The sequence below is a fragment of the Euprymna scolopes genome, chromosome 12 (genome assembly GCF_053919585.1).
Source record: "Euprymna scolopes isolate OS-2025 chromosome 12, ASM5391958v1, whole genome shotgun sequence".
Taxonomy (NCBI): domain Eukaryota; kingdom Metazoa; phylum Mollusca; class Cephalopoda; order Sepiida; family Sepiolidae; genus Euprymna; species Euprymna scolopes.
The window spans coordinates 10,413,454-10,474,401 of record NC_136493.1 but is presented as its reverse complement, the minus strand read 5'-3'; the positions used below and the strand labels follow the sequence as shown (position 1 = coordinate 10,474,401).

General features: G+C 32.6%; 2 protein-coding genes across 2 annotated transcripts; one reads left to right on the top strand and one right to left on the bottom strand.

Annotated features, from left to right (window-relative positions):
* Positions 1–1,708: 1,708 nt before the first annotated feature.
* LOC145291598 (uncharacterized) lies at positions 1,709–6,030 on the top strand. Its single transcript, XM_080137676.1, has 4 exons — positions 1,709–2,136; positions 2,906–3,596; positions 3,989–4,242; positions 5,028–6,030. Exons 1-4 carry the CDS (start codon positions 1,709–1,711, stop codon positions 6,028–6,030), a joined length of 2,376 nt encoding a protein of 791 aa, XP_079993802.1.
* Positions 6,031–18,854: 12,824 nt separating this feature from the next.
* LOC145291171 (replication factor C subunit 2-like) lies at positions 18,855–58,089 on the bottom strand. Its single transcript, XM_080136714.1, has 9 exons — positions 57,933–58,089; positions 47,593–47,704; positions 43,382–43,488; positions 38,260–38,361; positions 33,853–33,953; positions 26,439–26,596; positions 24,029–24,094; positions 22,633–22,827; positions 18,855–19,076 (listed from the first exon to the last, which is right to left on the bottom strand). Exons 1-9 carry the CDS (start codon positions 58,016–58,018, stop codon positions 18,960–18,962), a joined length of 1,044 nt encoding a protein of 347 aa, XP_079992840.1. The 5' UTR covers positions 58,019–58,089; the 3' UTR covers positions 18,855–18,959.
* Positions 58,090–60,948: the final 2,859 nt, after the last annotated feature.

Here is a 60,948-nt window from a genome sequence, read left to right as displayed (position 1 = left end):
ACACACACACACAAGCAAAATCCACAGAGTTTTATAATTATATTTACTAGTATTTCAGCCCGGCGTTGCCCGGGTGTTTGGAGGTGTATGTTGAGCAAAAAAAAAAAAAGTGGTGGTAGGAAGGCAGGCTCGAACCCAAACTGCAAAGGAGAAAAAGAATGGGAAAAAACCCTGACGTCTTTGCTGTTACAACCACCGCCAAACCGGAGTGATGTAAGTTTTAATTAAGGCTAGACAATCAGAAGAAGAGGATGACTTTCGAAAATATTGGCTAAAAAAGCGACCCCCCCCACACACACGACTGTAGAAAAGTGCCCAGTTGAAGGTGAAGATATTAATGTTTTTAGCCAATTTTTCAGTATTTGTCGTCTGAAAGGTCAAACTTCAAAGCGATACTGATCTTGTGAAAATCCGTTACCTCTGTCAAAAGTTTTAGGCAGACTTGAAAACATACATACATACATTTATATATTGGTAACTAAAATTTTCGACCCAAACCGATTAAAAACCTTGCCATATCTCTGAATACTCTTTATATAAAATTTCAAATGTTTAGACCAGAAATTGTCTGAGTACTTGGTAGAAACTGCAGAGGTCAATTTTTTTTTTTAACTTTGACGCCTATTATGACCCCTTAACATTTATTGTTTTGGGATAAAATCAAGTTATTAAGTTAGATCCATGTCCAAGGAACCTATATCTAAAATATCAAGTGTTTAGACCCAAAATTGTCGGAGGAGTTTGGTAGAGTTCTCAAAGGTCAAATCGTTGAACTTTGACCCCTTAACAGCCAAATTTCTCGCCGAAAACGGATTACAAAGATTTTCCCAAATCTCAATACCCTGTATATCAAATTTCGAGTCTGTAGACTTAAAATTGACAGAGTTATTGCATAGGAAAATGTACACAGACACATTCACTTATATATATATATATATATATATATATATATATATATATATATATATATATATATGCATGGTCCAGAGGCTAAGAAATGAGGGTGGAGAGTTGTATGTTTTGGTTACGATTCTAGCTGATGGTACCTAGGCTATATTTGTATGATTTCATACACCCCCCCCCATTAAAATGATATATCCGTTGAAATCATTCAATGCACGTTTGCTGCCTGTTCTTCCTGAGGTTGACAGAGGGAAAAACATGAGGGTTTAATTTTAATATGGACACGTATGTGAGCACGCACTGGAAAATCTCAAACATTAAAAAAATTAGCCGATTTTCTTTTTGTATGAAAGTATAGTGTTTTATCAAAAATAAATTGATGGGGGGGGGGGAAATCGAAAAGAAAACTGTTTGAAGAATAAACCAATAAAAGTAAGTGGGATGCCGGTGATAAATCAGAAGGAAGAAAGAAAGGAGAAAAGAATGTAAAAATGTTGTAGGATAAGTTTAAAAAAAAAAAAAAAGGAAATAGTTTGCGTGTTGACAGAAAAGAACTCTCTAACTTCTTTTAACTTCCGTTTCTACTCTCCAGAAGTGAGTTACTTCCCTTGAGTTTCGCCTTCTTTTCTCTTCCTTTCCTTGAAGTAACAGGTCTCGTTCCCGGGTCTGTTCTTAGTAAAATAAAGCTTCTTAAAGTTCACTCCGTATCAAAGTTTTTCATTACAATTTATTTTACTAAGAACAACTAAAACACAAAAATGGAGAAGTTCCTGAAACCCGAACGGCTGGATTTGGATCCCACAAAATGGACGCTGCCGACACGTGGATACACTGGAAGCGGTCGTTCACGATATTCCTAAAAGCGGTTAACGGTTCACCCCTTACGGACGAGTTGAAATTAAACCTGTTGATCAACTTGGTGTCTTCGACAATATATAAATATATCTCGGACATCAACGACTATCGGACAGCCATGAACGCCCTCGAGGAGGTTTTTGTTCAACCCAAAAACGTCATCTTCTGTCGGCATTTATTGGCTACTCGTCGACAACGAACAAATGAAAGTGTGGGCCAGTATCTACAGTCATTGAAAGAACTTGCCAAGGACTGTGAATTACAGGCCGTGACGGCCATACAGGCGAGGGACGAATACATAAGTGACACGTTCATAAACGAGATTTCATCATCCCACATAAGACAAAGACTTTTAGAAAACAAGAGACTCGACTTTGCGCGAGCCTTTTCAAGTCTCACACAAAAACACGTTCACATTTCAAGCTATATTACGTGTCGCATACATACGCGCACACAAACATATGCGCCCACGTTCACACACGTACATATATTCACGTTCGCATACATACACTCACATTCACGTGTATATACACACACACTAACGTACACACATGTACTCACACACGTGCACACGAACACACACATGGATGACGTCACTTCCGCTTTCAAAGGAAATCCACACATGCGCAAAAGACACTCCGGAAACGAGTATAAAAGAAAGAGCAATAAGTGGCTCCTCCTTTTAGGCCCAGTTTTCGAGCTGGTCGGTCTTTGGACCGACCGTGTGCGTCACGTCCACTTACTACTATGTGGGGCAAAAAGCTAACAGACCGTATGTACACATTCTCACTCTTTCTCTCTCTATCTGCTACTGGTCCCTGAGAACACCTTCGCGTAGCTGACTGCTAACTGACGTCAACTCTCCATTCTTTGTCTACACGCTGGGCTATCATTTCCATTTTCACTACGTTACTCCTTTCTCTTCCCACGCGCGAACAAACGATAGTGACCCGAACTTGAGATGAACACACATTTCCTTTTCTTTCTACAACACCAGTCCCGCAACGAACATTGATTACACCCTCGCGGACATGGACACATGTTATATCTAAAACATTCTTTCAACAGCAAATAAACGATGTTTATCTTATCCATCAATTGAGTTTTTGTTTCCTTCAATTCCATTCGTTTCATTATTTTCTTGTAGCGAGCTAGGGTATTATATTCTGGTCCGCAACAACTTACACACGGCGTATGACCAAGCGCTCATGTTGGAGTCTGCTCAAAAACAGCTATCTACTTACACCCAGTTAGACTCTTTGACTGCGTCCATATCTGCTGCTAAAAACAAAGAGGACAAGAACGACCAGACTGAAAATGAGGAGCAACCCACAGCAGCGGCACTCTCGGGGCAGAAATGCTTCTTCTGTGGAAAACCAAAGCATAACAGGGCGAGTTGTGCCGCCAGAAACTCGATATACAAAAACTGCAAGAAGGGGCATTTTGCATGTGTCTGTAGATCGCCAACGGCGGCTGCTACGAATTACGATGAGTCTCTTCTTGCTTCTTCAGTTCCTTGTTTTAATTCCTCAAAAAGCCTATCTCGCTCGTCCTTGTGGGGAAAAATCAAAGGTGAACCTATGAGTATACTCGTCGATACTGGGAGCTCCGAAAATTTCATCCACCCTGATAAAGTTAAGAAGCTCGGCTTAGCAGTCTTGCCAAGTTCGGAGAGAATCTTAATGGCTAGTAGTTCTCATACATCTACTACTTTTGGACATTGTGTTGTATCTCTCAGCATGAAAGGAAGGGTGTACAATAATATCAAACTGTCAATTATGGCAGACTTATGCAGTGACATTATTCTCGGACATAAATTTTTAAACCGACATTCGTCAGTAGAAATACCTTTCAGAAGACCCCTCCCTCTCTCTGTTTGTGGGCTAACTGCCATTAAAAATGTTCCTTACCCCTCTCTCTTTACAAACCTAACCGCTGACTGTCGCCCAATAGCCGTTAAATCCTGGAGACATATCCTAGCTGATGCCCAATTTATTAAATCAGAAATAACTCGTATGCTAAATGAAGGTATTATAGAACCCTCTAAATCTCCGTGGCGAGCTCAAGCTCTTGTAGTGTCTCCTGAGAATCATAAGAAGAAGCTTGTTGTGAATTACTCCCAAACAATAAATCGTTTCACTCCCCTAGATGCTTATCCTCTTCCTTGAATGGAGGATATGGTAAATGAGATTGCCACTTACCAAGTGTTTAGCACTCTTGATTTAACCAGTGCCATCAAGTTGCCATCAAACCGGAAGAACGAAAGTATACCGCCTTCGAAGCTTCTGCATTCCTCTACCAGTTTCGTCAGATTCCGTTTGGAGTAACCAATGGAGTAGCCAGTTTCCAACTAGTCATCGATGATATAATCAAACGAGAGGACCTCCGAGGAACCTTCGCCTACATCGACAACGTTACAGTTTGTGGAGAAAATCAGGCTGAGCATGATACCAATTTACAAAGCTTTATGAAGGCAGTGGCGAAGTATGGACTAACCCTGAACGAAAGCAAGTGTCACTACTCTCTTGCTTCTGTAGACCTGCTTGGGTACACTATAAGCAAAGGTTCAGTAAAACCAGACTGACAGGCTCACAGGTTTGATGGACTTGCCTGTTCCTCCAGACCTTCCTTCTCTTCGTCGAGCGATGGGAATGTTTTCTCATTATTCAAAATGGATATCCAACTTCTCTGAGAAATTGCACCCCCTTACCAAAGTTACCAAGTTTCCTCTCACTAAGGAACAAACCAACACCTTTAGAGAACTGAAGAAAGAAATTGCAAAATCATCCCTAGTAGCCATAGACTCTTCTCTTCCCCTTGAGGTCAAAACCGATGCTTCAGAGCATGCTATCTCCCAGTGACCTTCTTTTCAAGAACTTTAACCTCCGCTGAGCAGAAGCATTCTGCGGTTGAAAAGGAGGCCTATGCAATTGTAGAATCGATCCGAAAATGGCGACATTTACTGCTGGGGAAGCATTTCAAATTGATCACTGACCAAAAATCTATCTCTTTTATGTTTGACCCCAAGGGAAAGAGTAAAATAAAAAATGAGAAGATTACAAGATGGAAGTTGGAGCTTGCCTGTTTTAGCTACGATATCACATATCGTCCAGAGAAACAGAATGCTGCTGCAGACGCTTTGTCTCGCATTTGTTCTTCTACTATCTCTGCTGACAAATTACACTCTTTGCACACAGATTTATGCCATCCGGGGGTAACTAGGATGGTACACTTCGTCAGAACCAAAAATCTCCCATACTCTGTGGAAGATGTAAGAGCAGTTACAAAAGCTCCGAAATAAAACCCAGGTTTCTCAAGACGACTCCTCAGACTCTCGTAAAGGCGAGTCAGCCTTTTGAGAGACTAAGTGTGGATTTCAAAGGACCGTTACCTTCAAATTCCCACAACAGATACATACTGACTGTCACTGATGAATACTCGCACGTTCCTTTCGCTTTCCCCTGTGCCAATGTTTCAGCTGCTACTGTCCAGAAACACTTAACTAACTTATTCTCCATATTTGGAAACCCTTCTTTTATACATTCTGATCGCGAAACTGCTTTCATGTCGGAGGAACTAAAGGAATTCTTGCTTTCTCGAGGCATTGCTACTAGTCAAACAACTGCTTTCAACCCTCAAGGTAATGGACAAGTGGAAAGATATAACAGTATCATCTCGCTGATGGTAAGTCTGACTCTGCGGTCGAGAAACCTTTACGTTACAAATTGGGAAAGAGTACTAGATGTAGCCCTCCACAGCATTCGCTCACTGCTTTTCACCTCCACTAATTGTACTCCCCATGAACGCCTCTTCAATTTCCAAAGGAAATCGGCCACTGGAGATTCTATGCCCACCTGGCTTACAAACGCTAAGTCTGTCCTTTTAAAGCGGCATGTGCGTGGAAGCAAATATGAGCCCCTGGTCGAGACCGTAGATCTATTCGAAGTCAATCCGAACTATGCTCATGTTCGTTTTGATAATGGACGAGAGACGACAGTATCCTTACGCCACTTATCGCCATTGGGTGATGGGCTGAGCAGCTTGGAGGCAGAATCAGATCCGGAGGTGGAGAACCAACAGCTGCAGAATGCACTTCTGGAATCTAACCTTTCAGATCCTCAGCCTAGCGGGATCGAAAACTCCATACTAGAGGATTCGATTCCTACTCCCCCCCCCCCGTCTCCGATGATCGACAAAAAAGATCATCAGAGGAAGACAGGGTGTTGGGTCTTCGACACTCTACCAGAGTCCATCACAGCCCTCCATATTTAGCTGAAAACTATCAGCTTTAAACTTCTGTTTCTTTTCTCTTTTTTTCAGCCAAACAGACGTGCCCATCCCCCTTTCCTGAGATTCCTTGAAGCCTTGTGCCCCCTGAAAGTCGTGCGGCCCCGAATTTCACTGAGCGGCGGAGAATGTGCTGACAAAAAAGAACTCTCTAACTTCTTTTAACTTCCGTTTCTACTCTCCGGAAGTGAGTTACTTCCCTTGAGTTTTTCCTTTTCTCTTCCTTTCCTTGAAGTAACAGGTCTCGTTCCCGGGTCTGTTCTTAGTAAAATAAAGCTTCTTAAAGTTCACTCCGTATCGAAGTTTTCATTACAGTTTGGTAATTTTTTTTTTTTTTTATTCAAATATCCTTATTTTCGCACACATTTTGTTGAGAAAAGATATTGTTTTCAAATATAATTAATGAGAATATTTGTAAATATTTGGGTGCTTCGTCGTTATTGTAGTGAAATTCGAAAATTGAAATATTGATTTTTTAGATACCTCCAAACTGTTGTGTACTACGTCATCATTCTAAACAAAAACAAAAAAAAAAAACACGACGTCATCAGTTCATGCGTTTGGAATTTCTATGGAAGAGCATTAGCACTATAAAATTTATTTGCAAATAACGTTATTTTACTATCGTTATTATTTTAGAACGGTAAAATAAGTGCATAAGTTCACAAAAAAGTAATTTCTCATATATTACAAAAAACAACTAGTCCGTGTTAATGATTTGAAGATATAAGAAAAAAGCTCACAAAGAATTCAAAATTTATACATTAAACGATAAATTTATCAGAAATTTCTGAATAAATAAAATATACAATAAAAAAAAATGAACAAAAATGTATAAAAAATAATATAAGACTTACCTTTTGTAAAGCAAATAGATTTTTAATAACGAACTAGACAGACGATAATATTAATTTTAACCTGTTCTGTTGATACATGTATCTACAAATGCTTGTCCTTACAGGCTTCCGTATATTTTTGAAAAAAAAAAAGCGCAAATTTTAATTTCAACCTCTCATTTTAAATAATCAAATCGAAACAAATTTTTTTTTGGTCGATTTTTCTTTTGCAATTTTTATTATCTCAAGAGTCATATATTATATGAATATATTTTTTTAATATTGGAAACCTGTTATATAAAAAAATCGGTTTAAACTTCATATCGCGTAATATTTGAATTTAATATCATTTAAAGCTTTTTAAAAATAATTATCTTTTTAGAATTCGTTTTTTTTTTTGTTGTAATACAAATCATTATGTTACCGAGAAAAAAAAAAAAAAGAAAAGAAATCAAGAAAAATTGTTCATTTTATTTTTTTATTTATTTATTTATTTTTTTTTTTACATAATATTAATGATTTTATATCCAATTTTATTTACAACTTTGGAGGTAAGTGAAAAAAATTATGGGATTTTATATATATATATATATATATATATATATATATATATATAACTATTTTCGTTACATGAAATATGGAGGGTAGGCGTGCAGAATTTGACATGGATCCTCTGGATTTTCCGTCAATTATGGTTTGGGCTTGACTGGCGGTCACTAGATTTAGCAATGCAGACAAATTAAAAATGGAAAAAAATAGAAATACAGTAAATAAAAAAAATAAAATAAAATAAAAATCTACTGTAAATTCAGTTTCTAATACAAAGTTCTAGTAAATCGATCCCCCATATTAGAAACAGTCAAAAGAAACATGAAACCGAATTATTACCCATACAGTTGAGAGAGGTTCTTTTTGTTTTTTTATTGAGTAGACACTTATCTAACAGATTCTGCAAAATTTTTTTAAAAATGCCAAAAAGTCAGATTTTTAAGGGTCGTTCAGTTTCTAACGTAAATAGATATAAAGTTTGTATAGGTTTCGCATTGAAACTTGCTATAACTTAGTGTTTTAATGTTATTTTGGTTTGTATTACTGTACACAGATTCGAAAAAGTTGTCAAAAAACAAATATATAACAAATGAATATTATCAAAGGCAAGATAAGTTACTTTTCTACCAAACTGGATGCATTTTTTTTTGTTTTTATTCAATGTAACATGTTTATTCAGCTCGAAAAACATGCAGTGTTTACCGATATATTGGAAAATTCAAAATGGCGCCCGACACTCTCTTTAACACGGTAAGGTCAGGAAAAGATGTTATAAATAATAAACTAGACAAAATACTGTTAGAAATGTGCTCATTATATGTTACCGTGACATAAGTTGACATATATTCGGTGTTTTTTTAAATAGTATTTTATCTAGTTTATTATTTATAACACCTTTTCTCAAACTTACCATGTTAAAGAGAGTGTCGGGCGCCATTTTGAATTTTCCAATACATCGGTAAACATTGCATGTTTTTCGAGCTGAATAAACATGTTACATTGAATAAAAACAAAAAAAATGTATCCAGTTTGGTAGAAAAGTAACTTATCTTGCCTTTGATAATATTTATTTGTTATATATTTGTTTTTTGACAACTTTTTCGAATCTATGTGTACAGTAATACAAACCCGGTGACTAAAATAGGAATCAACCACAATTAGTAAAATTGTCCTCAAACGATGACAATTAAACAGGCTCTTCAATAAATGTTTTGTGTATCCGTTGAGTGGTTCCAATATTGGGGATAAATTTACCAGAAGATTTTATTTGAAACTGAGTACCTCCGAAAAGTCATTTCATGATTTTTATCTAAAAAAAAAAAAAAAAAAAAAAAAGACAAAAAAAAAATATAATAGGCATGTACATTGTACAGGTATAATTGGTGTCACATGACCAGTGAATCAAAGGTGGTGATAATTCCTCATAAAAAGATGGCAACCTCGTTACACAGAAAACCACCTAATCGCTATAAATAATAAAAGAGGCAGTTTTCCCCCTCTGGACCAAAATACTGTCGGTTTACAACAACAGATGCCAAATACAAATTTATTATGTCTACACTATTAGCCATTAGCTTATTTAACTATAGAACAACATTTTAAACACATTAATTTGTAATATTAAAACTTACATTTATTCCTAGGAGTGACATCATCATCATCATCATCATAACCTACAGAGGAAATAGCTCCAATTTTACCCCCTATTCCATTAGTCCTCTTACAACCCCATTCTTCACCATGTGAATTTATACTTTTTCCTACTTTCCTGTGTCTACACAGTCATTAACTGGCTACTGAATTCATACGCATCGCATACTCTTAGCACTTTACTTCTACAGATTTAATGATGTCTCCCTTTCTGTATACACTGGCTTTCAATTGGCTGAACTCTAAGTATTCCTACATTCTAAATTAACGGTATCAGCCTTAAAACCAAACGCTCACTTGCATTTCATTATGGCCTCTTCCGATTACATACAAACGAGAAATCTTCTGGCTTATTACTTATCGCATTAAACACAATGCATTGCACATGTATTTAAACATTAAAAAAAAAAAACAAAAAAAAATGTTGTTGTGTGTGTGCCATTAAACTAATAGGCTGCATAAACTTCCGCACGCGTGTGCTTGTGTTTACACACATACATGTGCGTGTTTGTGTATGTATATGTCATAAAACTAATAAGCCAAGTAAACTTAGACACGCGTGTGTTGGTGTTATGTCTGCCTAAAACTTTTCTCAGTGGCACTGGACCGAGTCAAAACCGGTACCATCTGAAAGGGCGATGTCTCGGTCGAATAATATGTGAAAATTAGAAAAAAAAAGGTCAATTATTTTGTATAGAAATAGATGTTTGCAATGAAGGAAAGTAGCAAAACATCGTAAGTCAAACACGCATACGCAAAAAATGTTCTTTCTTGAATTTAAACAGAAAAAAAAAAAAAAATGTTACTTCACTAATGCCATCATGGAGCAATGGTTAACGTGACAGCATTGTTATTTTAAGGTTGCACGTTTGCGCCGACAAAATGAACATTTTTTTCTTCCTATTTTTAAAGTTTTAATATTTAAAGAGGGTTATTTATTTATTTCTATTTTTAAAGTTTTAATATTTAAAGATGTTTATTTTTTTCTATTTTTAAAGTTTTAATATTTAAAGAGGTTTATTTTTTTATTTTAAAAGTTTTAATATTTAAAGAGGTTTATTTTTTGATTTTTAAAGTTTTAATATTTAAAGAGGTTTACTTTTTGATTTTTAAAGTTTTAATATTTAAAGAGGTTCATTTTTTGATTTTTAAAGTTTTAATATTTAAAGAGGTTTATTTTTTGATTTTTAAAGTTTTAATATTTAAAGACGTTCATTTTTTGATTTTTAAAGTTTTAATATTTAAAGACGTTCATTTTTTGATTTTTAAAGTTTTAATATTTAAAGGGGTTTATTTTTTGATTTTTAAAGTTTTAATATTTAAAAAGTTATTCATTTTTTGATTTTTAAAGTTTTAATATTTAAAGACGTTCATTTTTTGATTTTTAAAGTTTTAATATTTAAAGAGGTTTATTTTTTGATTTTTAAAGTTTTAATATTTAAAAAGTTATTTATTTTTTGATTTTTAAAGTTTTAATATTTAAAGGGGTTTATTTTTTGATTTTTAAAGTTTTAATATTTAAAGAGGTTCATTTTTTGATTTTTAAAGTTTTAATATTTAAAAAGTTATTTATTTTTTGATTTTTAAAGTTTTAATATTTAAAGAGTTATTTATTTTTTGATTTTTAAAGTTTTAATATTTAAAGACGTTCATTTTTTGATTTTTAAAGTTTTAATATTTAAAGGGGTTTATTTTTTGATTTTGAAAGTTTTAATATTTAAAGAGGTTTATTTTTTGATTTTGAAAGTTTTAATATTTAAAGAGGTTTATTTTTTGATTTTTAAAGTTTTAATATTTAAAGAGGTTTATTTTTTGATTTTGAAAGTTTTAATATTTAAAAAGTTATTTATTTTTTGATTTTTAAAGTTTTAATATTTAAAGAGGTTTATTTTTTGATTTTTAAAGTTTTAATATTTAAAGAGGTTCATTTTTTGATTTTTAAAGTTTTAATATTTAAAGAGGTTTATTTTTTGATTTTTAAAGTTTTAATATTTAAAAAGTTATTTATTTTTTAATTTTTAAAGTTTTAATATTTAAAGAGGTTTATTTTTTGATTTTTAAAGTTTTAATATTTAAAAAGTTATTTATTTTTTGATTTTTAAAGTTTTAATATTTAAAGAGGTTTATTTTTTGATTTTGAAAGTTTTAATATTTAAAGAGGTTCATTTTTTGATTTTTAAAGTTTTAATATTTAAAGAGGTTTATTTTTTGATTTTTAAAGTTTTAATATTTAAAGAGGTTCATTTTTTGATTTTTAAAGTTTTAATATTTAAAGATGTTTATTTTTTAATTTTTAAAGTTTTAATATTTAAAGAGGTTTATTTTTTGATTTTTAAAGTTTTAATATTTAAAAAGTTATTTATTTTTTGATTTTTAAAGTTTTAATATTTAAAGAGGTTCATTTTTTGATTTTTAAAGTTTTAATATTTAAAGAGGTTCATTTTTTGATTTTTAAAGTTTTAATATTTAAAGATGTTTATTTTTTTCTATTTTTAAAGTTTTAATATTTAAAGAGGTTTATTTTTTTATTTTAAAAGTTTTAATATTTAAAGAGGTTTATTTTTTGATTTTTAAAGTTTTAATATTTAAAGAGGTTTATTTTTTGATTTTTAAAGTTTTAATATTTAAAGAGGTTTACTTTTTGATTTTTAAAGTTTTAATATTTAAAGAGGTTCATTTTTTGATTTTTAAAGTTTTAATATTTAAAGACGTTCATTTTTTGATTTTTAAAGTTTTAATATTTAAAGAGGTTTATTTTTTGATTTTTAAAGTTTTAATATTTAAAAAGTTATTCATTTTTTGATTTTTAAAGTTTTAATATTTAAAGACGTTCATTTTTTGATTTTTAAAGTTTTAATATTTAAAGAGGTTTATTTTTTGATTTTTAAAGTTTTAATATTTAAAAAGTTATTTATTTTTTGATTTTTAAAGTTTTAATATTTAAAGGGGTTTATTTTTTGATTTTTAAAGTTTTAATATTTAAAGGGGTTTATTTTTTGATTTTGAAAGTTTTAATATTTAAAGAGGTTTATTTTTTGATTTTGAAAGTTTTAATATTTAAAGAGGTTTATTTTTTGATTTTTAAAGTTTTAATATTTAAAGAGGTTTATTTTTTGATTTTGAAAGTTTTAATATTTAAAAAGTTATTTATTTTTTGATTTTTAAAGTTTTAATATTTAAAGAGGTTTATTTTTTGATTTTTAAAGTTTTAATATTTAAAGAGGTTCATTTTTTGATTTTTAAAGTTTTAATATTTAAAGAGGTTTATTTTTTGATTTTTAAAGTTTTAATATTTAAAAAGTTATTTATTTTTTAATTTTTAAAGTTTTAATATTTAAAGAGGTTTATTTTTTGATTTTTAAAGTTTTAATATTTAAAAAGTTATTTATTTTTTGATTTTTAAAGTTTTAATATTTAAAGAGGTTTATTTTTTGATTTTTAAAGTTTTAATATTTAAAGAGGTTTATTTTTTGATTTTTAAAGTTTTAATATTTAAAGAGGTTTATTTTTTGATTTTTAAAGTTTTAATATTTAAAAAGTTATTTATTTTTTGATTTTTAAAGTTTTAATATTTAAAGAGGTTTATTTTTTGATTTTTAAAGTTTTAATATTTAAAGAGGTTTATTTTTTGATTTTTAAAGTTTTAATATTTAAAGAGGTTTATTTTTTGATTTTTAAAGTTTTAATATTTAAAAAGTTATTTATTTTTTGATTTTTAAAGTTTTAATATTTAAAGAGGTTTATTTTTTGATTTTTAAAGTTTTAATATTTAAAGAGGTTTATTTTTTTATTTTTAAAGTTTTAATATTTAAAGAGGTTTATTTTTTGATTTTTAAAGTTTTAATATTTAAAAAGTTATTTATTTTTTGATTTTTAAAGTTTTAATATTTAAAGAGTTATTTATTTTTTGATTTTTAAAGTTTTAATATTTAAAGAGTTATTTATTTTTTGATTTTTAAAGTTTTAATATTTAAAAAGTTATTTATTTTTTGATGTTTAAAGTTTTAATATTTAAAAAGTTATTTATTTTTTGATTTTTAAAGTTTTAATATTTAAAGAGGTTTATTTTTTGATTTTTAAAGTTTTAATATTTAAAGAGGTTCATTTTTTGATTTTTAAAGTTTTAATATTTAAAGAGGTTTATTTTTTGATTTTTAAAGTTTTAATATTTAAAAAGTTATTTATTTTTTGATTTTTAAAGTTTTAATATTTAAAGAGTTATTTATTTTTTGATTGTTAAAGTTTTAATATTTAAAGACGTTCATTTTTTGATTTTTAAAGTTTTAATATTTAAAGGGGTTTATTTTTTGATTTTGAAAGTTTTAATATTTAAAGAGGTTTATTTTTTGATTTTTAAAGTTTTAATATTTAAAGAGGTTTATTTTTTGATTTTTAAAGTTTTAATATTTAAAGAGGTTTATTTTTTGATTTTTAAAGTTTTAATATTTAAAGAGGTTTATTTTTTGATTTTTAAAGTTTTAATATTTAAAAAGTTATTTATTTTTTGATTTTTAAAGTTTTAATATTTAAAGAGTTATTTATTTTTTGATTTTTAAAGTTTTAATATTTAAAGAGTTATTTATTTTTTGATTTTTAAAGTTTTAATATTTAAAAAGTTATTTATTTTTTGATTTTTAAAGTTTTAATATTTAAAAAGTTATTTATTTTTTGATTTTTAAAGTTTTAATATTTAAAAAGTTATTTATTTTTTGATTTTTAAAGTTTTAATATTTAAAGGGGTTTATTTTTTGATTTTTAAAGTTTTAATATTTAAAGATGTTTATTTTTTGATTTTTAAAGTTTTAATATTTAAAGATATTTATTTTTTGATTTTTAAAGTTTTAATATTTAAAGATATTTATTTTTTGATTTTTAAAGTTTTAATATTTAAAGATATTTATTTTTTGATTTTTAAAGTTTTAATATTTAAAGAGGTTTATTTTTTGATTTTTAAAGTTTTAATATTTAAAAAGTTATTTATTTTTTGATTTTTAAAGTTTTAATATTTAAAGAGTTATTTATTTTTTGATTTTTAAAGTTTTAATATTTAAAGAGTTATTTATTTTTTGATTTTTAAAGTTTTAATATTTAAAAAGTTATTTATTTTTTGATGTTTAAAGTTTTAATATTTAAAAAGTTATTTATTTTTTGATTTTTAAAGTTTTAATATTTAAAAAGTTATTTATTTTTTGATTTTTAAAGTTTTAATATTTAAAGGGGTTTATTTTTTGATTTTTAAAGTTTTAATATTTAAAGAGGTTTACTTTTTGATTTTGAAAGTTTTAATATTTAAAAAGTTATTTATTTTTTGATTTTTAAAGTTTTAATATTTAAAGAGGTTTATTTTTTGATTTTTAAAGTTTTAATATTTAAAGAGGTTTATTTTTTGATTTTTAAAGTTTTAATATTTAAAAAGTGTTATGCTATTTTTTTCGTTCATTTATTCTTTATTTTCCTTTTTATTTTTCCATCACGTTCGCTATTTTCTTTTTGCTTTTTAAAAAAATTTTTTTTAACATTTTGAACATTTTTTCAGTCACTCATTTTTTTATTTTCCCTTTTATTATTTTGATTTACCCCTATCTCATCTGGGCAATGCCAGGTACTTGCGCTAGTTTATTAAATGAAAATTAAGTAGAAGGTTACAATTAAAAAGATATGTAAAAACATGCATGGGTATGATGAAAACGCTATACAAAATGTTGAAGCAATTAGACCAGTAGTTCGTTTTAGATTATCGGTAAGTAACAAACATACATTTTCATTCATATAGTTATATACATATAGAAATCTAATATATAAAAAGGTAGATGTTTGTCTCCATATTTTCAAACTATCTCTTCTCAAAACTTAAATATGCAGAGCGGCGCTAGGGGGTCTCAAATGATTGGATTTTTTATGGACCGTTCTTTTACGGGTCCTTCGCTGGTTAAATAGTTTTAAAGGGTCAAAATTTTAAAAATTGTTATACATTTTGTACATTTATTTTAGTTTATTTTTAATCAGTTCACATATGCGTCACGTTAGTACAGTGGTAACGTCACCAGCTTTGAATGCTTCGGGTTTTGATTTTGAAATCATGACTATTATAATATATACAAAATCTGGACAAATCAAAATATATTTAATCGTATTTTATAACGCCCCCTCCACTACTGTGTATATATATATATATATATATATATTTTTTTTTTTTTTTGAGGTGGTAAACTTCAAATTAAAATAAATTACAGAAAAATAATTTTTATTATACAAATAAGTGGTTTATTCCAAAAATTTCAGGCATATAGTTCCATGCTTATAGCATATATGGTATAATAATTTAGATCAAATTTTTTGCAATTTCTATGCATTAAATTACTGTATTTTGGCAATAGCATGTTGCCTTCTAAGTAGTCTATTGTGTTTAGATTATCAGCATAGACATGAGACTTCACATACCCAAAGAAAATAATCTAATGCAATTTACAAACGCTGCTCAGATGTCAGTCTCTTCATAATGAATTGCCAAACGAAGCTAAACTTAAAATAACCAAAAGTTACTAAATTTGCAATTAAAGAAAATAAAGTTGAAAATTTAAAGTTCACTGTCTCTAAAAAGAACACCCTATATATATATATATATATATACATACACACACACAGAAAAGTTCTTATTTCTTTTCTAAACATTAATTATAGGATGAACCTTGTAATTAATAATGCGCCAAAAGTTTAATTTTTTGTGGACTATTATCCTCATCTTTTCTTAGTTGTTTCACGACGTTTCGGCCAACTATTCCTCTGGCCTTCGTCAGGTGGTAACCGTGACAGATAAGAACTCCGAATTTCCTAACTGCAATTACTGCCTTCCGTAGTTGTTGTCGTCTTACCACGTTTTTGGCCAAGTAAGCCTCTGGCCGGCTTTGGGTAGGATTAAAACCACTATCTTCAGACAATTCTTGCCTGGAACCGTAGAGATTCAATATCTATCAAGTGTGCCACAGGCCCTGAAGGGCGATCAACGTTGAATTTTTGATCTTATAAACTCATGTTTTATTTTTTATCTGATCTTCCATGGTCGGGTCCGTATTGAATGGTATATATATTATTTTAATTGGAATTCATTATTGAGATGAGTATTATTTATTATTTTTTTTTATTTTTTATTTTGGACGATGTGGCCTGTTGACAGGTCCATTTTGTGAAATTATTTGTTCAAGTGTTTCAAACTGATTTTCAAAATACATTTGCACAATTTACTAACACTGCTCGAGTGTCAGTCTCTTCATGAATTGCCAAGCTAAGCAGAATTCAAAATAACCGATAGCTGACAAATCTGTAATTAAAACAAAAAAGTTAAAAAAAAAAAAGTTAAAAAAAAGTGAAGCATACATGGTCCCCTGTGCACACAGTGAACAAGGCATAAAAAAAAAAAAAAAAATGACTAAGTTCAGCATTTAGTCCCAAAAGTCCCCAGAGATGTCAAATCCTGGTGAAAAAGGAACAAACTGTGCAGTTTTAGGCCTTAACATACGTAAGTTTGAGTTCTACACCATGCAAAAAAGAAATGACTAAGTCCATCATTACAACAGCTGTGTATATATATATATATATATCAATTATTAAAACAGTGATGAGATGTATAGGGTGCATTTTCTTTTTGATTTGACAAAAGGAGGATGGACCTGTAAATTCACCCTTGTCCGTTCGTCTATGATGGACTTAGTTATTATTAGTGGCCTGGCACGGCCACAGGGGAGACAACCAAAGTAGCAAAACTGAAGCTGCCCAGCAGGACACATATACAAATGTAAACAAAGTTGGACATATTTTATTGGTTTGAAAATATAGGTTCTTTTTTTTTTTTTTATCAATTGACAAAATTTTAATGTTAAGGTTTTTGTTCCTTAGAAGCGCTGGTTAAGTTTGAATAAAATAAAATATGTATTATATACGTTTGAAGCCAAAACAATGCATTATTACAAACTAAACAGACATTTATTTTGTTTGAAATTTATATTGAAATTCATAAATATATTTCGAAGCAAATTTTAATATGAATCCCGCGTGATCAATGCACCGTTCTGAGATTTAAAAAACGGCCGTAAAAACAACAAACGGACTTCTACTTGCTGATTCTCTGCTCCAACAATATGGCCAAAAAAAAAAAAAAAAAAAAAAAAAAAAAACCATACTGAAGATGAAGTATATCTTCGAAATATATTTATGAATTTCAATATAAATTTCAAACAAAATAAATGTCCGTTTATTTTGTAATGTGTTGTTTTGGCTTCAAACATATATAATACATATTTTATTTTATAAAATTTTAACTATAGAATAATATTATAATATTCAAATGCCTGCAAATTTTCATCCTATAGAATCAAAGACATGAAACATTTCAACATTCAATTTGGCTACCAGTATAGATATATACATATAAAACTGCCAAAAAGTGGTATATCTAAGTTTCAAATCTCAGATACTATATCAGAATTTAAATTTGTCCCTTTCCATGTAAATAATAAGAACATTAGATAAGTGAAAATAAGATTAGGATAAGCCGAGACTCGAACCTTGTAAGCAAGGTTAAGAAATAAAATGTTAGAAATCGGAATGTTAAAAAGGTCTATTGTTAAATTCTATTATAAAATAGTTAGATATTGTTTATATTGTAAAAAGGCATTGATTGTTCATTCTTTTATAAAACTGAATATTAAAAATGTCAGCTAAAAAGAATGAATACAAATTAAAAACACATTGTTGAAAAATAGGTTAGGTTAAAAAATAGGTTAGGAGAGGACTCTTTGTTGCAGAAGTGGGTTTTGAAAAAACATGTTCATAGCCACGTGAATTGGTCACATTTAGGAAACACTTCTGACGGCATAGCAAAAGGGGGATTCTCAGTATAGGAGCTAAAATTAGTCAGATCAGGGCAGAGCAGTCAGCAGGAGAGAGTTGATCAGCCAAGAGTTGACATGGTCAGAGGAGGGTCCCCTTAGAGGCGAAGGGGTAGCAGGTTAACCATGTAGATACCAATGTGAATTCCTGACGTCATCAGCATTCAACCAATGAATAACGAATCATCTGTGTTTTTGTAAAACTGTTGTCATGTGTCATCTTTCAACACTCAAAAGGTAATGCGTTAAACATCTTAATATGAATATTGTGTAACCTTTCGAGGATTATGCATCTCCCCTCCTGTCAGTATATATATATGAAGTCCCAAACATCCCAGAACTGTATGTCTCTCCCTCTCATCACTATTGTTGTACCCATTAAAATGAAACCCCCAATATGTACCGCTATACAACAAAATGAAGGCTTGTTTGAAAGGTAATGACCTGAATTGTATAGTGGACTATGTGACATTAAAGGGATCATCTAGAGCCTATTTTTTTTTTTCACAGCCATAAAATGTTTCAATCATATTCATTTCTTTTCCTAGTTTTGCATATGAATTACAAAATATCTGATATTTTCCCAAAACCTCTGGCCTTGATAGAGAGGAGACTAAAACTTGCTGTGGTGTCAAATGATCAGAAATAACAGTTCTTTAATGGTACAACTCCCGTCTTCATAGCTCTTTAACTTTTTAGGCAAAAAAAAAAAAAAAAGATTAAAAAAGCAGCTTTACTTTTGGAACGATCCTTATTATACACACATAAATGGTATAGGAATTAACTGAATGTCAGATTAAATTCCACTCATTTTACCTGAAATACTACGCAAAAAAAATAAATAAATAAATAAAAATAAATAAGACAAAAATAAAGCTTGACAAAAAGGTACAAAAAATTCATTTTAATGCTTTAACATTTGTTACATTAATTCCCTCAAAATCTTTGAAGAAAAAAATTATTCATTTTATCGCAATGAAAATTATTTTCTTTTTTAATTTTGAGATTTTTTAGGGTCAGATGAAATTTTGCAGAGTCGTGCCAACAAAGCTGACATCTGCAAGAGGGTCGTAACACCTTGGGCAATCCGCATATGTGTATAACCAATTTCCTATAAAATAAAAAAATAAAATAAAAAAAAATAAATGAATAAAAGCCATAAATAATGACATAAAAAGTGACAATCGTTAGGAAATAGACCCCCCCCCCACTACTACATATCAAAAAATTGTAATACTATCGACGTCCCACCATCCTCCAAGTGTTAGGAATTTTAAATAAAAAAAAAGAAAAAAAAGAGGAAACACTTTGATTAGCCAAACAATGGTTATAAGAAGTGATCTTAGTAGAAAGACAATGAAGAAAAAGTTGTTCAAGTAACACAGAAGGAAGCTGAAATAGGATTGTTAATCAAGCTGTGGCACTAAATGGAGTTAGTTTATGGACAGTTTCAGCATTGTTTTTTTTCAGACTTGTGAGCCATCGTGCATGCCCTCGACAGCTGCCAATGTGAGAGATGATGACAGGGCCAGGACAGAAGATGAAAGAACAGAAAAAAACTTTTGAAAAGTCAACACACTAGGTGAAGTGCACTCTGACAAAAATGCTTGAGCAACCATGTCATTCCTAGTAAGCGATTAGCAATAACAATTAGCAGGTAAATCCTGGGAGCGTAAACCTAGAACTGAACAGAACAAACGAACAGAACAAACCTCGGCTCAACAGCAACAAGGCTACTATCAAACTGCTCACCAAACCTATCTGTCCGCTGAATTAAACTTTTATGTAAAAACTAAAAAAATCCTTACATCACATAAATTATAAAAATAATTGTAAGGAAAATTTACGTAAAGAATTTTTTTTGTATTGACCAACAAAATCCATCTTATGAACATTTCAATCTTTAACCATCAATTGACTGAATAACGGTTCAATGTACATGATAAATTACAAATCTTACACCTTCAAGAATCAACTATTAACCAACACTTTCATTTTAACATTTTCAGGCAACTTCATGACAAGTTAAAATATTGTTATTTCTTCAGTCTTCATGAAATCACTATGATAAACGTCATTTACAAGATTTTTTATTGTATCCTGAAAACTCGACGGCCATTTATTTTTTGAACTACAATTACACGGTTAAAGAAAAGAGGAATTTCTGTACACTTTGTTCAAAGGTTTACTCTTCTAGATCTGCTGTGTTCTTTCTATATCTATGCATGCATATTAGGCTGACCTTGTGAAGAATGTGATTTTCCATCATGCACGGACGTTTCATCATGGCTTCTTTTAAACAAGTTATCCATAAATTTCTAATTTCAAATGTTTGTTTTTCCTATTAAAAAAAAACTTTTCTTACATATATGTAAGTAAAAGTCGTTGACTTACTTCCTTCCCTGGATGATGGATAATTTTCAAGACCCCCAAACCCTTAACAGCTCCACAGATATTAATCTATTTGATGTATGAGCATTTGTGAAAAAAATTATTAATGGCAATCCAACCCTTATTCTAAAGTCACTGACTCTGGTAAGTGCGAAATGAACCATTAGCATATATAAAAAAATCTTATATTAGAAAATATAATATAAAAATTATATATATTTTTGTATATTTTGGCAGCAAATTATTATTCAAGCGTGTCTGATTAAACAAAAGTTATTTTTTCCCCCAATTTTTCTGGATATCCTTTTGGTCTTTTTTTTTTTTTTTCAGCTGGTACTTGAAAAGAATATGGCCGAACAACAACTTTTGAGTGCCATTATATACAACATGCCAGCTGAAACAAATAAGACCGCTCGGCGAATTGGAAAAAAGAATAACTGTCGTGTTCAATCAGACGTGCTTGAATATATATATAACAAACAGAAAACAAAACCTTGAAAGGTAGAGATGTAGGTAAATTTATTTTTTACCATAGATTTCCTTAAAAGGGAAATGGATTCCATATTGTTCATTGTAAAAGTGTTTTTTTTCTCACAACGTCTAACGAGAGGCTGTTCTTGTGAAAATTTTCGAATGATATAGGGTTTGAATTTGTCCGAATGGTCTTGAAACAATTGTAATGAACGATGAAATACACTATTTGTTGCTATCAATCCATTCTTTGATGTTTTGATTTTGTTTAAACAATATAAGGTTGCTTCTTTCTCCTTGTCTCATATATCGCTATGTCAAGTTTCATGATTATTTTCTAGGTACATAGCTGCAGGAATCACATAGTCATAGTGGACGGTGTATGAATTATTTTGAACCGTTCTTTCAGGCATTTGTTCTCAGGACTTGCTGCTGCATTCAATATTCAAATTTTTACAGATCGTTCAGTGAAAATATTTATACACTCCATTGTGTTGCATTGCATAATAGCTGTTCCCCAGCAGAACATCACAGCTGCATATCAGGTGAGTCACATTCTACTTCTGTGTGGAAAAACCTGTGCATGTTATCATTGTTGAGATCACTCATTTTCTTAAAAGTGTTGGTCATCAACTAGGCATCAGCCACTGTTCCATCGACAAAATGTTGCATCCCTCTGTCTGTTTTACAAGTAATTTAAATGTGCTCCGACGAACTACAATCCCTTTTACTCCCTTGACGGAAATACACCCGGCAAACAGCAAAGTTTCACCCCTACATAGTGGAAATCCCGAGATGTAAGAAAGTTTTCTACTCTAATAGTTTCGTCCGTTGAACTGCTAGACTTTGCAATTCTTTTCGGGGTCCTTGTTTCCCTGACTGTACTGAAGTGCAGAAGTTCAAGTGTAACGTAAACAGACATCTTGTTGCTCAACTCCCTACATAGTACCCCTACAAATTATGTCCCAGATAGTAGCTCCCTAGAAAGTGGCACAGTGTCAAAAAAGTTACAAAATAAATGATGCAAAGAAACTCACTATATACTCAAAAAAGATTATATGCATGTACATATACATACACACATATATATACACACACACGCGCATACCCACTACATAACAGTATCTTCTATTACACTTAGCAATAAGTTTACTATTAATAGTAAATACTACTAAAAATACATGCAATCAATTATTAATAAACAATAGTTAAATAATAAACTTAATATTTATAAAACTCTGGACTGTCAAGGCGTCCTAGGTTGCTTGCTTGAATCTTGAAAATTTTTGTTTCGGTTTTGATTTTAGCTGATGGCACCCAAATCCTGTTTTTTTTTTTTTTTTTTTTTTTTTTTTTACTTTTGAAATAACTACTATATATTGGGTACAATATAATGTAAAATAGTCAATACAGAATCGACTATAATAATAATAAATAAGAAATCTGTATGAATTAAAATATATTTAAGTGTATTTTACAACCAGATAGCACCTGCTAGTATTAGGATGGTGCAAAGTCATCTATCAATATATACGTAAATTTTTTTTTTTTTTTTTTTTTTTTTTACACAAACCTTATATTAATATAAAAACAGAAATAAGTATAAAAAAAAAATATTTTTTTAAACTTGTGAAGTGTCTTCTATTACCGTTTTATGACCACACAAACACAGGTTGAAAAAACGAAATATGCTTAGATATAAGGATTAGTGGCAGCTTTTTGAACCATCATCATGCAACGTAAGCACGATAGCTCTCACCACGAGCAACATCCAATGTACGAGTAAATGTTAAAGAGTTATTTACCCTTATGAATTCTAGTTTGAGATACTCTGGCATGTTGTGCGTCTTACAAACGCGGAAGATAATTCCGATAATGTCTTCGCATGCGTAACCCATATTCCAAAGGTGAGAGATAACTTTGTATGCTTGGTCGATGTTACCTGTCACGCAATGTTGCAACATGTCTTTGATGAGTAACGGGTGCGGTTCATCACAAACCTAAAAAGAAATGCAAGAAAGAACGGCTTTATAAAGAATCAAAGCAAAATCATTTAAATGTTAAAAATTTAAAACTTATGAAACAAGCGAGGAGATGATTCCAATATTTTTCCTGATGTTAATACCATTACAGATTCTGTACTAAATTTCTGATTCCAATTCTTTACAAATCTCTAAATATTTAACTATAGAGTTGTTATTTCCCCACCCTATTACCATAAACATGTTAAATGTGCAGATATTTTCTCAAACCTAAAAATACACTTGCTCTATAGATTTTAGTTTTACTGGTAGCTAAAAAAAAAAATCAATAAATATTTACTATTTTAACATTACTACCAACAGAAAAAAAGCAATAAAAAGAATCGTTTTTGGCATCGGAAAATATGCACAAATTCTACTGATACCCCAAACAGATCAGATTTTTATGAATCACTATTACAAACTTTTTTTTTTTTTTTTTTTGCTATTAGTTGATTATTTATTGAAATAAAAAATGTAATAGTTATAAAAAAAAAAAAAAAAATGTTATAATAGAAGAAAATCTAGAAAATATAAAATTCAACCCAAAAGAAAATATTTTAGTTTATTTGTGAGAGAGGAGAGAAGGAGAGGGGAGGGAGAGAGAGGAGGGAGAGAGAAGGAGAAATGGGGAGGAGAAGAACAGGAGATAATGGAGAGAGAATTTCAGAATCATACAAAGAATGGATCAAGTTATCTCAGAAAAACAAATACATGGAAACGGAATCGATTACTAAAAAATTAAAAATTTAACTTTAATGGTGAATGCTCTGACGAACTGCAGACACTTGTGCCTCCACGACGTAGACACCCTCGACAAACCCGACAGGCAGCTAAATCCCACCCCCACACAGTAGAGATCCCTAGATTTAAAAGATCTTTCTACTCCAGTCGTTTCTTCCCCAGAACTGCTAGACTCTGGAATTCCATTCCAGGTTTCTGCTTCCCTAACTGTACTGACATGCAGAAGTTCAAGTGCAACGTGAACCGACATCTTGCTGCCCAATTCCCAACATAGTGCCCCAGTAGTTGCTGCCCCTGATAGTAGCCCCCTACACCAAAGTGGCAATGCGCCTTGTTTCGGGTGAACATGTAATTAAAAAAAATAAATAAATAAAAAAATAAAAAAAAAAATAAAAAAAAAATAAAAGCATTAGGACAAAATTTAAATTATGCTCACTTTAAAAACATTTTCACTGCTAACATGGCCAAAACCTTGGAATGTCGACTGCAGATTATTTAAACCCTGGAAAAAAAAGAAATAGATCAAGACATTTTTGTTTTTATATAAAAAAAAAACAAAGATAGAAACCTTATGGAATTGGTTAAAGCAGAAATTTATAATCGCTTGCTACAATTCCAACTCTGACATATTAGGATTAAAAATATTCTACAAAGACTGAGTATTTCAACAAGTGTTCTGAAATAAAACCGCATGAATTTAAAAGAAATTTTATAAATATTAGCATCCATAGACACAGGTTCCGTCTTTTGAAGATTCATCAGTGTGGCTTTATTCATTCAACACACCAACTTCAAAACTCATAAAAGTCCGACATATCTATCTCAGCCGGCTTTCCAGCAAATATAATGTAGGAGAAATTTTACCATATTTAATTATGCTCACCAGTTTCAGTAGAAGATTGAATTCCACTTGATGAAGAAACTAATATTTTCGCCCAAGTAAAAACTACCTTTTATCTTCCATCAGAGGGCTCTCCCATGACACTTATGTATTTATTTAGTATTTTTTTTAAAAGTCATCCATGGACACATGTTTCTGGCTACCAGCCATCATCAAGATGACTAGACTTTTGTTTTTGACAAAAATTGAACCAATCTGCAGCCTGGCATTTTACCATCGAACCAAAATGCCTTGCCAGATTTTATGCATTTAAAAATAAAATATGTTCTATTGTTAGTAATATGAGCAGTTTTGAAAAGCTACTTTTTATATTTAATCTTGTTTCCTAAGCTTTTTTGTTTTTGCATGTCATCGAATCCCCCCTCCCCCTTTTTGACGGGACATAACATTATTAATTTTTGTAAAAAAATATTTTTATGTGCAGAAAAGTTAACCATGAATATATATATATATATATATACACACACACACACACACACAAATTATGTATTTCAACCATATATTACATTATCCATAGATGTACCATCATTTCGTTGACATGGGTAAACTTTAATGTTTACAAAAAACACAACTCATTTTCAGTCTTTGGCGAATCACACAATGAAGGCAAATTGTAAAAATGGAAACCAATATTTATTGCTTTTATTGTCCGGTGAATTTTCTTAAATGCCCCTTTCAAGAAAAGGACAGAGTTTACAAGGGCTGTCGATATGGATCTTTGGGCCTTAATTATAACTTAGAATTGTTTAAATATCTATTCATTACTGATTTCAAATGTTACATGTTTATCTGTTTCTATCCCGTATTCATATTTAGTGATGATGGCAAGCCGTGTCATTTTCTTTTATATGCTGGCGAGTGGGTTACATTCTGGTGGGGTTGACTTATTAATTCATAGGGATGTATTAATTTTATTAAAGGATTATTAAAAGTTTGGAATAAACAAACTGTTTTGAAACCACCTATGATGCAAATATTTTATTAAAGAAAAAGAAAAAAATGTTTTTCTTTTTAAATTTGAAATAATTCCTATTAATTTCGAATAGCATAATATCCATCATCAGAGAATGAAAGATCCTTTGTTTTTGTTTTTGGGGAAGTAAAATGCGTGTGCACTTGTGTTGTTTTATGAAGGCTGTGCACAAGATTTTGTAGGAAAGAACTCCAGTTTGAGCTTTCAGGGTCATGTTCATTCTAGTGTTATAAAAATTGGTAAGTCTCTTAATAGCATCATTAAAATGAAAACTTTTGAATAAACAAACTGTTTTGAAGCCATGTTAATATGCAAATATTTTATTAAAAAAAAAAAAAAAAAAAAAAAAAAAATCAAATCCATTTTTTCCAAACTGAAATGTTCCCTACGAGAACAACATGTGATAAGGTCGTTTTTAATGACGAGGAAAACCAACTCCGAAAAAAAGGAGCACTCTGGCAGTAGACAAAAATAAAAATTTCCTTAGTATAGAAGAATTTCCCCTACATTCATTAAGACAAATTAACTAAAGTATAGCATCAGAACAGATACTACACTTGGATCCTTAAATTCCTTATTAATTTTGGATAGCATAATATCCATCAGTGAACAAAAGATATTTTTCTTTTATTTTGTTTCACTGTCATTTTCACGCGCAAAACTATCACCAAATCGTGTTGCACATTGTTTGCTAGTAAGCATGGATATTTCATCCATATTTAACTTATCTCTCCTGCATTGAACATCAATAAGATTAAACGAACATTAAAATAGCAATCACTGCCATGGCATTTATATGAACACGACATGTTAACAGATGTATTAATGATGATGATGATGCTTATACATTAACAGATGTGATAATGATGATAATCATCATCATCATATTCAGTTTAACCTGTGTTAATTTGAATAACATTGTAAATAAATTTAAAAGCCATGAATTTCAAAGACTGCAGTGAAAGTGTTTACCTGACGCATATCTCCTTGGGCGGTGAATATAACGGCTTCCAAACCATCGTCTGTATAACTGACAGATTCCTTTTTGCAAATCTCAAGAAGCCGTGCAAGAACTTGGGCATCTGTTAGTCGAGAATAACGCAGAACGGCGCATCGAGACTGAATAGGTTCTGAGAAACAAACAAGAAAAATTTAACGTCAATTTTTGAAAAACGAATATGAAAACATTTTTATCTCAATACATATTGTTGCATTTTTATTATTTCTTATCCGATCACGTGCAAACTTTTTATTCTACAGGGTTGAACAATAAAATTGCTGCCCTAGAAAAGATATGATTCCATTTCCATTTGATGAAAACTGGTTTTCTTTTTTCGTTGCAGATCATCTACTAGTTGGCCAGTTGTGTACAAATCCAAAGAGCAATAGGAGCCTTCTATCATGTGTGAAAGTGACACAATGTTCAACGAGCGAGATTGTAGATGTGCCGCTATACAACTCATTTCGTTCAATGAAAATCTACATTGGAGTAACCTCATTTGCATATTACATTAAAGAAAATCTATTTAAATAATTAACTTCATATTATTTGTAGCAATAAAATTGTCTTCATTGTTCTATTTAGAAATATTATTTAGAGTTGATTTATTTATTTTGAATTCAATTTATTTTCATTTATTATTGCCTTTACAACTGGAAGTTTATTTAAGCTGAGTTATTTCCCCTTCAAACTACAGTTGTTATTTCCCTGTTTAATTCAGGGTTGTGGAGTCAGAATGCCAACTTTGACTCCTTGACCCCTATATGGAAATCTATTTGGCAGATCCATATACCCCCACCACCTATTCAGCAAGCATTTTATAAATACTTTTAGTGTATATTATTTTTTACGTTTAACATTCACTTGTATGATAAATATACTCGCATATAAACTCAACCAGCTTTATAGAATAAGTTAAGATAATAGAGGGTTAAAAAATTTACAATGAAATTTTTTATGTTATCAGTTCAAAAGGGAATAATATATATTTAGGGATAGGGAAAACTCTTTAGACCATGGCATTTTGAAGCCAAATGCTTCATCAGAAGAGGGGATTAAAGACATATATAAAGAAGAAATTTTTTAAAAGATAATATTGCCTTTATAGAAAGAGGATCAAAAAACAGGAAAAAGCTATAAAAAGGCTATAATATCATTGGTTGCTTCTTATTGATTTAGGCCTGTTTTTTTCGAATAAGATTGTGATTCCGGATCGATCCCGGACTAATCTAATTGCCAAATTCCATTTGATACAGAAACTGGATAACTTTCTGATTACAACCCAATTGTTATCTGATGTAATTCACAGCAATCTCACTCAAAGACAGAATTTTCATTGATCCTGTGTGACATCACAACCAAGACAAAAACAGCTGTCTAGACAGGATTTGCAGTGATCCGATAGACCAAAATATTTTGATGAAGTAGAAGCATTGCAGTATTGTACAAAATATGAGATATCTCCAAAAATAAAAGCAAAACCATACAAAAACTGCTAAATTGTGCAACTGGTAAAACCAAAACAAGAAAACTATGTAAAAAAATAAATTTATTGAACTTAAGGAGTCTGAGTCGGATAAAAAAATTTTTTTGAGTTAGACTCCTAGTACTCTTAGAAATCCGACTCCAACTAAAACCTAGTTCGACTCTGCAATCATAAACGAAAATGGTGCGTTTTATGCTTCCATAAATCCAACATGTGGTCCACTTTCAGAGAGAATCGTAAAAAGATATTTGATGCATCTTAAATGGTATGTGACTAAACCCTCAACCTGCTAATATGGTTCAACCTGGCAACTCCGGGTACATAGCTAGTATTACATAATATCATAATGCAATTTTTTAAGTAGTATGACTACCTGATGCTGTTCAGGATCATGAACAAAAAATAAAAAAGTTAAAAAGGTGTGTGTGTGTGTGTGTGTGTAACGTCAGAACAAACAAACAAACAAAAGGGGGGGAAAAAAAATTAAAATCTGCCTCAGCATCTTTTTAAAAATGCAAATGAAATGTGTTTATTTATAGTTCTTCCAAAAATAAAGCATTTCATTATCTTTGCAAAGTGTTTTTGCACACACGTGCTTAACAACGCTCTGTCATGTAACATGCTTTTTCAAAGTCTGTCTTTGCCATCTCACGTTGGCGCTAGCCAGAGTTTTCTTGCCCTCATATTTACACATCCATCTTCCTTGGCACACCTTTTTCTTCTCCTTTTCTTGTGATGCAAGGTTGCGTATACTTGCTAATTTGCAGACGTGTTTTAACAGCTGCTGTTAATATTTTCGCTAGTCAGCTGTCCTTTGGCTGCTGCTGATTTTCTCACACGCGCACTGTTACATACGTAACATTTTTCTTCAAAAACTTCTATTTTATTTCTTACTCTTTATTCTTTTCCCCCAGTCAAGAAGGATTTCTCTTTGATAAAACAAAAGAAAAAAATCTCTAAATATCAAGAACCCCATAGCAACTAATTTTATTCCTGGTATTATTATATTATATATTGTCTCTATTTAAAGATGGCACACCAAGACAATCCTCACAATAAGATTTTCTTAAAAAAAAAATCTACTTGATCAATTACACGATTTTTGGAGTATAACAATTGCATTACTGGACAGGTACATACATCATAAAGATTTTTTTAGTTTTGATTTTTAATTAGGTTGAATTCTGAACTAGAACTAAGGTTAGCAAAGAACTCAAACTCATAAAGATATCTACATTTGATTGAATTATAAAATTCAGTGCGTTAGTCTTTGTCATTGATAATTTCAGCCATATAAAAATCATAATTTCAGTTGTAACAGTAATTTCATTAACCATTGATCTGTTAAGAAAAATAAAATATAATTTGATTTTCATATAAATACTCCAGGTTTAAAAAGAAAAAGGGACATAAATCTGTATTTGTGGAATGCAGATTTACTTCCCTTTGTTTTGGAGAAAAAAAGAAAAAGTAATTATCTTCTCCCTTTGCAAATTTACTTTCATTAAATAAAAGTATACATGCACTAGCAAGTCGCTCAGCGTTGCCCGGTCGTATGGTAAAATATGCATAAATACCAAAACTTAGACATGTACATGCGATTATGTTTTTTTCTCTGTAAGTAAAAGTTAAAAAAAAAAAATACTCAAGCTGAAACCAAAACCTAAAATAGCGAGTCAAGTACGATTACCATTAGGCAGGCTTGACATGATCTTTAAAAAAGTGTTTCCAAATTGTACTCATTTTTAACATAAATCTGTCATGTGACCCATTTACGCATGCGAATTTGTGAGACATTTAGCAAAAAATCAGACAAGTCCCATACACCAATTTTTCAATTTTTACCCTCTTAGCAGCCTTTTCCCGAATGAAAACTGAGTAAAAAGTTTTCCACATGTCTGAATATCCTATATACCAAATTTCAAGTTTGTAGATTACACACATATTCTCATATATATATCATTGAAACACGGTAGTGTTTGAATATATGGTCAAGTGGCAGTTTTAGTAATTTAGAACTAACTGCTTAACCGCTCACTCATTTTTCGACCAAATTTCAAATAATTATTACAGCTATATTGTAAATTTTTTTTCAATTTTCGTTCAGTAAAACAAAAGTTATGAATTTACTGGTGTTCAAAATCATAAAAAAACCTAAGGAGGTGAGCGACATTTTTTTTTATGACTGGTTTCCATAGTAACCACGCCGTTTCAGCCACTATTGTTGCTATCAACTGACCGTTCTCGCAAAATGAGAAGTAACAAGTGAAACAGAATGAAAGGGAGATAATTGGGAAGATTTTATTGAAAGCAAACGAGTGCCGTACATTGTTATGTGTATGTTATGTTTATAAGGGCAAAAAAATAAGAATGAAATTAAACAAGGAACAAGTGAATTTACTGGAAGCCTAAAGAAAAAAAAGAAAAGAAAAAAGAATTGATTATATAATGCTAAATTGAACTTTTTGAAAAAAATTCTTAATGCTGCAATATTTTAAGTTATAAATTTATTATATTTTTTACTAGAATATCTTGTCCTTTTCTTTTCCAGTTTCAACAACTAGTCCTTTACTTTTCCATGTTTAAGTTTAACCATATTATTTTTCATGCTCGCATTTTTCGATTGTAATCTATAAGTTTGGAAAAAACAAAACAGTATTTTTTATGTTTCTGGATTTTTGTGATGAGGATTGATTATTTGGATTCCCCTGACTATTGTTCTCATCTTGAGCGTTATTTTCACATTTTGCTTAACATCTGCCATTCTTCAAGTGTATCTTGTCAAACCAAAGAATATTTCCGTCAAACTCAGGAACCTTCACAGAATTTTAAATGGAACTCTTTATTTAATAAATGAGGGATAGCATGCTCTTGTTCCATCAGTCATGATTGGGTAGAACTCCTAAATAATTCGCAATTGTAGTATTGACCGCACGGAGTATTGAACCTGCAATCTCTAGGAGAGTAACTTACAACTGAATTTTATTAAGTACTTTATACCACCGGTCCTTGTGGAATTTTATCATGTACATTATGCCAATCGTCTGGAAGATGACACTTAAAATGAGAACAGTAGTCAAAAAAATAAAATTCAAATATGAAGAAATCAGCATAGTAAAAAAAAAAAAAAAAAAATGCCGGATCAGGAGAGTTAGATTTGGTTATAGTCAGCTAACATAGTTCCTAACTTCCGGAGTGGCTGCTACCAGAAACGGTAACGAGGCAAATCAGTTCCTTCGTTTTTTTTCCCTCTCTCACGCCTATATCTCCACTATGCATGAACTCATTTTTTTTTTTTGCTTTACATTTTTCCATTTTTTTTTTTTTTTTTTTTTTTTTTAATTTAATAACCATTGAAAAGTTGTCTTATTTTAATCAAGAATTATTGAAAAAGAAATTTTTTTTTAAAAGAATTATTGAAAACGCTTTAAAATCTTTTAAAACTATTTTGTGAATATTATGCACTGGATATGTTTTTTTATGATAATTGAAATTTTAATTTCAATAATTTTATTTTTATACTTACATAAAAATATTTATTATATAAATTCAAGTAAAATAAAAACCTACATTTTTTTAAATTTTGTTATTAAAAGTGCAAATAAAAACTAATCGTGTTATTTTTATTTATATTATTTTGTTAATTTTTATTTTATATTTTTCAATAATACCCTTTCCTTATATTTTACTAGCAAAGATGTTGAGGCTTTGCTGTTCGCTCGGGCACTCTTGCAGTAAGTGGATGTTGTAAGAGCAACTATTGCTTAATTATTGTTTAAAATTTTTTAATTACCTTCTTAAGTGACTGAAATCCAACCATGAACTTTAAAGCAAATAAATTATATCAAAGTTGACATATTGTTACACATAAAAATTGAAACCATTACAAAAAAAATTACAATGATTAATATCTTTCTTCCTCAGTTTTGCTTCTATTTCGTTTGGGTGACATCTGAAGTGCGTATCTGAAAGGGGAACGTATTATATTAAATTTTTCAGAAGAATTATATGCATCTCAAGAAAAAAAAAAAAAAAAGGATCCTTAATGATCAGTTAATGTTTTTGACAGCGTTATTTTGGAAAGTCAAAGTTAAGAGATAAAGTGCAATAAATTTTGGCTTATGTTAAGGACCACTATCCTGCGAAATTTCATTAAGATTGGTTGGAAGGACGGGGGGGGGGGGGGTAGAGGAGGGTGATCTGATTCAAATTTACAAAGATGGCCGGCAAAATGGTAGAGACCCTCTGGATAGTGGTGAACCCCAACTTAGTGTGCACCGTTCCTAGGTGGGGGAATTTATGAAGAGCTGCACTAAATATGACCTTCACCTTTGACCTTGAAAAAGTCAATATCAGGTTTGGTCATGACCAGTCCAGTGGTGTGGGCTGTAGGAGAGTATATATACATAGGCTATGACTGATCTTTGACCTTTAACTTGGAAAATGGTGTGCACCATCCCTAGATGGAAAACCATCACCATGCCAAGTTTGGTCATGATCGGTTCAGTGGTGTGGGCTGTAGGTTGGTTGTTTTACGGCATATCAACCCTTTTCAGGTTATTCAATGCCGAATCCAGTTATTTTGAAGAAAATTTTTTTATAGAATATTTTTTTTTCAAGTCAGTTTCTATTTAACCCGTCGTTGGGACCTTAACAGGTACTACCACTCCAGGTCAGAGTGGACCTGGGAGCAATGGCAATTAAAGGGTGGTTCCACACTCCCCAAAGCCCGCAAGCTGGGGCCTCACCATCGGATATAGTTTAAGGTCATATCCAGGACCGTGGGCTGTAGGAGAGTTGCACGCACGCACACGAATGTTACTACTTTATATATAGAGATTTCAATAAATCACTTCACAACAGAAATACTAAAGAACAAGAAAAGTGAAGGAATTGATTTGTCTTTTCATCGATTCTGGTAGCAGCCACGCTGGAAGCTATAAAGTATGTTAGCTGACTATAACCCTAGATTTCAATAAAGTTTGTTAAGTTGTTTGACTGGCTCTGTTATCAATAAAAAGAAAATTAACTGAAGAAATGCTTCCAATAGTTAGGAAACACCAGGTTATGATTATCAAAATTTAGGTTAACCTCCTAAAATGTCAGTCACTATCTGCTTCTTATTGTCAGAATATATTGTTTTTAAATAACGTATTCAGAGAAATTAGCTATTTAAACCAACAGGAAATTTTAAGACTATGTTTATCAGAAATGTTTATACATTTGTTATATGAAAGACAGTTGTATATAAGGGGTATTCTAAAAGTAATGCCTTCTATTTTTTATTTCACCTGGATCAGATGGGAATTCAAATTGTATTGTTATGATGATTGGACTTATGCATTCATAACCTAAAAGTTTCATTTCTCTGTTGTAGATAGTGAGTGTGCAAGACTAAGAAAACAACTCCCGTCATGGACATGTGTCAGAAGCAAAAATGTGCCATTGAATTCTTGGCAAAAGTGTATTAAGAATGGTGATGACTATGTAGAAAAATAAATTCTTGAACACAAAAGATTATCTGTTTCAAAGGACCCACCCCCACCTTTCTGAGAAGAGTTTAGTTCATTGTTAATCGCCTGAGGCATCCGTACTAGAGAATGCTGATGGGCCTGCACAGGTATTTTTTGTAGGCCAGAATGCACTTCATCTAGCGTGCTTTATTTTCAATACTCCATCTGACCTTGCATCTAACCTCCAGCTAAAGGGGTAAATAAACACGCTACAATATGACAGACAATACAAAAGAAACTCACTTTAGAAGTTTTGTTTTCATTTGTCACAAGTTTTTAAAAAGCTATTTTTGTAGGAAAATTTTATAAATTAGTGCACAAAGATATAAAATCAATTTAAAGACTAATTTATTTGGTATGAGCAGTCACACAGGTGGCAACACTTACCAATAATTTTGTCTGAAGCATTGCAAGCTAAAGCAAACCGTGTCGTTTTTGAATGGATTTCCATCGTTCGTCTTAGAGCTTGTTGAGCACCATCTGTCATGCTTAAAAGACAAATAAAGTATATTGAAAAAAAAAAAAAAAAAAGTTTCTTGTCCAGAATTCCTATGTTAAAAACTAAAATCTAAGAAAATTCTGATGTACGTCCCCGTGAAAAAAAAAATCATATTCCAAAAATCAGGTAAATTAATCAGGTAGTATATTTTTATAAAGAAAATAATTTTTTAAACAAATTTAAGTTTGACCAATGCTCCACAATCTGCAAATCAGAATTATTTCACGTTATCTCCTCTTTTCCTACAAAATGTTTTCAAGATGGCGTTGCAAAAATCATCTCTCATAGTTTTGTCATAAAATTTGATTTACTTATTTAAAAATAAAACTACTTGATCAATTTTTTTTTTTTTTTTTTTTACACAGTGATCACCACTTATCAAAGCCCAGAAGCCACTCAGGGATAAGGGTTATTGCAAGTACATTACGTTAGTATGGAGATTTGATGGAGTGTTTACTTAAGGGGGCGGTTCATTAGGAATTTGTTAACATTAGACTTGAAGACATCCAAGTTGTAGTCCGGAGGGAAGCAGGCAGACGGAACAGAGTTCCACAGGCGTGCAGTTCTAAGAAAGAAGCTTTGTTCATGGAATCCGCGTTTTGATTTAGGCACAGATATAGAGTGGGGGAAATTTTTCACAGTGGATTCAGCTAGACGGGTGTTTTTCGTGAAAGATTGGCGAGGGGGGACCAGGGATTGGAGTTCAGACGAGCACCTGCCATGAAAATAACGATAAAACAAGGATAAGCTAGCAACGTCTCTTCTGTGGGAGAGGGGTTGCAGGGTAGAGAAAAGGGCATCCCCCACTAAGCCACAAAGTCTATTTTGTACTCTGTCAAGGCATGATAGGCTGTTTTTGGCAGCTCCTGCCTAGATATGGCAACAGTATTCCATCCTTGGACGTACTTGGCTTTTATATAGATAGAGAAATTTATGTGATTTAAGGTATATAATATTTTCATTACGTCATTATTATGTATGTACATCATACATATTTTTCTTTTAATATAGGAGGAATTCTAGACAAGTACCAAAACTAAAAAAAAAATAAATAAATGCAAAATTTAGTGTCTTCATATATTTGATTTGTGTATGATGTGATTTAGTGTAGATTGGTATATTTCAAGTTTTAAATAAACTTGCAGCATCTGTATCTCGGCAAAATTGAAGAAACCAAGAAACTTCCTCTATCATTCATAAACTCTTATTTTTATATATATATTTTATATTACAAATGTCTGGTCCAGACGCAAACCTCATAATATTTACTGATTATTCTAATGTTGGACCCGTGTCCTGATGTTGACCAGGAAAACTAAACAAATAAAAAAATTCCTGTCAATTCCTAAGCTCTAGTACTTTAATTATTTTTAGTTTCTCTAAATTTTTAAAATTATAACAAGAAAATGAAATATTTTCTTTGCATTTTTATGGATGCCAGGTATAAATACAGAATGCATTATATTACCGTAACCTGCCAACCCCAAATTAAATTTATGCTTGGAGTAATTCAACCAAATTGTTATAGAATAAAACTGATTACATTAATCAAGGTAATGCTTAAACAAAAAAAAAATAAATAAAAAAAGTCACATCACAAGTGATACATTCTGTTTTTCAACTATTTACAAAAGAAAGCAATTGCTGCCTCGTTTACGAATTGACTTAAATGTATTTTAACTTTTGTATTTGGATTATTCAGATTACTGCCCTCATCTCGAGTGTTATTTTCACAACATTTCAGTTGATATAACCTCCGACATTCTCCAGGTGTATTTTATCTAACTCAGGCACCCTTCTTTGTAGAACTTGGGAATCTGAACAGAACCATAGAGGTAGCATGCTCTCGTTCTTTTAGCCCCGACTGGGTAGATCCAAGAGCTTAACATAAAGATACCCAGAGTCCGACAAGACACACCTGAAGAAGGGCGGAGATTACATTAACTGAAACATAAAAATAACTCTAGATAAGAACAGTAGTTCAAACATTCCAAACAATAAGAATCCTCATATCAAAAAGTAAAAAAAAACAATTGCTCTTTGTAATAAAATCGTGTTTTTAAATAGGATTAAAAAAAAAATTATTTGTGCATGTGTGAAGGAGGGTATTAACTGATTTGTTTGCCAGTGTGTGTGTATATATATATGTGTGTGTATGTATGAGTGTGAATTTATTCAGGGTGAAAGAAGGGACTCCCTAATTTTTGTTTAATTTGACAAGATTAGTAAACACTGATGAAGGCTACTATAATTTAAATAGACCAGATGGTTATGTCGCTGCCCAAATTTGAGGGTGATAAAAATAAATGACTTCACAAATCAACACTATACCGGGAAGAAATTAAGAAAAATTATAATACTATGATGTATGACATTAACTTAAGAGGAATTAATAATAAAAATATACAAACAGAAAATGACAGCTTAACACAAGTGAGAAAAAAATATAAAAATCTATAAATGAAGGATTGTGAGAAATTTAGTGGGAATTAAACGGAAGAACTGCTCAGCCAAAATTGTCAGTCAGGAAAAAATATAAAAAAAAGGAAGGAATTGGAAATGGTGAGTGTCCCTCCAACAAGATAAATAAGCAATATAGTGACTCCAGCTTAAAAAAAAAAAAAAAATCTGGAACACAAAAGGTCACTTGTTCTAATGGTACAACTTCCTTCTTTGTAGCTCTTCAACTTTAAAAAAAATATTGGAGATTTTACTTTGGAAACAACCCTCGTACACATGAGAGAAAGATTTGTTTTTTTAAATTATATATGTAATAAACGTTCTCAATTTAAAAAAAAAAAAAAAACTATTTCCACAGCCAAACAACATCGCAGCTCACAAGAGCCATGAAAGTCAACAAACTGGAAGTCAAAGACTCGAGTTTCGCACTCATTTGGGCTCATCAGTTAGACACATCCGAACTCAGGATTTGAAACCCAAGCCTCTTGCAGGCGAGGCAAGCACTCTACCAACTGAGTAAACGCACCGCACAAAAGTCTTAAATCAACCTTAACCCAAGTCGATGTCTCATTAGTAGGAATTTCAAATCCTGAGTTCGGATGTGTCTAACTGAGGAGCCCAAATGAGGGTGAAACTTTAGTCTTATGAGTGAAACATCGACTTGGGTTAAGGCTGATTGCGATGATCTCATTCTTTGTTTGAGACAAAAGTAGATTCATTCCACTGTCGGATTTTGGTGCAGTTTACTTGATCTATGATAGTTAAGACTTTCTTGCATGTGGCACGTTTGCTCAGTTGGTAGAGTGCTTGCCTTGCATGCAAGAGGTTCGGGTTTCAAATCCTAGAGTTTTGGACTTCCGGTTTGTTGGCCTTCATGGCTCTTGTGAGCTGCGATGTTGTCTGGCTGTGGAAATAATTATCTATTGTCTCACACATTCTGAAATATATATATGTACACACACACACACACAGATGACTGGTGACTATTTATATACCAGTAACACTTTCTCCTTAGGATGAAACAGGTTTACCCCACCTTGGGTGAATGCTGTGCAACAATAATATATACATAAATCAAAGATCAAATACTGTTATTTAATTTCATATTCACACCAAAAGGTATCTTACACAGGTTTTTGAAAAAAAGTTTACAGTCTACCTGAACAAATTCAAGTTGCCACATGGACATCTTGTTTTTTTTAAAAGTCAAAATGACAGTATGATATAACTTTGATGTGTAATTTATTTTATCTTTAAGTTTATTGCAAATTTTTAAATAACTATTTAAAGGGTGACAGTTGGTGAGAACATTTTCACAGTAATATATTTGTTCATGCACCACAATATGACTCAAGTGAAAATGCGACAGACAAGTTTTATGATGGGCTTATTGCAGTAAGTCATCGATGAGAACGAAGTATGAGAATAGACATGTTGGAAACAGAGCATTCTACTGGAATAAAATTTCAATTCCAATTTCTCAGAAACTTATCGACTACATTTTATCACATGCAAAGTTAAGCCATGAATGAAGGAAGAGACAAGACAACAACGTGGTTCATAATTGGGAGTCCAGAAAGATGATCAGAAAAAGGAAAATGCAATATAGTAAAATCCCAGGTTACGGCATTAAAAATTAGTAACAAAATACAGTACAGTATATAATACACACGTATATAATCAAATAACATAAATAATACTATAAGGTGGGGCAAATACTGTAACCAGGGTCCGAGGAAGAAGAAGAAAAAAACAAAAAAAAAAAACACGTATGCTAGGGCCACCGTATCCCAAAGTTCAACTGTAATATGAATATAGATATGGTTTACACGTACCTGTCAGCTTCGTCTAGAATGATGATTTTATGTCTTCCCTTCGGTAGCGTCACTTTCTGCTGAGCAAACATTTTAATCTTGTTACGCACCACATCAATACCTCTGATAAAAAATGAGAAAAGAAAATGTAGTACATTGGTTTGTAAGAAATGTTGGTCTTTGAAGTTGGATTTGTTAGGTGTCACATTGGCGTAACATGACGAGACAGTCATAGTGACAAGTAATGCTTCTTTCGGTAATTCTTTAATCAGTTGTAAAATATTAAGTGCGCAGTGCCCTCGGCGTAGTCTCACAGAGTTAGGTACTAACGATTTGAGAACGTTACTTATGTGACCATGCCAATTCAAAGAGGACAACAACGAGGTTCTTCCAGCACCGAAATATCTCCCAGCAGGTGCTGAACTCCCCTGGAAAGACTATAACACTCAACCGGGCCTGACCAAAGGTTGCCAAGATTATTGTATGCATCCTCGTAAGCTGTCTCCTAAGTGAGGCATGCTCCAATACAGACCTGAGGCATGCTCCAATACAGACCCTGCTCGACAATGGATCTCAAGAGAAATCATCATCATAGCGTTTCATTATGTGTCTTGAAATGTGTTCTGTGAGTGTACCAATACTAGACATGATTGGTTTTCCATATGGGTAGAATTCCCAGAGACTGAGTAAGCTAATATATGTTGTGCGTGTCATAAGAGGTTGTGTTGGTTTAATGATATCTGCTGTGTGGTTAATTAGTTTATCAGAAATAAATTTGAGGAGTTGGTGGAGTTTGGGTATAGCGTACAGCGAATAAGGTTTTGTTTGTTTCGTTAAGTAGGTGAATACAGTAATTCTAGTTTGATGGGTCCATTAGAAAGTTCCTTATATTATTCTGTATTCAAAGTTTAGTCGTGTTGATAATACAAATGGTTTTACTTTCATCTGCAGATGAATGGAAAGCAGAACGTGCATTGTGGATGCAATCCACTAATCTCGCTTCTCTTACAAGTGCAATGTTGGTTGCAATTGTTAATCGATATTTTGTCTTTCATGAAAATAGAAACATTTTAGTTGAGGTATTGTACATGTTTATGCAGACGCTGACATACAAGTTTAGAGTAAAGAAACAAAGATGCTTGTGCAGTATAATTCGATCTCAAATAAATGCTATTGCATTCTTATGTATTATGCCAGAATTAGTAAAAGTTCAAAAACTTCTGAAAAATGTAGAAAAATAATTACAAGTAGAAAATTATCAAATTAGTTTTACTCTATTTGTTAATGTTAAAGAATTCTTAAAATCCAGGGTAGGTAACTGCAATCAATGATTTTGATTTGTAATTCTTTTAATGGAATGTGCTCTGATGAACTTATTTCACTTGTGCCCCTTTGATGTACACATACCCGACAAACCAGCTTAGCAACAAAATCACACCCCTTCACGGTTGAGGTCCCTAAATGTCAGAAAGTTTTCTACTCTAATAGTTTCTTCCCTAGAACAGACAGACTTTGGAATTCCCTTCCTGCTACCTACTTCCCAAACTGTATCGATACGAAAAAGTTCAAATGCAACGTAAACCCCTACTAGCTGAAACCACTGTCAATAATTTTCCCCACTCTTTATCCGTGCCTAAATCAAAACGTAGATTCCATGAACAAAGCTTCTTTCTTAGTACTGCACGTGGAAGTCTCTGCCGCTTGCCTGTTTCCCTCCCGACTTCAACTTGGATATCTTCAAGTTCAACACAAACAAATTCCTGATGAAACGCCCCCTTAAGTAAGGCACTTTATCAAATCTCCAATACTAAGTATCACTATGATACTATCCCATTGATTACTGTACACACAATAACCCTTATCCCCGAGTGGCCTCTGAGCCTTGATAAGCGGTGACCTCCATGTAAAAATAAATAAAAATAAACCACCATCCTAATCTTTCTTAGGCATGGTCCCAATTAGTGGGCCCTAAATGACGAAAAGAAAATAATCGATTACTGTTACAAAAGGCAATAAATTATTTTTCTACCTACCTTAATGAGCTTAGGTTTTAAAGTATTTTTAAACGCTTTTTTTTTAATTTTTTTTTTAAATCTTAAATTGCGGGGTAGTGCTTGTCAAATATCTCCAGATTTTCTAGAAAAAACCTGGTAGCCACTAGATCTAAATTTTACCAGCTAGATTGCAAACAAAACATCCAGATCTAGTGGGAAAACTGCTAAATTAGCAACACTGATTATTTCCCTTTGCTATAATGCAAAACATCCCCCTGTAACAATTATTCTTTTCTATCTATAAGAGAGAAATATTTTAATATTGAATTTTTTCGATTTGATGCTTATCGGATGAATTTTTGCACAAAACATATCTAAGAACACTACCAGACATAAATTGCCTTTGTGTGAAATTTGCAAAAAATAAGCTCAACCGTTTTAGAACCTATAGGGAAAGAACTCACACGCACGAAGTCAATCTTATATAATAGTAATAATATAAAAACTTTTAAAAATTAAACTTAATTCATACATTGTTTGGTTGTTAAACCATTTATTTTAAGCAAATTTCTATTAAATTATAATTAATTTTTACTAAAAGGTTTAATTTCTATAAAATTATTGGATGCAAATAGTTTCGAAAACTTTATTTACTTAAATGAAGATTTGCTAAAAATTTTGAAATTAGTTTAAAGGACTTTATTTATATAAATGCTTTTAAATTTCTGTAAATGACTGCCTGTTATGTTGGACACTGCCAGGGCAACGCCAGGTGACCTAAGAAATTATTATTATTATCGAAGACAAGATTGTGAATGTGAACAATGCAATAAGGGGAAAAATGTGAATAGAAAAATGTTTGAATAACAAGAATGTTAACTGGAATTTTAGTTGATAAATCAAATGAATATGTGACAGACACAAGGTGATGGTTATGTAGTGTTACGTGTAATGATGACGTAATTTAGAAAGAAATATATACATGTAGCGTTTAATTAGTTGGTCAGAGTTTAAGAGACAGTAGAGTGAAGATAAGCTGGCGACCAGTCGGAATATGAACCCCTGAAGCTGTCGGGGCAATATCGATAGAATGTAGAATTTAGGACAAGTATGCAACTTTCCAAGTGGAAAAATATTCTGGGAATAAAAGTTGCTGAAAATACACCGTAGACTCTAGAAGAGATTCTTATTATACATAGTGATTCTGGCACCAGATTTTTCTCCTGGCTATAAATATAATCGTCCAACTTTTTCTGATCATACCGATTACAACGATACCCAAATTGCAAGTTACTTTTTCTCTTTCTACAATATAAATTGGATTTGTAGAGCTATACCTAAATTGGTTCAGAGAATTACTTCATCTATAATATAAATCCCACCTGTCTGCTTAAATATATGTATGTATTTATGTATGTTTGCCTTAAACTTTCAACAGAGGCGACGGATTTGCACGAGATCGGCATCGTTTTGAAGCTCGACCCTTTGGACAACAAATATTGAAAAATTGCCCCCCCCCCCATTAATTCCTTCACCCATAACTGTGCACTTTGTTACAACGAGGGGGGGGGGGGGTAATTTGCTTTTTTTTGCCGATATTTTCGAAAGTCCTCCCCTCTTTTCGATTGACTAGCTTTAATTCAAACCTTCGCCACTTCCGGTTTGGTGATGGACGCAATAGCAAAGATGTCACTTTTTTTTTTTCACATTCTTCTCCTTCGTAGTACGGGTTCAAGCCTACCTGCTTACTACCGCTTTTTTTTTTTTTTTTTTTTTTTTTTTTGCTCAACACACCTCTGGGCAACTAGGCTAGTCCTTTATAAAAAAGATGTGTCCATTAACCCTCTGGGGTCATGGAGGCACTGCATTATTTCAAGCAGTGTGTCCTGGGTAAGAATAGCCTGGTGACGCCCATCCCTCTCCAGGCTACAAGCACATACAGCACTTGGCATTACCAAATGATTACCCATCTTAGTACTAGTCAGGTTCAGTATTGCTTAATTTTGGTGATCTAACGGGAACTAGTGTCTCAACGTGATTATGTCGTATGCAGATTCTTTATAAATTACTGAAAAAAAGATTTTATTTATAAATAAAATAAAATTCTTTGGATTTTTTAGATTTTATTTTTTACATATTTTCCTCATCTTTTATGTTATTCGCACAACGTTTCAGCCAATGTAACCTCCACCTTCTCAGGAATTTTTCTAATTACTGTTCTCATTTTGTCATTCTCACGTTTTGGTCGATGTAACCACCAACCTTCTTCACGTGTATCGTTGAACTCAGGTAATCTTTCTGTTGAATCAGCACAGAATTTCTAACAGAACCCTTTATGTAATCAAAGAGGGTAGCATGCACTTGTTATGTCAGCCATCAGTAATTTGCAATTGTATTTTGAGCGTCATCAGCATTGATGATTGAACCTTCAACTTCAAGAAGAGCGTAACTTACAACTGAACTTTACCAAGTATTTTATTCACAACACCACATTGTAATTGAAGATTTAATTCTCAGTGCGGACGATACTAACAATACACTTGTGAATTACTTAGAACCTCTACTCGGTTATGACTGATGGAATGAGTTCACACAACCCACTCTGAAATTTTGTGCAGATTCCAGAGTTTGATTCTCAAGTTTGACAAGAAAAACTCGGAGGTTACATAGACTAAAGAAACTCGGAGGTTACAAGATGGAAACAATAGATGATGCAAATTACTTTTCTTTCTTTCAGATATGTAGATCTATACCCATTATTGATTCAGAATATCATTGTTTAAATTATTGATGGAAAAAAAAAAAAAAAAAAAAAAAAATTTAGATTTTGTTTTAGATTTTGTTTAAATATTTATTTTTGCATTAAGCAGTCGTACAGTTTTACGATTGCAATAGTTACGAAATCTTTATAAACTATTAAAGAAAAAAAAAATTTAGATTTTGTTTAAATATTTATTTTTTGCAATTATTATATTTATACTGTAGTATCGGATAGTTGACAAGTTTACTTCAGTTTTATTTAGTTGTTAAAATTGTTAAATTTCAGTAAATATTTTGGTATCTGCACTTGGATATTATTTCTCTCTTCTCCAACACGATATCTTATTCTTGTCTGCCATAGAAAATGTATACAGCATATAAATGTTCACCTGTCGTTTGAAGCGTTAAGTTCCAAAACAGCATCTTTAAAAGAAGGACCGAGCAGAGCTCTAGCCAGACACAGAATGCTTGTAGTCTTTCCAGTTCCTGGTGGCCCCTATAAAAGAAATATGAAGAGATGAAATGCGATCGTTAAAGTAAAAAAAAGAATAAATAAATAAACAGTTTTTGTTTTACTTGAAGTCTTAACGCAAACAGGATTAAAATATGCAGTCGTATTGTTACATACCAGGTATATCTATATATACATACCAGTGCATATCTAAACCTAATATATAAAAAGGCGATATATGTTTGTCTGTCTCCATATTTTCAAAGTATTTCTTCTGAAACTAAAAGTTGCAGAGCAACGCTCAGGACCTCAAATGATTGGATTTTTTATGAATCATTTTTTTTTTATGGGTCTTTAGCTGGTTAAAATAGTTTTTAAGGGGTTAAAAGCGAGTCAAAATTGAAAAGAAAAGAAAAAAAAAAAAAAAAAAAAAAAAAAAAAAAATCATTATACATTTTGTACATTAATCTTAGTTTATTTGTAATCGATTCATATGTGTGTGTCACGTTGGTACAGTGGTAACATCACCAGCTTTGAATGCTACAATTTTGCTTTCAGTTTTGATTCTAGCTGATGCCACCCAAATATTTTTTTATAACTTGAAATCACGAATATAATAATATATATGAAATCTGGACAAATTAAAATTATTTAAGCATATTTTACGACTGCTGGTTTATGTATAAAATACATAATTTATTGTCACTGCAAGAGTAAATAACTCTTCATTGTAACATTCTGTATCAATGTGTGGTATATGTGTGTGTGCATATAGGTGCATGGGTGGGGGCTTAACAATACAACAAACATATAAGCATGAGCCAGTTCTTTCAAATGGACTGTTAACTCCATTCCACAAAATGCATGTATAATTACAAGTTCAAAAGTAAAGATTCAGGTTCTTCAAACAACAGTAAACACATTTTACAGTTGCAAAAGTAGTTTTATTTCAAATTCATCAAACTCTAACCCGCATGCCACAGTTTCCTTACAGCAGGCGCATGATAATCATGGCCGTTTATCCATCCGTTTATCCACATTGTTGCCACAATGCGAGAATGGTGTTTGCATTACTGATCTAATCATGCAGAATGTCTTTTTTTTTTTTTTTTTTTTTATATTATTATTCAATTTTCACCCCAAACAAGGCACAGTGCCACTTTGAAGCAGGGGGCTACTATCAGGGACTTAATTAGCAGGGTCATTATGAAAGGAGATAAGTAGAAAGATGTTAACATTACACTTGTACTTCTGCATATCATTGCAGTTGGGAAAGCAGAATCCTGGAAGGGAGTTCCAAAGACCCGCAGTTCTGGGGAAGAAACTATTGGAGTAAAAGGCTTTCTTGCACCTAGGGATCTCTACTGTAAAGGGATGAGACTTAGTAGCTTGTCGGGTTGAAATAAATGACAAGGTTGATGATACAGATGAGCAAGTGTTAATGGAACTAAAGTCTAAATTGTTAAAAGCAGAAAAATTAATGACGGACAAACAGATTAATTGGATTTACATTGTTTTGACTCCAACATTTTGATTCATGATTTGGTTTACAGCATATCAACTATTTTTTCAGGTTATTTAATGCCAAATATGGTTATTTTGGTAAAAGTTTTTAGGTTGGTTGTTTTACAGCATATCAACCGTTTTCAGGTTATTTAATGCCGAATCCAAAGATTTTGAAGAAAATTTTTTTTAATAGAATATGTTTGTTGTTTTTAAGTCGGTTTCTATTTAACCCATAGTTGGAACCCTAACAGGTACTACTACTCCAGGTCAGAGTAGACCTGGGAGCAATGGCAATTAAAGAGTGACTCCACACTCCCCAAAGCCCACAAGCTGGGGCCTCACCACTGGATATAGTTTAAGGTCATATCCAGAACCATAAATTTTTAGGAGTTAAGTTCTTTTTCTTCAAATATTCATTCATGTTTCCGCAAGACTGACAAAGTTATGAGCCGTACATTGTGATCTATGCTGACCAGACAATGATTGGTGATGATGGATCTATTTCAGACTCCGGCGATTTTAAAATGGTTTTAAAAATCCGTAATTTCTACACCAAATCATATCTAATTTATTGTTTTGTCCCTTATCTTTGTTATCCCACTTTACCCCCCCCCCCAACAACTACTTTAGAATTCCCTTTCTGCTTCCCTGCCTGTACTGATATGCAGAAGTCTAAATGTAACGTAAATCAACATCATATGTGTCAAATTTATCTTAGGTTGAAAATATTTTTTTATGCATGTCTCACTTGCTAACAGGTAACCATTTTTCTTTTTAATTTTTTTTTTTATTTTTTTTTTTTTAAATTTTTTTTATTTTTAGATTCGTGTTCACCCCTAACAAGGTATATCACCACTTGGACATAATGGGTTACTATTTGGGATCATGCTTAAGAAAACACATATGATGGCCAACAACTTAATGAAAAGTATGGATTAAACCTGATATAATATTAATACAAGTACGCACAGTCACAAATCAGCAAAAGTTTTAGTCTTCAAAGTGAGCATTCCATCAAGGCAGGTAAGAACCGTAGAAAAGATTGGTACTTGTACAGTTTAATCAAGACATTAAAAAATGAAAATATTGAAAAAAGGTTATATTGTACGTATCCATTTTGGACTGAAGATCTCCGAGAAAAAAATAAACACTTAATTTCATAAAGTAGTTTTTGTTTTATAGCGTGCAAGTACCAAAATATTATATTACACTCTTTAGCCGGTTATAAATAGGCAAAAAAGTTACAGCTCGTTGACTTAAAACCAGTACTTTATGCCAAATTGATGGTTGAATATGGTTAAATTTGTACTCATTTTTGCATTAAATATTAATCATAACTTGCGGGACCTGTGGAAATTCCACAGGCGACAGGTTCATATGTAATATATTGATGTTGTCATTCTGTAGATATTCAGTGTAAATGAAGATGCTGTCATATTATTGTAGCTATTTTGTTAAAACTGCAAAAGTCTTTATCCAAGCTAGCAGGGACGCCTGACGTAGACAGGTAGTAAAATATGCTTAAATATGACATTTTAATTCTTGCAGATTTTGTATATATTATTACTATAGAGTTAATGTTCTATCAATTTTTATATATAATGAAGTTGTGATTTCAAAAATAAAAAAAATATCTATATGACTTGGGTTCATCAACTTGAATGGAAACTGAATCCCAAATTTATGAATATATATATATATATATATATATATATAAAACTTTAGTTCCTTTAGCTATAATCGAAACCAAAAACTTATGAAGAATTCTTGGTAAAATTATTTATTACAAGAAATGGAAGTACATAACAATTAAACGACCGGGATTCTGACAATAACACATGCTATCATATTAACATATAGAGAAAAGGTCCATAGAAAATTTCAGCCAGATTGGCCCAGTAGTTTCCAAGAAAAAGTGGAACAGATGGACAGACTAAGAGAAATAGGAAATGTTTAGTCTCCAAAGTGAACATTCCATCAAGGAGGCAGGTAAGCTTTGTCTATTTGAAGAATTACTTTTTTTTTTTAACAAAGGAATCACCTCTTACCAAAGTCCGAAAGCCACTCAAAGATAAGGGTTAATGAGTGTATGGTGTTCAATGGGACAATATTGTAGTAATCGTTAGTAGTGGAAATTTTGTAAATTGGATTACTTAAGGGGATGGCTCATCAAGAACTTGTTTACGTTGGACTTGAACATGACCATATTGTAGTCACGGAACAGAGTTCCACTGGCGTGCAGTTGTAAGAAAAAAAGCTTTGTTCATGGAATCAATGTTTAGGTTTAGGCACAGATAAAGAGGGAAATTATTTTAGCTAGACAAGAGTTTTTTGTGATGATTTGGCACACGGAAGACGAATGAAAACGAGTTAATAAGGCTTTATTTATCTAGAATCACAGGTTTGCTGAAATAGAAGAATGAAAAATTTCTAGGATTTTACACAAAATAACAATGTTAATGACGGGACCATCGATTGGAACTCAGATGAGCACTTGCCATGAAAATAACAATAGAGCACAGACCGGCTTGCAACGTCTCTTCTGTAGGGAAGAGAAAAGGGTATTCTCTACTAGGCTACAAAGTCTTGTCAAATATGTCTGTGTATGTGTGTATGGAGGGGGGGGGTAAAGACTGATCTTACCGTTATAATCACATTGGGAACATTCCCTTCTTTGGCAAACACAGCCAATCGGCTGACAGTTTCTGCATTTCCTACAATATCTTCCATCACAATCGGACGATATTTTTCCACCCTGTGAAAAATAAAAAATTTAAAAAATCATATACTTATAACCAAGAACTTTTATCTCTTCTAAAAAAAAAAAAAAAAAAAAAAAAAAAAAAAGTCAATTTTCCCCATAATAAATTCAGTCAACATAGGACTATAAACACAGGATCCACATATAATTCCAATACTGTCAAGTTTCCTCCCAGTACCTGATGTAGGTTTCTGGAAATTATCAGTTTCATTAAATTTAATAATTTCCAACATTAATTCCGACCAAGTTGACTCTTTAAAATATTTCTCTTGGAAGTAGGAGTAAATTTCAGTAAAAAAAAAAAAAAAAAAAAAAAAAAAAAAAAAATATCATTGTTTTGTTTAAATGACATTATCTTTCACTCTTTAAACACTTCCTTAAGCACTACTTCTTCACTTCAGTTTCCAGACAATTTTGGCTGCTTACAAACCTTTTCCAGAGTAAGGAAATATAATTGTCGAACAATTACATTTGCAAAAAAAAAAAAAAAAAAAAAAAAAAAAATACACATTCTATTAAAATATTACCAATTCATATTTGCATGCAATCAATAATAATAATAAAAAAACTAACTATCACCTAAAATGGTTAAGAAAACAAATTTAATTCCATTTTTAGTGAAAATAAACATTCAATTTACAGCTATAAAAAGAAATTGGGATCCTATTCTGGATCTCTCAATCAACGAATTAACTGAGCAATACACATAAAAAAATTGAAACTGCTTAAAATATCTCAATAATGGCATACACAGGAGAAGTTTGATGATCCAAGAATCTTTTTAAATGTTTTAAAAACTCGATTAAAATTAAGGAAATTATGACTATTTTTGTGCCTTGCACAGTTGGATATTTTTCCTCTTTAATACAATATGCGTTTTGTCATTTTTTTTTTTTTTTTACACTACTTTTTCAGTAAAAATGTTTTTTTGTTAAAACAAGATTAAACAATAAAATTTGCTATTTAAATTTACTTTTGTGCAAGGAATCCAAATATGCCACTGAAGATCTCCAGAAATTAATGATTTCTATTTGCAGTAAATGAACACAAATACGTTGCAATCATCACCTTGATGAAATTTCAACCCCCCCTCCCAAACAATTTTTCCTCATCTATATATCTATAAAAGTAAAATTGTCTGCATGTGTACATTTCTCTACCAAACTACCTTGTCTATTTTAAGTCTACAGACTCAAGATTTGACAAAGCTTCAGATTTTGGAAACTCTTTTTAATCGGTTTTCGGCCAGAAATTTGGCTGTCAAAGGGTCAAAATTCAATGTTTGACCTTTGAAAACTACCATACTCTGGGTCTAAACACTGTAGATGTAGGTTACTTGGACATTGGTCAAACTTTAATTTGATTTAAGACCAAAACAATAAATGTTAAGGGGTCAAAGTTTAAAAAAATTTGACCTCTGCGGTTTCTACCAAATTACGCAGACATAATTTTACATAAAGTGCATTAAGACATGGGGCAAGCTTTTTAATTGGTTTTTGGCTGCCAAGGGGTCAAAGTTCAAAAGATTTGACCTTTGCGTCCTCTAGCAAACTATTCAGCCAATTTTGGGTCTAAACATTTGAAATTTTACATAAAGGGTATTCAGACATGCAGCAAGCTTTTTAATCAGTTTTTGGGTGAAACTGTGCTGCCAAGAGGTCGAAAGAGTTGACTTTTGCAGACTACCAAACTCCTCCGCCAATTTTGGATCTAAATACTTGAAATTTTAGAGGTAGGTTACCTGGACACAAGTCAAACTTTGTAATATATGCACATAAAGTTATGAACAATATATAGGGTCTGAGCAAAGCCAAACTGAACTGCTAGGTACTTGGTGGGAGATACCCTTTTCTCTACCCTGCAACCTCTTTCCCACAGAAGACACGTAGCGAGCCTGTCATTGTTCTATCGTTATTTCCATGGCAGGTGCTCGTCCGAGCTCCATTCTCTGGCCCCCCCCCCTCCCTCGCCAATCTTTCTCAAAAAACACCCGACTAGCTGAAACCACCGTCAATAATTTTCCCCACTCCCTATCTGTGCCTAAATCAAAACGTAGATACCATAAACAAAGCTTCTTTCTTAGAACTGCACGCCTGTGGAACTCTGTTCCACTTGCCTGTTTCCCTCCCGACTTCAACCTGGATGTCTTCAAGTCCAACACGAACAAGTTCCTGATGAACCGCCCCCCCCCCAAGTAATGACACCTTACTAATTCTCCAATACTATTGCTACACTATCCCTTTGATTACTGTACACACAATAACCCTTATCCCTGAGTGGCCATTGGGCCTTGATAAGGGGTGAACTCCATGTAAAAAAAAAAAAAAAAAATTAGCTGGAGTATCAAAGATAAAAACTGCATTTACATGCACACCATTTTAGGTTGCTGCATCGAACATTAATGTTGAAGTACATTAGAATAGCTTCAGTTGTTTTATAGTCTGACAAAAATCCTGCTCTCCTACCAACCGGTAAGTAGTCGTTCAACTAAGTACATTATCAGCATTAATGTTTAATGTGATGAACACATTTTTCCTCAACTGATGAACATGGGATGCAGGAACATTGTTTAATAAACAGTTATAATACAATTTCTTAACTGTAAGAAAATCATTTTTATCTGTAGCCAATTCAAGTGACATATCTTAATTTTTTCAAAAATTTTTTTCTTATTGTTTGGTGAAATGATTCCCCCCCCCCACAACCCGCGTCTCTTTTGAAAATTTTTTTGAAATGCTCAACATTTCAATACAATTAACAGAAGTTGCAACAATATTTGGATCGGGGGAACAAGCACCAGATATACAAGAGGTGTTGTTTAGGCCAAACATAAAACTATCAGATTGTTTGTTAAAAATATTGGATTCAACTACAAAATTAAGAGGCTGGATAGTTTTAGAAATATCATTATTTTTTTTTGTTTGTTTTTGTGTTACGGCATATCAACCCTTTTCAGGTTATTCAATGCCGAATCCAATGATTTTGAAGAACAATTTTTTAATAAAGTATATTTGTTTTTTTTAAGTCAGTTTCTATTCAACCCATAGTTTGGGAACCTAACAGGTATTACCACTCTGGGTCAGAGTGGTCTTGGGAGCAAGGCCAATTAAAGGGTGGCTCCACACTCCCCAAAGCCCGCAAGCTGGGGCCTCACCATCGGATATAGTTTAAGGTCATACCCTGGACAGAAATATCATTTAAACCAAGTAGGGTAGCATGAGATGTGCAGAGTAGCGTAGCACGAAGAAAGTACTGAAGATCAGCAGAAAATTCAATCGGTCCATGGGCTGGCATTCTACATATAGAATCAATTTTATTCTTATACTTGGGTTTGTGTCGGTTGTTATAAATATTAGTAATCATTTTTATTTTATAATATGTAATTATTGGAAAACCATTGTTTTGGTCAGGAGTTGTGGCGCATTTGGCTATGTTCCGTAAAGTATTATTCTTCTCCTGCATTTTTCTTTTAATATTGTAACGGTAATTGTATATATGTACAAAAAAAAAACAGATGAACTTAATTGGACGATGATGATGATATAAAATGATGGTCGTCATAAAATGATGATGCTAAGGATCCCATAAAAGGAAGCGAAAGGATCACCCGATTCGGAAAGGAAAATCAGGCGATCCAAATGGACCAATAAGATGGGAGGAAAAATAAAAAAAATAAAAATATTGGCGCTGAAATTGAGGGGCCCAAAAATCGGAAACCTTTCGAGGGCAGTTGCGGAGAAGTTTCCAAAGATGACGGACGTCAATATATATATATTGGAAAAAATATATATATATATATAACTATAGGATACAGCGTGACTCCGTTGATGGAATATCAATGATAAAAAAAAAAAGAGAAAACGTTTATCCCAAATTAACGGTTAAAAAAAAAAAAAAGAAAAACAGGGCCCTTTGCGAAGGTGAGTCGGAATTTCTGTTATTGATATGAACTGTTATCCCCACCGGCTGTCGCCAAAAAAAAAAAAAAAAAAAAAAAAAAAAAGGGGGGGCAGAAGTTGCAAATAAATAGATACATACAATAAACAAGGGGAGAGAAACATACACATATATATATATATATATATATAGGGTTTACTTCCCTTGGACATATTTTGTATTTTGTGAGACTAACCCATTCGGGCATCTATGGGTCGATACATGTGTGAAAAAAAGAAAAAAAAAAAAAAGAAAAAAGGGGACAAAACAAAACAGTTTTAAATAAGAAAAAGAGGGAAAGGGGTGGAGGAGATGAACTAACCTCCAAATTGAACTATGACCAACTGGCTGGAACATTTTTCTTTCCCCGGTTTTTATGTCTTCGTTTTTATACATTGTGAAAATAAAAAAAAATAAATAAAAAGGGAAAGCTGTATATATGTACATACAATGATGTGTTTGTCCTTTCTTTCCTTCTTCCACGAGATCTGATCATGGTCGCCCACCTACAAATTCACCCTGAGCCTATAAGTATCGTTCCAAGTCAAAGATTGAATATACATACCCCATTCAAATAATCTTGCCTGACGGAGGAGGGAGCAACGGAATGATACTTGGCGCGACCTTCCATTAACTCTCTCCTAATTGCCAAGAGAATACCAAGTAGGAATCTAGGGAGGGAGGTCGTCACATGGGAACCTCGTCCGGGATTTTTTAAAATTCTCTTAAAAAAGAAAAGAAAGGAAAATCGACCACACGTATAAAGAAAAGCATATGGTCAATCATTGAAAGAATCCTTTTTTTTTTTTTTTCTCGGGAAAGAATAATTATATGGACACCAGAATCTGGGAGCTCTGAAAACCTAAACTACAGTTTTTCTTTTCAGGACGTAGACAACGAGACCAGCAAAAGTAAAATCATATTGGGGGCTCGAAAGCCAAATAAATATACATATATATACAAAAAAATTTGATTTCTAACTTGCGAACGAACAGACATGGATGTAGTGGAAGATTTTTTGGAGGAGCCGTCGCTGGAAAAGTTGGAGATGATGAAAAAGAAAGCACACTACTAGAAATCAGTGATAAGCTGGAATTAGAAACCAAGAAAGCAATGAGGAAGGAAAAAATAATCAGAATAATATCCGAACACATGGTAGACGAACAAATCTTCAAAAACAGCCAATCTAACTGCGGAGCAGATAGAATTGGAAAAATACAAACTACAAACGAGGCTGGAGCTCGAGAAAGCCAAGCTAGAGCAGGAGATACGACTGAGGGAAGTCAGACTGTCAGAGACGATGCGGGAACCAGACCGTAGGGCTTTCAACTTAACCAAACAAGTAAGAATGGTACCAAAGTTTGTGGAGGCGGATGTGGACGAATATTTTCCACATTTTGAAAATACAGCGACCAACTTAAATTGGCCAAAAGATAAATGGGCTTTACTTTTACAGACAGTGCTCGTCGGAAAAGCACAAAAAGCTTTTACCACACTATCAGCAGAGGAAAGCACAGACTACGATACCGTCCAAAAAAACATATTACAAAGCTTCGAACTTGTGCCCGAAGCATACAGGCAGAAGTTCAGAGCACAAAGGAAAAATGAAAATCAGTCATTCAAAGAATTCGTCAAAGAAAAAGAGAGACTGATGAATAAATGGTACAGTGCCAGAAGAGTGGAAGATGATGCTGAGAAAATAAAGCAACTAATACTAATCGAGAAAATACTCGATTGGTTACCAGAAGAAATGAAGATTTACCTAAATGAAAGGAAAATTAATACCGGAAGCGAACTGGCAGTCCTGGCTGATGAGTATGTAATAACCCGTAAAAGAGGCAAAAGTATAGTCATTACGACAGATCGGATAAACGGTCCAACAGAGCCAACTGTAAAGAAGGATGGCATGATAAACAGTCGGACAATGCCAACGAAGAAGTTTAACCAAACTACATGTTATAAATGTGGGAAACCTGGGCACATAGCCATAAATTGCAGGTTAGGGCGGGGACCAGAAATAAAAAGGATGGGAGATGCCAGACCACAGGAGATAATATCCTCAGCTCAGGAGGACGAGACCTACCAACCCTTCACAAGAAAGGGGAAAATTGTGGATGGAAACGGAAATGACACCCCCGTGACTATTTTCAGGGACACAGGTGCTGCGCAATCCCTAATTTTAGAGGAAAAGGTACCAGGCGGTCAGACGAGAGACTTCGTGGCAATCCGAGGGATAAGAGGAAGAACCATGCGAGTACCCCTGAAAGAGCTAGCACAAAGAGTTTCTATAATTCATGCGAGACATGCCAGCGGGTGGGAAAGCCTAAACCAGACATATACCCAGCACCACTTAAACCAATAACAATCTCAGGGAAACCCTTTGAGAGGGTGATAGTTGACTGCGTAGGTCCTCTACCAAAGACGAAGGCAGGACACTAGTATCTACTGACTGTAATTTGCGCCAGCTCTAGATTCCCCGAAGCTATACGGTTGCGGACGATATCCACGAAGAAAATAATAGAAGCATTGCTAAACTATTTTTCAAAAATAGGAATCCCCGAAACTATCCAAACTGACAGGGGAACGAATTTCACGTCAAACCTGTTCAAAAGAGTAACTGGACAGCTAGAAATAAAGCATGTTATGTCAAGCCCATATCACCACCAGTCGCAGGGCACTTTAGAACAATTCCATGCAACCCTAAAAAGCATGCTGAGAGCCGACTGCACGGAGAGGCAGGATGATTGGGATAAAGAATTGCCCTTTGTACTCTTTGCTGCTAGAGATTCGGTTCAAGAATCACTAGGATGCAGCCCTTTCGAGCTGGTTTATGGACAAGAAATGCGGAATCCACTCAAGATGGCGAAGGAGCAATGGGATAATGCAGAAAAATCACCCCAGCTGGTATCGAGTTATGTAGAGGACTTGCGAAAAAACTTAGAGGACGCTAGGAAGATAGCAGAAACCTACTTGAGCAAGTCTCAGGAAAAGAGGCAACACATTTATGATAAAAGGTCTAAGGCCAGACAATTCAGCGTAGGTGAGGAGGTAATGATTCTCCTACCGACAAGAAAGTCCCCATTCGACGCCAGGTTCCAGGGCCCTTATACAATAGCAGAAAATGTCGATGACTTGAACTACAAAGTAAATACCCCTAACCGGCGGGATAAGGTACAATTATGCCATATAAACCGAATAAAAAAATATGTAGAACGGACTAAAGAACCTGAACTACCCGTGGGGCAAGTGAAAACGGTCGCAAATGAAGACACACTGATGGATGGCAGTGTATTGATCAAGGACACCCCAATAAAACTATGTAATTCCAAAATACTGGAAAACTTAGAAGAAAAACTATGCCACCTATCAAAAAAAGAACAAGGTGACATAGCCGAGATTATAGAGCAATTTCCAGGAGTATTTTCGGATGTTCCTAGGAGAACGAATGCTACCTATCATGATGTTGAATTAACCAGGAATCAACCCATTAAACAGCATCCATATCGAGTGAACCCCAGGAAGAGGGAGGTAATACGCAGGGAAATCGAATACATGTTGGAAAATGGGATAATTGAACCTAGTCAAAGTGCATGGGCATCACCTTGCATATTGGTGGACAAACCAGATGGATCCGTTCGATTTTGTACGGATTATAGGAAACTAAATGATGTCACCAAAAAAGATTCCTATCCAATCCCACGAATGGAAGATTGCATCGATCGGATTGGGAAGGCAAAATTTATTACCAAGTGTGACCTCCTGAAGGGATACTGGTCAGTGCCTTTGACAGACCAAGCGAAGCTTGCATCTGCATTTGTGGTGCCAGACGGAACATACCACTACAATGTCATGCCGTTTGGAACGAGAAATTCCCAAGCTACTTTTATGTGCCTAATGAATAGATGCTTAGCGGGAATTCAAAATATTGGTGTGTATATAGATGACAATGTCATCTATAATGAAACATGAGAAGTGCACCTGAAGAGTATAGAGGAAGTTTTCGAGCGGTTGGATGATGCCAACTTAACAATTAACCTGGAGAAGAGTGAATTCGGAAGAGAAGAGGTTCAGTACTTGGGCCATATGGATATGGACACGTTAGCCCAAGTGAGATCAAAGTGCAAAGTATAAAGGAATATCTGAGACCAGGAAGTGTAAAAGGAGTTCGAAGGTTCCTGGGAATGGTGGGATATTATCGAAAATTCTGCCGAAATTTCTCTGGGATAGCAACCCCTTTGACAAACCTCTTACAAAAGGGAACAAGATTTCGGTGGACACCAGAATGTCAAGAATCGTTCGAGGCCCTAAAACACATGTTGGGTAATGAACCCGTACTGTTGGCACCAGATTTTGAGAAACCGTTCAGCCTCCACACAGATGCTAGTGAAACTGGAATCGGAGCAGTGCTATCCCAAAATGACCACAATAGACAATCGAGACCTGTTAGTCACTTCTCCAAGAAGTTAAACAAGCAGCAGAGGGCCTATTCAACAATAGAAAAGGAAACATTGGCTAATGTGGCCTGGTAGACCAACACACAACCTAACTTTAAAAACTTGTGTTTCATGGTTTTCGGGTCTGGTGAAAAACGAATATCGCATTTAAAATTGAGGCCGGCAACTAGTTTTCCTGATATTGCAAACAAACTTTTCCGCATGTTTTATGTCGCAATGTAAAGTGGCGGCCATATTTGTTTATGCAGTGCGCAGAAACGAGGGCGGACAACTAGGTGTATCAGAATTTTTGACACCCCCTAACACAAAACTGCGAATAAAATATAAAAATCTTGTAATTTCTCTGTTAAAAGTGGATTGTTTATTTTCTTTATGGATTATACTTCCAAAATAAACTTAAAGTTGTTTTAAAAGTAATAGAAATATTTTTTTTTTCTTTTTTTAAAAACAGTAATGAATTTTCCGAACTCAATATTTTTCAATTTTTAAACTTTAAAAATCTATCAAAATTTTTCTATTGATTCTATTTTTACGATATTTTCAGGGTCAATGTGAAATGTTATGTTCTTTCCAATAAACCGAATATAATATTTTAGACAAACGTTTTTTTTAAATTCACCCCCCCATTTTCAAGTGTCTATTAAAAAGTAAATAATTAATTTACTCACTGAAAAGTAAATTAATTTACTCACAAATTGAAGAGAAAAGGTCAATAAATAATATATTCAAATTAAAAAAAAAAAACAAAAAAAAAACGTAGTGTTTTTTAGAATTTTACCTGTAAAGTTTGAAGTTTAAAACTTTTTTTTTTAAACCACGTTATTTGTTTTTTCTTTTTTAATGGAACCTTGGTCCTTGCTCCTTTAATTGAAAAAATCGAGTTGTCTTCCCCTTATTTCATCGGATTTCATCATGGCAGACGAAAACACGACTCGTTAAATTGTAAAACTTGACTTTCTTGAATAATAAAATAAGTTTATTTAAAAAAAAACTTGAAACTACGTGATTTTTGGAATATTTCATCTTCAATCCGTGATTGCTACATACATCAAAATTTTCGGTATTATTATACAAACACCGTGACAGCGTTAGGGTTAGGGTTAATTCGCTGTCACGGTGTTTGTATAGTTTTACCAAATTTTCTGTATTTTCTACACTTAATTGCCGCCATAAGTGCAATTCTGAATATACACCTAAAACAGAATTCGTAAAATAAAATGTCCAATATGCCTTTCAAAAATAAATGGTGCTTCTACACAATTGGAACGTGGGACGAGATTTTGTGGTTGACAAATGTAGTTTTCAGATTAAAAAAAAAAAAAAAAAACACAAACAATGGTTTCAACTGATTTTTTTTTTTAATGTCAACTCTAATAAGTGACAATGGCAGCTTCCAAATTATGTAGTCGACATTACCTGAATATTACTGAATTATTAAAAAAAACAACTTTAATCGGGTTAGCAGGTGAAAAATTGCCATCTTGTTTAATTGAAGGGAAAATTACCTCCCTGTTGAACTCGTGTTTTACGATCGTGTTCATCAAATTCTATTTTTATTTTCTACCTTATCAATTTTCGTAATTTTTTGATATAATCATCTAAAAAAACACGAGGAATACGTAGATACCATTGTTTTCATGTGAAATTCAGTTTTACGATTTCCGAAATTTCGTCCGAATTCTGTAGAAGCGCCAAATACGTAGATCACTTACAAACAGGATAAATAAAAACACAAAGAAACGATGAGTGTTGTTGCATAATAAAAATGTGAAAGAATTAAATGTTTTGTGCATAGTAAATGTATTTATCAAAATCAGAAGATCTTTACTTACCATGGAAGCTCGTACGATGAACTTTTTTTAACTTGAGACGTCGATGTTTCTGGCGCATCGACTTCCATGTCTTCAGGTCCCGCCATGTTTGTAGTTACCCGCGGAATAACGGAAGGGGAGATAACTCGCCTGTCTCCCGCTCTCCCGCACGTGTTATTTGTTTGTGCTCAAAATAGACAATCAGTGTTTCACATTTTATGCAAATTAGCCGGTTCTTTATTATTAAAGCGAAATTAGAAAATTGAGGTTTGTATTACTGTATACATAGATTCGAAAAAGTTGTCAAAAAATAAATATATAACAAATAAATGTTATCAACGGCAAGATAAGTTACTTTTTTACCTAATTGGATATTTTTTAGTGTTTTTATTTAATGTAAAATGTTTATTCAGCTCGAAAAACATAAAGTGTTTATCGATGTGATGTATTGGGAAGTTAAAAATGGCGACCGACTTCCTTCTTTGACACAGTAAGTTTGGGAAAAAGAGTTAAAAATAAAAAAACTAGACAAAATACTGTTAGAAACTCGCTCAATATATGTTACCGTGACATTGTACGAGCCCTTTCCAAGTCTCACACAAAACACATTCATATTTCAAGCTGTCATATATATACGCGCACACAAACATACGCGCCCACGTCCACACATGTACACATATTCACGTTCGCGTACATACACTCACATTCACGTATATATACACACACGCTTACGTATACACATGTACTCACACACGCGAACACGAACACACACATGGACGACGTCACTTCCGCTTTCTAAGGAAATACACATGCACAAAAGACACTCCAGAAGCGAGTATAAAACATGGAGACAAGTTGTTTCTAATCCTCTTTTTAGGACCAACTCTCAACTAGAGAGGTTGGGCGAACAAGCCGCCGCTCTTTCTCTCTCCATCTACTACTGGCCACTAAGAACACCTTCGCGTAGCTGACTACTAACTGATGACAACTCTAATATCCTCTTCCTTGCCTACACGCTGGATTCTCATTTCCACTACAACACTCACTTCAATTCCCACGCGCGAACAAACAATAATGACCCAAACTTGAGATGAAAACACATTTCCTTTTCTTACACCAGTCCTGCAATGGACATTGGTTACATACGCGCGGACATGTTATAACTAAAATGTTCATTTCTTTCAACAGCAAATAAACGACGTTTATCTTATCCATTACTTGAGTCTTTGTTTCCTTCAATTCCCATTCGTTTCATTATTCTTTTGTAACGGGATTGGGGTATTTATATATCCTAGTCCCCTACAACATAAGCTGACATATATTCGGTGGGGTTTTAATAGCATTTTGTCTAGTTCTTTATTTTTAACTCCTTTTCCAAAACTTACCGCGTCAAAGAGAGTGTCGAGCGCCATTTTTAACTTTCCAATAAATCGGTAAACACTATGTTTAAAAATTAAAAAAAAAACGTTTACAAGTGTTTTTGATATAGATGTACATAAGAATACTTTGATAAGTATGTTTTAACTTAAATAGGGATGGTATAATAAAATTGTGGGGTCTGCGTTCGCGCCTGGCCTCCATAGAATGGAAATAGGCACAAACTTTAATAAAGACTTTTCATATCTATCTGCTTAAGTATACTTCGATAATTATGTTTCAGTTTGAAGAAATATGGTATAATAAAATTATGGGGTGTTTGTTCGCACCTGACCTTTATAGAATGGAAATATGTCACAAAGTTTAACAAGGTTTTTTTAATATAGATCCACAGAATATTGTGATAAGTGTTTCAGTGTGAACAGGTATGGTATAATAAATTATGGGGTTTATCTATTTTATTTTTACTTTCATCATATTTTGCTTTGGTTTTGATACCCCCAAATTTGAAGCTATCTCTTTACAACCCTTCCTTTTCATAACCTATCATACTTTCATAAATCAGAGTCCATTTTCTGTAGGCTGTTTTTGAACCCAGTCAACAACGGGTACTTTTGCTAGTATATATATATGACTACTTCATTTAATCACATAAATTAATATACGAAGATATAATTTTATGCATAAATTTTCAGTATTTACTTCAACAGTGCTCAATACATAGGTAGAGCTTGGTAGTAAGTTATAAAAATATATATGGCAATTAAGCTATGGAGAATATTCCGCATGTCATTCTCGTGAGAATTCGTCAGGCTCATGCGAAAAGTTTTAACTTACTATATATATATATATATATATATATATATATATATATATATAATTATTTAAAAACCTACTGGCAGCAACTTTATCTAATCATCACCAGAAGATTGGATATTGGCAGCATCCTTCTCACCCGCAGCTATCACAGCATGGACTGTGACATGGATCATGCACTTGTGGCAAGCAAGGTACACCTAATTCCAAATAGGTTGCACTACTCTAAAATGAGGGGACATATCAACATCAGCTTTGCCAGCAACTTTAAGAAAACAGCACTTCATCAGCAGCTTGGTATATGTGTTTAGTGAAGGAGTGATTGCACACCATCGACTCTAAATGGCTTTGTCTGTGATGCTGTTTACAACTCCTCCTTTGCTGTGTACAGCTAGAAAGAGCGGAAGAATGCCGATTGGTACGAGGCCCACTGGAAAGAAATAGAACATGTTACTGAGGTAAAGAGGAAAACCTTACTAGCTTACAGGGCCAAGCCCAGTCCCAGTACATTACAAGTTCTCCGAACTGCTTGAAACAAAGCACAGCAGGTCACTTGCTGCTGCACCAACCCCTACTGAACCTCTGTGACAGCATATACTCATCTGTTGAAACAGAGAACACAAGAGGCATGAATAAAGGATATCAAGAAAGCAAAAGACTCAGTGCCCTCTAAGACAGCTCCCCTCAAGTCCAAAATGCATAAGATCATCATTGACCAGGAGAAGCAGATGCAACATTAGACGTAGCATAGGCTGTTAGTCAGTTTGTGGAAGGTTGGTAAGCATATTGAGGAGAGAAATATTTGTCACCGATCTTGTATACGCCAGATATATGTGTTCGTACG

Bases quoted from the DNA above. Each gene is read 5' to 3' on its own strand.
- LOC145291598 (XM_080137676.1), top strand. From the start codon at position 1,709: ATGGACGCTGCCGACACGTGGATACACTGGAAGCGGTCGTTCACGATA. The intron at 2,137-2,905 runs GCGAGCCTTTTC...ATTTTCTTGTAG, and splicing joins AACAAGAGACTCGACTTTGC to CGAGCTAGGGTATTATATTC. The intron at 4,243-5,027 runs GTATGGACTAAC...ACTCTGTGGAAG, and splicing joins TTTATGAAGGCAGTGGCGAA to ATGTAAGAGCAGTTACAAAA.
- LOC145291171 (XM_080136714.1), bottom strand. From the start codon at position 58,018: ATGGCGGGACCTGAAGACATGGAAGTCGATGCGCCAGAAACATCGACG. The intron at 47,705-57,932 runs GTAAGTAAAGAT...TATTTTTCACAG, and splicing joins TCATCGTACGAGCTTCCATG to GGTGGAAAAATATCGTCCGA. The intron at 26,597-33,852 runs GTAAGTGTTGCC...TTTGTTTCTCAG, and splicing joins TGCTTCAGACAAAATTATTG to AACCTATTCAGTCTCGATGC.